The sequence below is a fragment of the Prosopis cineraria genome, unplaced genomic scaffold, assembly GCF_029017545.1.
Source record: "Prosopis cineraria cultivar Desert tree isolate PC_DT_omini unplaced genomic scaffold, ASM2901754v1 PC1, whole genome shotgun sequence".
Lineage (NCBI taxonomy): Eukaryota > Viridiplantae > Streptophyta > Magnoliopsida > Fabales > Fabaceae > Prosopis > Prosopis cineraria.
Genome location: NW_026555332.1, coordinates 8,874,291 through 8,946,379, shown reverse-complemented (window position 1 = coordinate 8,946,379; position 72,089 = coordinate 8,874,291). Strand labels below are relative to the sequence as shown.

Sequence of the window (72,089 nt, the reverse complement as noted above, 5' to 3'; positions counted from 1 at the left end):
AGACAACGATAAATTTAAAAGAAAAATAATTTTGAAAAGCACTAAGTATTCCATATTTTGGATCAAACTTAATTGAAAAAATATCTTACAATTTGGATTGGAGGGAGAAAGCATTTGCATCAAATATTTAAAAATATTTATTACTTGCTAAAAATGATCTTAATAAGCTATAGACGTCAAAAAGCAGAATTGATTTGCTAGATCCAAGCAAGAAGCTTTTGAGGTGTTATTTCCTATAGCAAACCGAATTGAAGTTTGACCCTGCTATCTGGTGGAAAAGTCCTGAAGAGATCCGAAGAGTGTGATGCAGACACTCTTGGGAGAAAATTGGTGATGGAGTCTAATAAGCTAATCCCCTCCATTTCAACATATGAATTTCCTTTTGATCCAAAATGATGATGCATGTAAAGAGAGAGCTTGAATTAGATTTTTTTTCTTCAAAATATATTTCCATTACAAAAAATTTTGATGATTCCTATAACAATAATTTGAATTTGTCCAAACCATCATATCATTCAGACTCCTTTGAGATTGATCTGTATTAGTACTCATGTAGTTTGCTTGATTTTTCCAAGAACAAATCTCGATTAAGAAGAATAATTGGTGATGGAATTCTGAGATTAGTTGTAAAGGAGTCAGAGAGAAACTCTTATGATGAATCAAATTCCTCTTTATCCAAATTAGATTTAACAGGGCTATAATGCCTTTAATCAGATCCCTGCTTCCATCTAACTATAACCTCAGAAGAACCAAAAATAGCCATCTAGTTAGATCAAAATCAGCTATGGAAGAAGAATGAATGAAAAGAGCTCCAAACCCAACTGCCTCAGTGAAAGGACAAGTACAAAAAAGATGCCTAATGGACTCTGCTTGATAACCGAATGGGCAAAGAACTTTTACCTTTAGATGATGATTGTTGAGAATGTCTCCCGTTGGTATGGTTTCATGGATTAATTTCCAAATGAATAAAAGACTCTTCATAGGAAGCTGTATTTTCTAAAGAAAAGTCCATAAACCATAGTTGTTATTTGGAAAATTATTACCTTATTGTCACTGAGCCTCATAGTCTTTACTGACCCAATGAGAACCATGAAGATCCAATAACCAAATAGGCCTATCTTGCATATTACAAGCAAGAAGAGATAGGAAGCTTGATAATTTCTTCTGCGCAATGCTGGAATCATATAAAGAAAACGAAATATTCTAGATTAGTTCTAAGTTAGAATCAGCTTTTCACAACCTATACTTAACAATATTTTAATAATTTAACTGGACAAGTTAGAGAGAGAGATCGATCCAAAAGAAAGAGTAAATAATTTGAATTTGAATTTTCAAATAGATTTTTGATGAGGCAAGAATTTTAATTAAAATAAAGATGAGATAAGGGAGAACAAGTTATATTGGAGTTGTTAAGCTGCATTATTTATTCTTATAGTAAACTACTTCCTCTATCTTTATATGTAAGAGATTCTTTAAAATATTTTTTGTTCCTAAATATAAAAGGCTGTTAGCATATTTTTTAATGAACGGACCATTATATTTATATTAAATTAGAAAGAAAAATAAATAAATACTCTCATTAATTTACTTTAAAAAAAGAGATTTATTTTTTATTTACAATAATTAGAAAAAAATTAAAATGTTTTATACTTTTAATTAAATAATTAAATTTTATTGATTTACATAATTCGATTAAATATATTTTATATATACAACAATTAGAACAAAATTAAAATATTTTTATACTTTTAATTAAATAATCAACTTCTATTAATTTAGATAATTCAATTAAATGTATTTTATATATAGAAATGGAGGGAATATGTCTAAAACTAATAAGGTTTATAGTTACAAGTTTTTCTCCCTTTCTAGCCCAAATTTTTTTCCCCCTCATTTAGTGAATTTAGTGATGGTATTGATTATCAATATTGATGATTAAGCCAATATTTATTAGTGCTTGATGCATAAAATTCCGCGGATGACGTTGGAGTGAGGGTCTTGTGTCTACGTTAGGAAATACATCATCGAAGATGGGAAGGATTCTTTTGGCTGTGGCTTTCTTTCAAAAAAAAAAAACGAAAAACAAAAAACATGATTTTAACTAGGATATTGTTGTATTTCACGTCATTTGACTTCATCTCTAATTTTCTATCAATGTAACGTGCGTATTGAACTAAATCCTGTCTTATTTACATAAAAAAACTAAATATTACTCCCTCCATTAAAAAATATAAAATATTTTTAATTAAATCTCACCCCTTAATAAAGTAGTTATTTACTTTTAAACTAATCTTATCTTTTTATATTTACCCCTATTAAATACCTTACAATAAATATAAAATCATTATCAATAAAGGTACTTTTTTTTTTAAAAGACAATGACTGCACCTCAAAAGACTTAAAATACTTTACATTTTTTAATGGAAGGAGTATCATATAGTGTAGCCATTTGTTATGTGAGATTGAATGATTAAGAGTGAAATTCAAATAACATAACTTTTTATGTTTAGTATAAATTATTGAGGAGTCCAATCTTAATTTCAAATGGGATTGCTCGACACCACCACTTCGGGAAAATCAATTTCAAAATTGAAAATATTTAGATAAAATTGCCCCTTACCCATATATTTTTTCTCTTGTCCCATTCATTCCCTCCTTCAAGAGTATGGTCTTCCTCCCTTTTCCCCCATCTTCATATTCCTTCCTCTAGCATCTTCATCTTTTACCATGAAAGTGTCATCACTAGTTTGAGCTTGAGTTTTCATCGACGATAATATTTTTGAATTCAAGCAACCACCATCACTAGATCTTGAAGGTTCTACCCATAGGATCTCATAATCATTGTCATCTCCCTGTCATGCAAGTCCCTCTCTTGCAAGTCTGGCCTCCATCTTCCTTTCTCACAGCTCCAAATTAGTGTCATAACATCCTTGGATGAATAGATGATGTCAGTGTTCTCCTTTTAATTTTTGTTTGACTTGAGTGTTAACTTTTTTTAATTATATAGCATACCAAACATCATTTTAAAATTCAATCCCATTTCCAATCCTACTTTCAATCTCATTCTCACTCATTTAAAATACAATTTAATTTTAAATTTTATACAATGTACAATTAGACCTTATAATATTATTTGTTGCCAAAAATCACAAGGACTAATTATGGAGATTATGAAATTAAAATTAGGAGTTTAATTGCTTTAATTGATAAAGATTAAACTTTATTATTGAAATAAATAATTGAAAAAAATTAATCATTTAGTCCTAATAGTTTTGACCTAGTTGTAATTCAGTCCTTTAACTTTAATTCATTATAACTCAATCTTAATATTTTGACTTAGTAATAAATTAGTCCCTGAATTTTACCTTTTGCAATTTAGTCCTTGAAATTTTAATCTCTTAAATATTGATCCCTATATTTTAAAAAATAAAATTAGAAAGATAAAAAATATTTTAAACTTTTAATATTGATAATATTTATAAATATTAAAATGGTTTAATAATTTAAAATATTGCTAATAAAATTTATAATATTTTTAAATTTTTAAATTTTATTTTTTAAAATATAGAAATCAATATTTAAGAAGTTAAAACTTTATGGATTAAATTATAAGAGGCAAAATTCAGGAACTAATTTACAACCAAGTTAAAACTTTACGAATTGAGTTATAACGAGTCAAAATTCAGGAATTAAATTACAACTAAATCAAAACTACAAGAACCAAAAAATTAATTTTTCTTAATAATTAATAGGGAAAATTGGTAATGAAGACTTAGTTTAAACGCAAATTGTTTCCAGAGACCAAGCCAAATTTAAGGACTAAATTTAATATTTTATTCATAAAGCAATATAAGGTTTAATGATTTAAAATATTACTAATAAATTTTAAAATATTTTTAATTTTATTTTTTAAAATATAGGAATCAATATTTAAGAAGTTGAAACTTTAGAAACTAAATTACAAGATGCAAAGTTCAAAGACTGATTTATAATCGTGTTAAAATTTCAGGGATTGAGTTATAATGAGTTAAAATTTAAGAATTGAGTTATAATTAAGTCAAAACTACAAAAACTAAAAGATTAATTTTTTTAATAATTAATAGGAAAAATCGGTAATAAAGACTTAGTTGAAACACATTATTCCCAGAGACCAAGCCAAATTTAAGGACCAAATCTAATAGTTTATTCATAAAGCAATATGTTCAATTAACCAAAATACCTATCTGGCTTTAGCTCAGTCACTTCACTCTCTTCTCCCCCTCTCCCTTTCCATTGACAATGTCCTCCATCTACAATCATCAACTTGTTGCTGCCAAAGTTGTAGACCACAGTAGAGAAGCTCCTTGCTGTGGATGCCTCACAAGAGAAGTCAATCGCCATTGCAAATATGGATTCCAAAGGTCCAGATTTGCCACTTTTGTCACTGAGAATCACATTCCAAAGTTTCAAATGCCTTTCTCTAGAATATCATTGAGTTCCTTGAGAAGATCAATGGTAGCCACGTGAGATTTTCCATCTTTACTACCCCTATAACCATTATGATTTGCTCAGCATTACTTTTTTAATTAATCAAACAATCTCTCTTTGGTAATTAAGCTGAGAGTGGTTGATACAACCATCAAAGAATGGAGTGAGCAAGCATTGTTCGCTATTGATTTACAGAGGGCTTTTTGGGATGACGTTTGGTGAAATATTGTGCTGTGTCTTCCTACTATCGTGCTTCAATGCACTTGCAAGGTAGTAAATTCAGTAGCTACAGGAACCATTTTGGCTATTAGACCATTATATATTTTTCATCTTTAAGATTTTCTTTTGTTCTATTCTAAAAATCTATTGCATAGTATAGTTTAAAGAATTAAGAATCTCACTGCATTTGATACATTGACTTCACTTTAAGGATTTTTTTTAAAAAAAAAACTTGTTGATATTTTATATTTAGCCCATTCCTTATTTTTATACCTTTGACATGACTTTCTGAACTTATTAGCTTATGCAATGGTACCTAAAGGCTATGTTGCAAAAGTGTTCTATTTTTAAGATTGATAAACTAAAATTCATAGGAGATCACTAATTTTAGTGAATGGATTACATGTAAAAAAACACATACAAAGAGCATGTCGCTTGTCAGTGCCCCTAAATGACATGCAAATGACTATGAATTATATGTAATTCCATAAATGAAGAGATTCGTGAACATGCATGAGTGAAAATTACATGTAATATCTAGCAATTTTGTATGTAAATCAAATACACAAAGAACACACTACTTCAATGCGCCTCCCTGAATTACATGTAATTCCACAGATGAGAAGATTCATGAACATGACTAAGCGAAAATTACATGTAATTTCTAACAGATTACATGTAAATCAAACACATAGGGCTTGTGCCACTGTCATTGCTCTTGAATTACATGTAAATAACTATTGATTACATGTATTCCAATATATGAAGAGATTCTCGAATATGCTTGAGGGAAAATTATATATAATATCTAACGATTTACATGTAACCCTTACACATTACACCCTAAGCCACCCCTTGTACTATAAACTAGACCCTTTGCATCTAAAACAAAACCTTTGCACCTTGCGCCTTAGACTAGATCTCTTGTATCCTAAGTTAGAACTCTTATACCTTGTACCCTAAGTTAGATCTTTTGCACCCTAAGTAAAAGCCCTTATACCATAAGTCAAAATCCTTAAACTCAAGCCAAAATCTTTACACTTTTTAGTTGTTGAGTTTATATGTAATCTTTGACAATTACATGTGATTAAGGGGTACTAACTTTTTTTAGCAACCCTTCACCGACTAGGTGGAGCTTGGACATGAACATCATCTCTTGTTGGAGGAGGAGTCAGAGCTCCAATACCGGATTTTGTGCCTTTTTCAAATTTATTTAATTAACACAGAGAAGCATTTTAGTCATTTATTCAATTATTTAATAAATAAAATATTTAGCTTGGTTTTTTAATTTGCTTTAACCCTTGGGCATAATTTGTTTTTTAAGGAGGTCGTTTTCCCCTATTCTTCTTAATTAATAATTGAGATAAATTTTAGATACTAAAAAATTTATTTATTTTTTCTAGTTATAAAATCGCATGTTTCTTCCCAGAATTTAAATCTCAAATACGAATAAAGCAGCGCCCTCTCTTGTTTTGCACGGGACGGTGTAGCGACCAAGCGAGCGAGGATTCAGAGTGTTTTGCTTTGCTTGGCCGGCCATAAACCTCCGCTTTTTTCAGATCTGGGATTCTTCTTTCATTTCTCTTTCTGATCGCTCACATACGTCGACACTTTACATTCTCTTTCAGTTCTAATAGGGGGAAAAAATCAGAGAAAAACCGATCATCCGGCAACTCGCAACTGCTCGCTCGTTACTGCTTTATACTGAGGTTGTTCACTCTTCCTCTGATTTCGGACCATGTTCAAGAAAGTTAACTTGGGGTGAATTGGTGTCAATGAGACGTTAGTCTCAGAACCTACAATTTCTTCCGAGTCTTAAATCCCGACTTGCAATGCAGAGCTCGTCGAGCTCAGTGGCTCAACCGGAGGCAATACTGGAATGGCTTCAGATGGAAATGGGATATAGGCCCTTGGCTCAGTATGGTGCCTCAAGTAAATCGCACTTGCCATCGGTTGAGTCTTTTCGGAAGATTTGCCGTGGGAACATGATTCCGGTTTGGAATTTCTTGATAACTCGTGTGAAGTCGGAGAAAACTGTGGAGAATATTCGGAGAAACATCGCGGTTCATGGTGATGCGGATCATGGTGGTAGTGCAAGTAGTTTGGCGAGTGCCGGCAAAGAAGAGGGTAGGAGTAAAGGGAGGAAAAAGGAGAAAACATTGGTAGAGAGTTCGAGTGCGGCGGAGACTCGAGAGGCTGCGCTGCAAGAGCGAGATTTGGCAGAGAAAGAGGTGGAAAGGTTGAGAAATATTGTGAGGAGGCAGAGGAAGGATTTGAGGGCTAGGATGCTGGAGGTTTCAAGGGAGGAGGCTGAGCGGAAGAGGATGCTTGATGAGCGGGCGAATTACAGGTTTGAAATTTTTCATAACTTGCCAAGAATGGGCTTTATGGTTCAGTACTTGGTGATTTACCAATTTTGTTTGTCTCCATAAAATCTTGTTAAACCTAGTTTTAACAAACTAAAATTAGGATACATGTTTTTAGTATTATCGGCGTAATAAAAGTGTAGACATCATCTTGTCGCTTGGTAGGATGAACTTCTGAAATTATATATTTTTATATATGTTGCGATGCCAAACTTAAATTAGCTAGGAATTAGTTCCAATAACATATATATGCATCTTTGCTAATGAGATGTTTAAAAGAAACATAGGAAAACAGAGGATAAGATTAATATGATTGGCTTGGCATGATTAATGTGGCGTTTAAACCTACTGCGCAGGCATAAGCAAGCTATGTTGGAGGCATATGATCGACAGTGTGATGAAGCGGCAAAAATATTTGCTGAATATCATAAACGTCTTTGTCACTTTGTAAATCAAGCAAGAGATGCTCAAAGGTCAGGTGTTGATTCTTCTAATGAAACGGTCAATAATTTTGGTACCAAGAGTGAAAAGGAAGCTGTTTATTCTACTGTTAAGAGTGGTAAATCTTCAGATGATGTCATTCTCATTGAAACTACAAGGGAAAGGAATATTAGAAAGGCTTGTGAATCTCTTGCCTCTTACATGATTGCAAAAATAAGGAACACTTTTCCTGCTTATGAAGGTTGCGGCATTCACTTAAATCCTCAATCAGAAGCAGCTAAGTTGGGATTTGATTTTGATGGAGAAATTTCAGATGAGGTTAGGGCCGTTATTGTGAATTGCCTAAAGTGCCCTCCTCTATTGCTTCAAGCACTTACTGCATACACATATCGGATCAAAAGTCTAATTTCTAGAGAAATAGAGAAGATTGATGTGAGAGCAGATGCAGAGACCTTGAGGTATCAAAATATTTTTTTGTATTCCAAAAAAGTACTCCTCCGGTCCAGTATATAAGTCACTTTCTAGAAATATAATTTGGTCCACTTTATAATACATTTGTTGATGGGATTGTTTTGTTTCAAATTGAAATCCCCAAATTACCCTTAAAAAGTAAGAGAGAGAAAGACAGAAAAAATAAGATTATATGATTGACTTACTTTTTGCTCTTTGCTTGAGGGTTATGTTTGGAATTTCACTTATTTTTATTTCTTGTACTTTTATTATATTGGTATTGATGAGGTTGGTAAAAATGACTCATAAATAGGACCAAAGGGAGTATTTTTAATTTTTTTTCATCATGTTCTGTTGGTGCTCTCATTAAGCCTATGTGGTTTTTTAACTTTGAACCTTTTACAAATTCGTTAGTCATTGTATTGTAACTTTTTTAATAGTTAGTCAGGCTGAAGTTGCAAGTCACACGGCAAACTAAAGCGTGCAACACTAAGAAATGTGGCCCCCTTTCCCTTCCTAACATTCACTGGCCGACCTCTTAATGAAGAATGAGATAGGATAGATTCCACGAACTTATAATGATGAGGATATTTATTGTTAACTTGGGATATTAGGGGATTTTAATGATTGAGTTTTTATAGAGATTATCATTATACTTTATTACAATGCATAAATTACAATTATAAAAAATTTAGGATGATAATTTTCAAGTTATGTTGGATTATTTACATTTATCAGTTATCAGTATTTTAGTGAAGTTTGACTTAGAACTTCTGCAAACCACATTTATATAGATGACTTTTCAATCATAAACTTTTAGAGTTTATCGTCAAAATTTCTGTGTTTTACCCTTTGGTTCTACACTGCCAAGTAGTACAGTGTTATGTATGGAATATGGAATACTTCTATGCTTTTTACGGAACGTTCTGTTGTATTTATTTAGTCTGAAATAATTTTAATTGTTGTTTTGATTATATTTTACGCTTGCATTTCTCAATCAGGTACAAATATGAAAATAACATAGTCATGGATGTTTCCTCTCCTGATGGGAGCTCTCCATTACAGTATCAACTTGGCGGAAATGGAAAAATTGGAGTTGATGTACCTTCAGGAGGAAGTCAAAATCAACTTCTTGAGAGACAGGTCTTCTCCTTCCTTGAATTAACATTTTTATCTTTCTAAAGAGGTGTTACGATTTAGGAGTTAACTTACCCTTTAATCTTGTTCCTCCTGTTCCAATTATCTTTTCTATTTAGTGGGCCTTGAGCTTCTTCTGCTGTAATTTTATAGTCATGTTGCTATGTTCTTTCTCCTCAAGTTATAAATGGCTGTACCATTATGGTTTGATGTTTTCATGCTACTTTTCACACATTATAGTTAATTGTAACTAAACCAGATTATGAACTGTCCATTACCTTGATTCTATGTGGAAATAAACCTTGCCAGTCAATTGATGTCATATCTCTGTGTTTACAGAAAGCTCATGTTCAGCAATTTTTGGCTACTGAAGATGCCCTGAACAAGGCTGCAGAAGCTAGGGACTTATGTCAAAAGCTCATAAAACGTCTTCATGGAGGCAATTCAGTTGGTATTGGAAGCACCTCGCAGAACATTGGCAGTCTTCGGCAATTTGAGGTTTTTCCCTTGAAGGAAATTAATTAGTAGTAATTAGACAAATATTGCAAGTTTCTGTTACAAATTTTGAGGTCTTTAATGATCAGTAATAACATCCCCTTTATTCACGAATCTCTTTTACAAATTTCTATTTAATGAACAGTAGATTAAGTTTCTTAATTAAAATTTTGGCATGCCTTTGATTGATCACTTTTGCCTATGTTTTTATTCTTGAGATTGAGCCTGGCTTGAGAGCGTTTTTGGTAAGGCATGCTTGCATGTAGTGGGTTATGATTTTCTATACTGTGCTTGGGCAAAAGATTCTGAAAGTTGATTTTCTCAAAAAATTCTAATATTCTGGAAACCAGGTGATTTTATTGGGATTTGTGTGTCTATGATTTTATTGGGATTTGTGCCTATGATTAATTAGTTACTTAATACTTATTCCTTTTGTTCATTTGTCTTCTGGTATTTAGTTGGATGTTTGGGTGAAGGAAAGAGAAGTGGCTGGTTTGAAAGCAAGCTTAAATACCCTAATGTCTGAAGTACAACGCTTGAATAAATTGTGTGCTGAGAGGAAAGAAGCTGAAGATTCTCTGAAAAAAAAGTGGAAAAAGATTGAAGAGTTTGATGCACGTAGATCAGAACTTGAGAATATATACACAGCGCTGCTAAAGGCCAATACGGTTGGTTCCATCCATTATTCTAGTCTTTCTTGTTTTAGTATTAGCAGTAATGAAATATAACTAAGGCATCCTTTACATTTTGACATCATTGGTTGATTATAGCACCCTCAAGGCCTCAACCCTCTTTTGTATGCATAGATTATCTCTAGTTTTATCATGTTTGATACTAGATTCATCCATTTAGCATTGCTGCATTAATAGGATATGTGGATTTCAAATTTATATAGAAGATGTAGTTCTTGAAATTCCAGCAAGTGTAGCCCATGCTATATGTCAGATACTGTGATAAGGAAAAACAAAGTTAACCTAGTTAATTGTGAGCATGTTGCAGACCTAAGAATGAAGGGGCCTTGGGTCCTGGAAAATTTGTGCCTAAAGGCATTGCCTTGTCAACTAAATGGCTAAGTCATATCCCTTTGAGATAACTACTGTATGGTGTAAGATTATTTGAAGTTAGTGCAGCTTAAGCCTGAATTTGTGGGATGCGAACTTTGTAGTGAATGTGACTTGTGCAAGTCCTTGATTTATTTCAGTAGATATGCCTCCTTTATGCCACTTGTTTTTCTAATAAAATTAGGTGATGGCCCAAAAATAAGATTTCGGGAAGATACTTGGGTAGGAAATCCCCTTTTTTGAAAAACTCATTCTTCACTTCATCTCTTTTATACCATGCATACCTCTCCAATCCAATTTTTCTTTCCTACTCTTAATGCCAATCAATCTTGGAATCTCCATTCTTTTAAGAAACTTGAATGATGACAAAAGTACTAAGCTTCTGTCTTTCTTTTCTTAAATTTATTTTGTTAATTCTTTGAGTCATGATGAGAATTTAGAATCTTAATCCTTTTGGTATTTTCTTTTGCTAGTCTTTTTTTAAGTTCCTTACTCATTCTCCAACCATATAAAGATTTGCTCTTGATAAACCACTTTGGAAATCCAAAGCTCCTTCAAAGGTAAAATCATTTGTTTGGACAAGTTAGTAGTGGTTTGGAAGATAAATTACGAGATCAAATGATACCACAAGTGACTTAAGTCTAGATATTTAGAAGCCATTATATAAAATGAATGATGGTGAAATTGATGGAGATGTTGTACATTGAATATAAGTTGGGTGGTTCAAATGAATGGAGAAAGGTTACAAGATTTATTTATGATCGAAAATTACCTAATAAGCTTAAAGGAAAGTTATATCGCATTGCTATAAAACCAATTATGTTATATGGTAGTCAATGTTGGGTTGTAAAAGGACAACAAGAACATAAAATTGGGATAATAGAGATGAGGATATTGAGATGGATGTGTGGGCATTCAAGGAAAGATAAGATTTTTAACAATCATATACAAGAAAGAATTGGTGTGGCATCTATTAAGGAGAAAATGGTAAAAAATCATCTTAGATGGTTTAGATTTCTACAAAGGAGGCCATTGGAGGTGCTAGTGAGAAGGGTGGAAGAAGCAATTTTTAGTTTTGTGAAGAAGGGTAGAGGAAGATGAAAGAGAAATTTGATAGAGTTATTGAAAGAGTTTTTTTGGTTAACAATATAGCCAAAAATTTGGTTGTTGATAGAGCACAATAGTGTTTGTCAATTCATGTAGTTGATCCCATTTAGTGGGATAAAGCTGTTTGTTGTTGTTGTTGGACAATGATAGTCAATGGGATAAACACTTTTGACATGTGGCAGGTTTGATAGCCCTTGCTCTGTCCCTCGACGTATTTGTTATGTGTGCATTTAAGTCAGAAACTTTGCTTCATTATTTCTTCTCTATCCATCTGTGAATTACCTTTGGAATAAACTTCTTGGTGCTAAGTGAGATGATTAGATATGTCCTAGTACTTGAGATCAATTTCTCCAAAATTTTTTATGGATTTGGATTTAACGAGTGGCCTAAGTACACTTACTCAATGAGTGTCTTAATTATAGTTATTGGACTTTATCAATACTTAAAAATTATTAAAATACATTTCCTTCTAAAAAATTCAAAACAACCTTCATCATCAATCAAAGCACTCTTCAGATATGTTATTCCTTCCAAAAATTGGAGATTTGGTATTTTTTGAGTTTTATATGACATAATCTCTTGTAGCTGTTTGATTAAATCGAACGGTTGTTATCATGCCATGTGAGACACTCATTGAATTAGTGGGTTTAGGCCACTTACTGAATCTAAATCCAACATTTTACCAGAGTTCATAGCAAGCAGGATAACAATACTTAGTGGGAATCTGCAGTTTATGGGAGGCTATGGCTTGTCTAGCTAAGGAGGAGTGCCTGCATCTTCAAGGGAAAATCTTCACCTTTGAAACATGCTATGGAATGAAATTGTCTATATGACTACTTTTTGGTGGTCAGTTTATGGTTTATCCCAGGAAATATTTGTCTCTAATAGGCAGAGAGATTTAACAGCTCTTCTAATCTAATTAGCTTATTAGGAATTTTTTTACATTGTTCAATTTTTTTATCTGATTCTGAGATTTATTTTCCTCAACAATTTGAACTCTTGGATTACAATTTCTTTATTTATGAAAAAGATTTCAAATATGTGTGAAGACTGATTAGATTATTTATGAAATAGGCCAGTTTATGGTTTATCCAAGGAAATATTTGATTCTATTCACTTTTATTCGGTAAAATTACCACCTATTTGTTCTTGTTGTTTGTTAGTTTCTATCCTAAATAATTGTAAACAACTATAATTGATATTCTTTTTTCATCTCCTTTCTTATTGCAGGATGCTGCTTCATTTTGGAGTCAGCAGCCATTAGCTGCAAGGGAGTATGCGTCAAGCACTATAATTCCAGCATGTGCTGTTGTTGTTGAGATTTCAAATAATGCAAAGGATCTTATTGAGAAAGAAGTGTCTGCTTTTTACCGGAGTCCAGATAATAGCCTTTACATGCTTCCTTCTTCCCCACAGGTTTAAAATGCTCCAAAAGCTAATAATATCACCTGTGCATGATTTACTCAAATTGGCTATGAAGAAATGGAGTCCTTAGTCGTGGTGTTTGATAAGTGAAGTTGCTTTATATTGGCTATCACCTTTGAGGGCTACAGTGAGAGTTGTATTAAATATCAATGAAGTCATGTAATTAGTTGTTCCTCAACTAATTATTTCTTAAATGATTATTATTTCTTCTTCAGGCACTTCTAGAGGCCATGGGTACCAGTGGTGCTGGTGGACAGGAAGCAGTTGCAAATGCTGAGATGAACGCAGCTATTTTGACAACAAGAGCTGGTGCTCGGGATCCTTCAGCAATTCCATCAATCTGCCGTGTATCAGCTGCCCTCCAGTATCCTGCTGGTGAGTGTATAACTCTTTATTTGAAACTCAAGTGGCATGTGTTGATCAGAAGCCATATCAATGGATAGGCTTTGAGTAAATCTTATTCTTTGTATTTATTCTGCCAGAATGATTTTCATTTGACATAATAGATCTTGTTTTCGCTTCCATGAGCTTATTTTGCATATTGATTTCACAAGTGCGTGATGAATTAACATAATGATTTTAAATTTTTGAACGGCCATTTGTTAAAGCCATGCTACATGGCATAGCTAAGGTTTTTACTTTGTAGTCTGTTTGCTTTGGAATATTTTGTTTAAAATCCTTTGCCAGATTTGGGTTTGCCCAGAAAATTTGGATCAATTTGTATTGATCCAGTATAATTCATTTGGGAAGAAAGGTGGCTAAGATGTGTAATGTTCAGCTTCACTGTGATTTGGTGCATTTTATTGGAATGATAAAATTTCTAATGGTTCCTCAATAATTCTGAGTGACACCGGAAGGGGTTGTGTTTCTTGCTCGTCTTTGATATTTGATTCCTGGAAGTTTCAAAGGAGTCTCTTTGATTGATATGAATAGGGACTGGGCAGCATTGTTATTTTCTTAAGTTTGGGGTTTTCCTTCTGATGGAGCCCACAATGAAAATGCTATTAAAATGATAGAAATCTGGCAGAGTGTGGGTCTAACCAGAAAAAACTGCAAAGAAAATAGGAGAAAGTGACAGAGAACTCACCCACTCACTGGTTCCCTACTTTTGAGTTTTGAGAGGGCTAGAGTCTCTCCCTCACAAATATTTGCTGTCTGCTTAGGCCTGCCCCACTAAACCCTTGTCCCCAAATTTGTACACAACACACAGCCCTTCTCTCTTCCCCACTCCTCTCACAAACCGCACACACGACACTCTCGGCCTTGATCTATTACATGTGGGCCCATTAGCCCATCAGTAGTTTTTTCTGGTTAGACCTACGCTTTGCCAGATTTCTGTTGTTTTAATTGCATTTTCGGTGTGGGTTCCATCACCTGCCCCTTTTGTGGTTTCCCCTTATTGGATGCTGTCTTATCTTCCTCTGTTGTAGTTCTCTTGCTTCTTAGCCTTCTCCATTTAAAGACAAAAATCTTTTCTGGGCCCATTTGTAGTGTTTTTTTACCTTTCTCCTCCTCAAAAGAGCCATCTTATCAGAGTCCATTTGGCATTAAATTGGATAATATAGGGTTTTATGCGGCAAAGATAATGGATTATATAGGCTTTTATGCTTGGAGGCCCTTTTACAGCAATCCTGTGTGACACTATACATCTAGTGGAGGTGGGATAAGTCCTTATAAAGGAGGCTGTATAAAGGTATGTTCAAATAATAAATGGATAGTAATTGCATTTAACATAGAAAATGAAAGGTGGAGGATTTTGGAAGATCCTGGAGGGTTATACCTTGAGTAATTGTGATCGGAGACAAGAAAAAAGAATAAGTTGATTTGGCATTCTAAAGTTTTTAAGTTGATTTGGCATTCTAAAGTTTTTCTTGTAAGAGAAAATTTACAATAATTATAGTATATGGAATGTAGTGGTAGAATGAAGCCAAGCTAAATGAAAGATATAATCTTACTTGAGTTTCAAATGCATGTGCTTCTGGTTTGTATTATTTCATTTCTTTGGATTTGGAATAATATGACCCATTTTGTTGTGTTGCATTTACAATTGTTAAAAGCTGTTGCAATACTTTACACGTTTCAGTGTTGATTGCACAGGCTTAGGGGGTTCAGATGCTGGTCTAGCATCAGTGCTGGAGTCCTTGGAGTTTTGTTTAAAACTTCGAAGTTCTGAAGCTAGTGTGTTGGAAGACTTATTAAAGGCTATTAATCTCGTCCATATCCGACAAGATCTCATAGAAAGTGGTCATGCACTATTGAACCATGCTTACCGAGTTCAGCAGGAATATGAAAGGTAAATCTGAATCTAATTCATCTCATCTGAGGATTTCAACTTAATAGATCTTGCATGGATCTTCACATTCAGGTTTTGGAGCATATGTTGGGCCTAAGTAACATGGGCCTCAACTATTTTATTCCATCCTCCAATTTGTGGAAGGAAATTTTTCTTGCAGCAAGGTTTCTATTTTCATTTTTCCTTTCGTTTTGACTTTCTGTTTGCTTAGAACGTGAATTAACTATCTCCCATGATTCTAATTTGAAGTCGAATAGTTATATTGATCCAAGATATCTATGGATATGGATTATGCTATCTGTGCCATGTTGACCTTTTCTGCTCATCTTTCTCTTAATTTTCCTTTCCTGTCTGCCTCTGTTAATGAATTAAAGAACGTTCAAATTTAAGCAAGACTAAAAGGTTCATATGATTTTTTTTAAAAAAAATCTTCCACAGCCTTTAGAATTTGTCAAAAGGTTCCATTCTTACAACATTTAATATCACACTGCAGGACAACGAGTTTTTCTTTGAATTTGGCTGCTGAACAAGAGAAAACTGTTATGGATAAATGGTTGCCTGAACTTAAGACTGCAGTTTTGAATGCTCAGAAAAGCTTGGAAGAATGCAAATATGTCTGCGGCTTGGTGAGTGACTGCCTCTATAACTTCTGTTATGAGGAATTCTTTTAGAGATGCCAAGGAAACAGTAATTTTTTTAAAAAATTTAAACCAAGAGAACAGCAAATAACGTCTGCTGACTAGGACGTTGGTGTGTAACTCTTAAATATAGGCCTCTTGAACTCTTGCCATGTGCATGGTGTCTATTGTAGCTGACTTGACATCGATATGCTTTTCTGGATATCCTTCCTTAAGCGTTTGATGTAACCGTAAATGGCAATGTCCCCTGGAATATCCAGTTCCATTAGAAGCTCATCAAACTTTTCATTATAATCCTCAACTGAACCACCTTGTCAATGATTCATAATTTTGTCTATCTTATTGCCCCTCCTTGTGTTAACAAACCAAGCCTTTAGTTGTCTGTACCAAGTCACTTTAATGGAATGATGTTTCTTCATAAAGTTGTGCCATTTCAGAGCTTTCTGTTCGAGATGGATACTCAGAAGCTTAATTCACTGGCCAACAGGTGTGTCGTCAACTTTAAAGAACTGGTAGCATCCATAAGGCCATCCATTGAAATCCATTTCATCCAACTTCGAGGATTGCACTTGACTGTGCTTGCTTAGTGGTGTATTTGTTGAGTTCCTTGTGAACAACTGAATTAGTCAAGCTAAGGAATTGGTGTTGTTGATCTAAGCTGTGCAATAGGTCCTCAATTATTACCTGACATTTGACCCATCTTTGCACCAGGAATGTTCATCATATTCGCTGTTTGCTTAAATCGATACCTTTATTACAACCCTGGCTATAGCATTTTTTATGTAGTTTATGTTTTCATCCAAATCATTGATGTTGGTTTAGTTCTGGTCCAGCTTCAATCAAGTGCTCTCCAACAGTGCCATATTCTCTTCATCTATCTATTCTGAGTCTGATTATCTCGTGTGATCGTGTCTTTGGCAATGCCTTGAGGCAGAGTCAGCTTTGATACCAAAAATGATAGAAGAAGAAATCAAAAGAAAATGTCTTATTCACACTTCAATAGGCAAGAGTACAACTATGTAAAGTATTCTCCTCCCTAAGTACTCATGAATGCCTTGCAACTATACATAGTTAATTATTTCTTTTTTCCTTGCTACACTTATAACCCTTCACTGAAGCCTACTGGTAACATCTAACATGTATCAAACTGCCCCTAAGCATTTGATTAATGCCCCTGGTAGTCTAACGGAGAAATGCATTCTAGACAAAACTCAGGTTGCTTAAGAGTAGCTTAGTTTGATAGCATTTTCTATTATGATAATCTGATTTGTATATTTATTCATGATTATTTGTAAAATTTCTTTCTAAATTTTGCATTGTAACTGCTACTGCAGCTTGATGAGTGGTGGGAGCAACCAGCATCAACTGTGGTTGACTGGGTTCTGGTTGATGGGCAAAACGTAGCTGCTTGGCATAATCATGTGAAGCAGCTTCTTGCATTTTATGATAAGGAGCTATTGTGAGTTAAACTCGTGTCCTCAAGTTATATGCTTGATACATCTCCCACTTGAGTAAACAATCATAAATATTAAGGTAACGTGATATTGTCTGAAAATATTTAATTTCTTTTTTTTATTTAAAAAAAAAGGAAAAAGTGGGGGGAGTGGCTGTTGTAGTCTTGATGAGAGTTGCAAAAAAAAAAAATCCCTTTTACCTTAATGATTTGTCTTGTACAGTTTTTACTATTATTTGTTTCTTCATAAGGATTTTGTTAAATCATACGTCATTTTAGATGTTAGGTGTTGGACTGGGTTGTTTTCTTTCAGTCGATCTCACTAATGTCCAAGAAGGCAAGGTCATGTGGCTGTAGATCTTGTTTGTATTATTCATTGTTTGGTTGCTAAAAAAATCTTGTTCAGTACATTAGGTTTTGTTTCTGTGTAACTTTATGAGCATGAGATGACTGTTTGTAACTGTTTTCCTTCTCAATAGGTTCATTACATTAGTATTGTGTGAAAAATTATTTACAATTTAATGTAAGAAGAATTTATTTAAATTAAATACAAGTTTTATTTCATAAGGTGAGTTAGTTATATGGATTGCATGACATATCAACAACCAGAGTTTAGGGGTATATTGTCAACTTAAATGTCTCGTTCAATAATTCTATTTTGTTCTCTCCTTGGTGGGTTTTTTTTTTTTTTTTTTACCTTTTTTCATAGGTTTAAGACTGTTTTATCCTCCTCATCAGCATCATGTACATGTTCAATTGGGATTTGTAGTGTTGGAGTAAATATTTTAGATAATGTTGCATTTGGGCCTTTTTTTTTTTTCAATAACAGTTAGGTCAATTTACCTCAAGCAAGTGGTCAATCATACAAATACAATTCTCACTATGTTATATGGGGTACTATCATTAACATTCAAAATACAAGTACTGCCCCGTTTGGTATGTGAAAATGAATTTGATGAAGAGGAAGTGGAAATGAAAGTGAAAGAAGAGGAAATGGAAGTAAAAGTGAGGTTTATAAGTATGTTTGGTATGAATGGAAGTGGGCTAAAATTTTATCTAAAAAATGTATTGATATTTTGAAATGACCAATATACCCATCAATTTTTTTTTTAAAAAAAAAAACTCCATCTTATTTGCAAATTGCAACCATCACTACATTGGCATGAACACCATTAGAAATCATGGAATGCCCAACAAATATGAATTTCCAGCAGAACAACAACCAATTTCATCATTTACAACCCAGAATCATTGAAGAACATGAACCAGATTTTAGAAAAAATACAAAGAAAAAACATGAATTGCATATTTGGAAGTTAATGGGAATCCAAACTGGGAATCAATGGGAAATACAAAACCTATATTTTTCTTTACAGTTGTTCCTCATAGCATTCAAACGAAAAAACAATCCAGAAATATTACAGATCTGTAAAAAAAAAAAAAATCTTAACCTCTCCTCATTGTTCCTCATCTTTGATGACTCACCAGATAACAAGAATCAACAGACAGAAATCAAAGAGAGGATTCAATTAGAAAATGAAAGAGTTACTGTCGTCCATCGTCCATTCGTGTTGAGTATAAGATTCAACCCATCGTCGTGGGTTTCATCTTTGCCAAAGTCATCATTGTCGACATCATTGACGGCAAAGTCAATGCCCTATGTTTCACAGTCCTCTTCATCGTTCCGTAGTGTTAATAACAAGGAGAGATGGGGGTAGGGCAAAATGGTCAAAGTTGGAGCTTAGATGAAAGTGAAATTGGGTTCCATGGGGTTGGATGTGAAACTCAGTTCCATCAATTTTAATGGAAGTGACTTCCACAGAGAAGCCAATTCAACCATACCAAACATATAAAATGGGAGGTTTTGGTTTCACTCCATCTCTTTGCCTCCAATTCCTTCCTATCAAATGAGCCATAAAAGATTAGTGCTTTAATACAAATACAACGGCAAAAGGAATGAATGATTAAAGTAAAATTTCTTTGATACTACTACGACGAATTGGGGTAGCAAGAAAGTGTAACTAGCACTGTATTGAGTGAAGTTCATGTTATTATCACATGTAGGCTTTATAGATAGTCATATAGGTCACTGACTTAATGGATAATATTAGATATTGGGAACGAAAAGAAATTTTAGAGACGTGATGGCAAGGGCAAAATAAAGTACAATGACTAGTTAAAAATTGATTGTAATGATTAAAACAACATGATTAATTGAGCCGATTATAAATACATCAGAGTAATAAATAACATATAGGAGTCGAAAATCATTAAAAAAAAGGATTTAATTTCTAGAAAAAAAAAGATGGTATTGAAACTTTAAAAAATAGATTTAATATTAGAAAAAGAATGTTATAAACTTAAAGGTGTTGAGTCTTAACAAAAAGGATTATAACGGCTTAAATATTTTTGGTAGAAGAAAGTTACTTTTAATTGGACTCGAAAATGATGAAGGTTCATGGAGTATCTTAAGGAATGGGCTGTCTGCAAGAATCTAAGCACTTATTTGGAAAAAAAAAAAAAGAAACAAAGAAAGAAAAGATCAAAAGAAGTAGTGGTCAAAAATACGAACCCCACTTCATATGTTGGATTCATCAATGATTGGCCCTCTTTGATTAGAACATGCGAAACCTTCGTCCGTGAACAAGCCTTTTGTGAACCCGTGAAGTGAAGATAGTGACTTGCTGCATTTCCGCAACGACTTTGGAATGATTTTCTTAAACCTTTTTTCATGTGCTTTTTATAACCTAAAAAATTTATCTGAAATGACTAAATTAGTCTTGGAAGCTCATCAAAGTCAGAATAGTTTTCAAGGGTTGAAGAATTATATAGAAATACTTGCATATTATTCACTAAAAAGATCCTCTCACATCCGCAATAAAATTTGAATAAATATTCTTGTAGGGTAAGTGATGATGTGATATTATCACCGCAACTTCATTTGTTTTATTTCAATTCAATTTCATTGTTTGAAAAGAAATCCATACATTTTTCTCTGTTTTAGTTTCGATATAGTTACCCCATTTTTGGTTTTTTTTTTTTCAAGAATGTTGAACTAGTAAACATAAAAGACACATATATGTCCTTAATGAAGAAATCATTTAGTTTTCATTAAAGATTCAGTCTTTGCTATTAATACCCTGGAGTTGGACTTTTACTGCCCAGGGTTTGCTTTTTTTATCCTTTAACAACGGTTGAGATCCATTTTCACATTAACTAGATAAGAGCCCATGCACTTAACAAGAAATTTGATAATTTAGGGTCCCAAATCATTATTTAATAAAAAATGATAAAAACATGATAGAAGAAAGTAATAGATTAGAAGCATAGTCCAATACAAATAAAAAATATGTTGAATCAAAAGACTTCCATAAGCGTGAGCTTTTACAAGATTATATATATATATATATATAGAGAGAGAGAGAGAGAGATTTACAAGTTATAATTTAATCCAAACAAATTGAAAATAAAAATAAAAGATTGTCTTAGTGTCTCACACATAGAAAAGCATTACTTTATATAAATTAATATATAAAAGTTAGTAGCGTAGTCAATATAATCAACCTGATTGTTTAAGGGAAAGGCCACAAACTTATCGTAACTTCATAAAGATTTTGATTCAAAAAATCATGTTAAATTATGGCTAGATCTGAACATACAAAAGTAAAATATTATTGTATATAAATTTTTAAAATATATCCAAAATAAATTGGCCTGTCTATCGATCACAAGAATCATCATGTTAAAAAGGGATAATGAAATTTTTTACTTCCAAGTTTACTTCAGCTCTGGATTCAATCTTTAAAATTTAATTTTTGTCAATCAAATGCCTAAAATTTCGTAACCATACACAATTAGTTCAAACTAAAAGGATTAATTGTATATGATCTTGAAACTTTAATAATTTCATTAATAAAAATTAAATTTCAAAGATCAAATCAAAAACTGAGATAAACTTAAACAACTAAAAATTTTATTATGTATCAAAAAAATTTTATGCACAAAATGTTGAGTAAAAATGGAAAAAGAAACATTCAAGTTTTCAAGATCTTAAAATAAAAATGTTATGAAAAATAATCAACTAATATTATCAATTATAATAACAATAGATTATGTTATTTTTCTTCTATTTTTTTAACAATGCTAAAAAAAATATTCTTTTATGATACTCCCTCCGTTCCAAGTCAAAAGACAACATTGAAAGAATATTGTGATCCCAAAATATAAGACAATTTGACAAAATATAAGATTTCATTAATGTTGTTTTTTCAATAGTACCCTTCAAGTGGAGAGAGATAATTAAAATGATTGTAGTATAATACTTAAATATGTAAGAATATTTTTGAAAGTTTATACTTTTATTTTGAAAAAAATAAATTTGAAAGGTTTCATTGTTGAATTTTACTAGTATGCAAAATCTTGTGTCAATGTCTTATAATTTGGAATAAAGAAAGTACCAAACAATAATCATGTACAAAGGGAGGCCTAACGGAAATTGTAATCTGTATCATACTATCATGTGAGCCTTGCAAGCTCAAATTAGCTGGGATGTCACGAACTAGAAAATGAGAAACAAACAAATGATTCTCTTGGGAACCTTCTAAAACAGTTCTATATGTCGTAAGCTAATGATAATACTTAGCTTTTAGATTATTTGAATAAAGTTCTTCAAAATTTTCAGGCACTTTGAGACAGAGCTAACAAACAAAGTGAACCATCTTTACAATATATTATCCTCATTGAGTATGGGAGATACCAGATTTATTAGTTGTTCACCTGCTAATTAATTACAACAAGCTCTTATCATAAGCTAAGGGTGGAGCACGGGGACATAAATAAATGAAGAGGACAAGAAAAGGAACCTTAAATAAAAAGCTATGAGAAAAGAAAACACATAATTATGGGTCACTATACTTTTAATATGTTTTCATATTAGTCTCTATACTTTTATTTTGTTCAAAATCCTTTAAGTTTTATATGCATGCAATGTTAATCTTTATCATCACTAATTAGCAGGGTTAAATTTGCTTATGTGCACATAAATTAGTTTAATTTTATTGGCAAGTTAATAAAATTTTAATGAACAAAATGACTATTAATCTTTTTATCCGTCTACCTAATTTCTTTTTCTTTTTGAAACTTCATTCATTAGATGTTTTAAAGATTTTAATTTAATGTCCTACTTTCTTTTGATCCTTCTACTTGCTTTTTATACAACTCATTATAATTTTAACAAGTTAACACAAAAAGTAATAAAGTTTATGCTCATGTTAATCACTATTAAGTTCTTATGATCAAATTTAAAAATATATAAATTAATATTGCAGACCAATAAAACTTTAGAAACTTGAAATAATGAAATAAAAATATAATAACTAATGCCAAAATATGCTAAAAATATAGCAACCACAAGTTATATTTTTCTTAGAAAAAAAAATGTAAAGAGGATAACTATTACAGCATCCTATCGTTGAGGTATAAAAAAAAGCCATATAATTCCGGTAAAAGAGCTTTTCTTAATTAAAGGACACGAAAAAATAGTGCAAAAGATAAACAATGCAAGACAAGTTATATCAAAACAAGTTTTCACACTCTTTTCGTAGATTATCGAAAATAGAGATATCTAAAGTGTCGTAAGAAATCTGATATGCCAGTCAGTGGGAGACCTTTCACGTAGCATCCAGATCACTCAACCAACCGCTTTTTAACCATATAGGCCATTGATGAGATGATATCAAAGCTTCATAAATTTTTTTGGAAGAGATTTTTAATATTTCTTCTTGTTAACTTCCGTTAGGTTTTGGCCCAGTTATCATTTTTCCTATGATTGTTACTCTTGTCTCTCCTCTGCAACAAGATTGACTCCAAATCAAATTCTAAAATATAATCCTCACATGAATGCAAAACTGTTATTATATGAATATACAAAATCCTCGTATGCAAATCAGTTTCACATCGTGCTTACACATGGTGACTGACTTCAGACGGACGCATATCATGCCACCAACATCTTTTGCTGTCTGCTTCCCGTGTGAACCCAACATAGAAAGTCAATAAAGTAATTCTTAAGTTGGTTTGATGTTATGTTATGAAGGCCCATAAAGCTAATCATTTCGCCCCCTATTAGCGTCATCATCAATTCATTCTCTCAAAGTTTGTTATCATAATTTTTGTCAACATTTAATCAGATACATCATTTCAATTCACTCAATTACGCAAACACTTCCCTAAATTTCAAATTTTGTACAAATAAATCCGCTAGCCATTAAAATTTGACAAAAATTCACATAAATCTTTACATTTATGCAAATAATCCCCCCTTATTGATTACTTTGTTATTTCTCTAATAAAGCATAACATGCTAGTGATTACTCACCCACTTAAATCTTTTTACTAAACCTTTATATTATGGGCAAATCACCTTCTTAAACTTTAAGTCAAAATTAAATAAAACTTTATTTATGTTGCATTTCATTAGTTCTATCTGCCCCAATCAATTCAAATTTTGAAAACTTCCTACCGTAATTTTAGTCAATATTTTAAAAACAAAGGGCATTATTTCGATTTTTACCTAAACTCTGTTAAATAAACATAGACAAAGTTGATGAAGTAATGGCAACCGCAACATAAAAAAATTGTATATTTCCTTTGTCTTTTGTCATCATCAGCCATGTCTCATGAACTTACAGAACATGTGGCCACTTTCTTGGTCTCGTGAACCTGCAGGGACCCAACTGTAGGATTTGGCATTTTTCAAACCATTCCATCAGAATCTGTGGCTATTGCATGATTGGCATAAATAGTCCATCAAGGGTAGGGTTCTATATGAAAGTTTGTGTCCAATTTTCCCTGTCACAGAAAGCAAGAGAGGACAAAGAGAAGATAAGGGAGTAAAATAAAGGAGGATAAGTAGTATCAGTATTTATATGAAACCAAAGTCCCTAACCTTTTTTTACTCATAGGCAGAGTTTCAGAGAACTAGGGGAAGAATGTCTTGGTTCCTATTAGTTCTGATTCTCAATCTCACACTTACTAGCTTCTCAGATGGCAGCCATGATAAGAAGCTTCTTACCCCAGTTGTTGTTGGCACTGTCTACTGCGACACATGTTTTCAGCATGATTTCTCCAGGAACAGTCACTTCATGGCAGGTAAATTTCAGCTCCTTAGCCTTGTTGTTCCAGGATTTAACTCTTCCTTCAAACTTTTCATTCTGTATAGGAAATGTATTTTATTTGAGTTGGATTTAAAGCTAACAAATTTTGTTTTGTTCTGTAGAATATTTAGACTGATGAGAATTTATGAAAAATGAAGGAAAATTGTTTACATGAGTCCAAATAAAAGAAGTCCAAAATAAAATTCCTCTTTCCTTTCTTTTTCATCCCTTTTATTCTCCTCAATTCAAACATATCCTTGTGTTCTATGTTAACATTGAAACAAAAAATAGAACTTAACCTTTGAGGTAAAATTCCATTCAACCCAACAGGCACTTAGTGTTAGCATTTTGGATTGGCTAAAGCCAACCAAAAAATGGCTACCTAATGTGTGTTCGTTTGTGCAGGTGCATCAGTTGCTGTAGAGTGCAAAAATGGAAACTCAGAGCCAAGATTCTGGAAAGAAGTGAGGACTAGTGAACATGGTGAATTCAAAGTTGAGCTTCCATTTTCAGTGAGTAAACGAGTGAGGAGAATCAAAGGGTGTACTGTAAAACTGATGAAAAGCAGTGAGCCTCACTGTTCAGTGGCCTCCGCAGCAACTTCTTCTTCTCTCAGTCTCAAGTCAAGAAACCAGAGAGAGCACACATTCTCAGCTGGGTTTTTCTCATTCAAGCCCCTTCAACAGCCAGATCTTTGTAACCACAAGCCAAGTAGTGCTCAAAACTCAAAGGAATTTGATTCTGTGAAAACCGGGTTACCTCCAAACTTGCTTCCTCCTCCACTTCAGAATCCAACCACCCCCATTGGTCTTCCACCTCTTCCTGAAGTACCTCAGCTTCCACCATTGCCAACTCTTCCTCCTCTTCCACCTGTTATAGGAATTCCACTACCGCCAATCCCAAAACATGCTCAAGAGACCCAAAAACCTCAGTCCCCAGATGAGAAGGTAGCTCACCCTGATTTCTTCTTCCCTCCGATCCTTCCACCCTTAATCCCAAACCCGTTTCAGCCACCACCCTTAATCCCAAACCCGTTTCAGCCACCACCCTTAATCCCAAACCCATTTCAGCCACCAAGACCACCACTCATCCCGAACCCATTTCAGCCACCAAGCCCACCACCACTCATCCCCAACCCGTTTCAGCCTCCACCAGCAAGCCCAGCACCACTCATCCCCAACCCATTTCAGCCACCACCAGCAAGCCCAGCACCACTGATCCCCAACCCATTTCAGCCACCACCGGCAAGCCCAGCACCACTGATTCCCAACCCATTTCAGCCTCCACCATCAAGCCCATTACCACTGCTTCCTTTCCCACCAATTCCTGGTTTAACTCCATCGCCGCCGCCGCCTCCTCCTCCAGCACCATTCTTGCCATTTCCTTTTCCTCCACTATTCCCACCTCGTAGCCCCAGTAATCCCCCTGCTTCTTCTTCAAAGACTACTTCTCCTTGATGAGAGATTCTCATAGATATTCAGTCTATAAAAGATAAGTACAAACATGTAAAAAAGGCACCCCACTAGAAAGTATGCTTGAATTGTTTACATGTTTCTTCATGATTAGTTTGATTAATCTATCTTTTATAGACAGAACCTACAAAAGAATGTCTCCTCCTTGATCAAATACAACCTACTTATAATCCTCCAAACAACTCCTTCCACATTAAGAAGTTATTTACTTTCGTTGTGTCTGTAAATCCTAATATAGTTATGATATAATCAATGATAGATGGGGATATATCTGCAATATGCAGAGTGTCTATTACTGAAAAAATTGAGACATCATTATCATTGTATTAGTAATAAATTTGGGTATGTCAACATGCTACAGTTTCAGTCATGTAAACTCTTACTATTAATGTATTTGTTTTCCCTGAAATTTTCTTCGAATGAACACTTCTGCTTCTGATATACTGAATACTGCAAAGACCATCAGCTAATCTTACACGTACATATGTAAACCATTTCAATGTGAATGATAAAAAGAAGGAATTTCTAAAAGTTTCAGGTGATTGGTAGGTTATGTCTCATGCTTCAACTAGGATGATTTGAATTAAATTCCAATCCCCAAAATTTAGAATTGAGAACGGATTAACTTGTTCAGTACTACTAAGGTTTCATTGCCCGTGACAAAATTTACAGTCTCTTTGAGAGGCTTGGGTTATGGTAATTTAACAAGGTTGAAGCTAATTTTTATTATGAACAACAAAACTCCCAAGAACGTTACAAAGGAAAGTTCCCTGAAGGATGAACTACATCTGGGCGGCCAATTTTGTGACAAAGTTATTACACGGCTGTGTGGCCCAAATTTTAGAAATAACAATTATAATGCTAATTATGATAACAAAATCACTCAAGGAGGCCCCAAGCCCGGATAGAACCAACCTCCCACAAGTGATGACAACTTAAAAAATATTTGATGATAAAGCTTATTAATTAGCTAGGCAAACAAAATCTTACTCCTACATGTAATTTGGCCTTTTTGATTAATGGATTTCTCACTTTTCAACTCAAAAAACAGAAATCAAAAGTGAATTAAAGCATAACTGATACTGTTTCTTCAACGCCAATCTACATCATATGTTAGCCCAAGGGCTCTTAGGAAGCAAAAATCTCTAGTTTCAATGGCAAACTCTCAGTATTTTTGGCAATCATCAAGACCATAAAGAACATATTAAATATTTGAATTTGTTTATGATGTTAAGCATGTGAAAATGTAATAATATAATTGCTTATTTGGTAAAAATATAATTGCTCATTTGATTATGCAAGAAATGAAGACATCATCAAATGAATAATCACTGATCCAGACCGTAACTCTCAAAGGGCATATTCAGAATTAGAATTTATTTAAGATATTAAGCATATGTAATGATCTCTAGCTTCATTGTGTAAAATATAAAAACATAAATAAAAAGAATAAAACACAACTGTTTCCCTTTTCCATGGCAAGTCAGAAACCACTAAAGTAATTCAAGAAAGGAGAAAATCTTAGAGCTAAATGAGAAGTAAAAAAGAAACTTCATTTTTGGTACTCCAACAGCAGTGAACTGTACTATAACTACCTTCCATACATGGAAAATACTTAAATGTAGTTCATTAATATCTTTTTCCCCTGCTGAAATGTTTTTTAATATCTTTACTGTTAAGTTTCTCAGCCATGAGAAGTATATATTTTCACTTTGCAAGCGAGATTATGATTCCTCCATTAAACTATTCACTTATCATTAGAACCTAGTAGGCTAACAGGAAGGATATATAAGAATATAAATCTAGTCCTAAGCCATATAATCTTTTTTCCTCTGAGCCATCTAAATATTTTGTTCGGCAGCAAGTCAATAAATTTAAGAACGGAAGAGAAAGGGCAAAAATTTTAGGAATTTTAAATAATCCTGATCTAGCAGAAATTCCTGGCGAACAAAATAAAATGAGAAAGCCAAACAAATTCTCAGTTGCCTCGGGCGTGAATTAGCAAATTAGAAAATTCAAAAAAAAAAAAAGATTACACGTAAAGATATGGAAATGCTAGTTCGACACTTGTTAACCATGTGCCATATTTTCTGAGTGATAGGGGAAAGAAGATTATACCGAGAAGGAAGAGAAATCGCAGCAGCCATCAACGGCGTTTACAGTGGAAGAATCGATAGAGCTGGCGGGAACAGAGTCGAAGGTGGCGTCTGTAAAGATGGCGCCACCATGAGAGTCGGTAGGTGACGTGATTGTAACGTGAATCGCCGGCAAAAGGCGCACTACAAATTAAGGAGCTGAAAACGCCGTGCAGGAGACGGGTTCGTTGAGCGCGAAAGCTATTTTTTTCCAGGGAGAATGGCATGTAAAGGCGCTCTGAATTTATCGCAATAACAGCCATGAGTTTTGCTAAAAATATTATATATTAAATATATAGGATAAATTAAATAATTGGTCAAAAAATTATTGCACTCAAAAAATATATATTAAATTTTTAAAAATTTAAGAATATGACTCACTCATATTAATACATAAAAAATTTATTATTAATATATAACGATATATCATTAATAAATAATAAATATTAAATATTTATTTAATTTAATTTTATAATATAAGTTATATATATAAAAGTTTTTTAAATATATTTTATAAGATAATATTTAATATAAAAATTTATTTGTGATAAATTATCTTGAGCAACCTTACCTTTATTGTATTATTATTTTTTTGTGATAAAGATTTGTTTGACAAAAGATGTATAAAAATAAAATCAATATCAATATTAATAGCAAATATATAAAATATCAAGCCACGGTTGGCTGGCTTATGCATCAAATTTGAGTGGGCGAGTGAAATCTTCCTCCCCCTTCTCCAACGGGCTATTGTTGATGTGCACAAATTGTTACGATAAATGTACAAGTTAATATATAATATGTTGATATATTAAGGTTGATTTTATCAAAAATCAAGTAAAATAATGACTAAGTAATAAAATTTTACTTTTATTTATGTTAAACAAGACTAATTAAAATTGATTGATTAACCAAAATTAAAATTAAATTTAATAAAATATAATGAGATTCTTAATATAACAACCACTTAAATAAAAAAAATTATAGAATTACTAATCCCCTATTAATTTCATAGACTCTATTTAACCTAGTTAATTAATTTTAATGTCAATTTTATTAATCAAGAGTATTAATAGTTACTAGGGTCTTTTAATTCACTAATAACCTTCTTTCAAATTAATTATGTTATGTATAACACAATTATCCAAAAACAATTTAAACTGATAACACTCCACCCTAATTATGTAGGGGGTAATTTGGCATATATACATTTTAATTACAAATTAGATAAAAATTTAATCCTACATTATTTAATTTAATGGTCTAAATGAGATTTTTCCTTGTTAAGGAAAATCAACACAAAACTCCAAATCACGTTTAATATTAGCCAAGAATCAAATAGACATTCAAGCATATAATTGAGCAATCAAAGTCAATATTAAACTTAACTAATAGGTAAAAATGAGTCTTATCTATCAATAGGTTCATAACTCGTCTATGTTTAAGGAGAATTAACCACACATAGATGTGAAAATAGCAAAAATTAATAATAGTACATCAAAATGAAAAATAGTATGAGAATAAAAGTTTAATCAAAGTGATTTTTGACAAAAATTAATAAGCTTCCATGAAACTCAAGCTTCTCCACCTTAACTATGGTTTCATCCCTCTCCCTTGGACATTCTTGAGTAGCTAGAGTCAAAGAAAATGAAGAAATAATGAGCCAAAGCCTTTAGAATCTTAAAAATATCAATTTCAATAAAGCTATGCGTTTCACTAATTAATGATTATGTTGTAGCATAATTCTATTATGCTACGACGTAAAGTTATTCTATTATTGTCACTGGCTATTATGCTCTAGCATGTTGCAGGGACATTGCGGCATAAATTTTAACTTTACTTTATCTTTAATCTTTGTTTATATATAACATTTTAACTTTTAATTTGGACCACCCTACACACAACATAATATTAGTAATGCATTTTTAGTTCAAGTAATCAATTCATTTTAACTAGATATTTAGATAACTCTAAATTAAACCTAAAATTTTCAAATAACATAAAAATATTTGGAGTCATCAATTATAAAAGTTTAAAGAAAGAAGAAAATCATGGATGGGATTCAATAGTTTTTTTTTTCGAAAAAAAAATATGGGATACAGTAGTTTGTTTTTTTGGTAAAAATGGAATTCAATGGTTGATGAATTTTTTAATCAAAAAAATTATTGTAAAATACTTTTTAAAACCACAACTTAACTTGTCATTTTAATTATTCTTACTTATTAATTCATTAATGTCATTTCTACATTCAACCTTGATGATATTTAATAGCATGAAGTGGACTTCTTAAAATTAATTTAACTTATCATTTACTAATGCTTACTTGTTAATTAGATTTATGTCCCACGCAATACACGGGAATGTTTTAGTATTTAAAGATAAAAATAAATATAAATATTAAAAATTATTTTAGTGTACTTAAATTAAAATACATTGCCTTTCCCTCAATTTTATCGTGATTATAAATATCTCCTTTTTATTTTTAAAATCTAAGTGAATCTCTCTTGAAATTAATATTTAAGTGTTACAAAATACAAATATTTTTTTTTACTTTTAAGTTTTTATTCTTATTCATCCAAACATTAGTTTACAGTTAAATCAAATATTTTGGATCAAAATATCATTCAGGGTATATTCTTTTTACATTTTATTCATGTTTAAATTTATTAGTTATAAAGATTTATTTATCTGTTTTTTTTAAATCAAATACATAAGTTTGCTAAATAATATTTCAAGCAGCGTGTGAAAAAAATTTAATGAAGCAGGAATTTAATATAATAAGAGATAAATTAGTAAATATAATTTGTGTTTATTTTATTTAAATTTTATAGTTTTAATGAGACATTTTAAAATTATTTATTTAAATAATGTCTTACTTAATTGTTTAAAGTTCATATTTTAGTTAAAAATTTTTGAAGTTCTTAAAATTAGGAAGTGAGAGAAGACAAATAGAATTATATATAGAAAAAATTACATATAGATCCCACATAACAAATTTAATTACCAAGAGTCTAATGAAATGTACAAAGCACTTTTCAAGTCTTAAATTTTACATATTTACAGCTTGAAAAATAAAATTGATAACTTGAAATTAAATTTGTTCTATGGGAACTAGGTGTAATTTTTTCTAGATTATAAGGGAAAATTAATAATTTTAATATTTTAAAACATAATAGTACCACACCCTTATACATGTTAAAAAATATCAATTTTTAAATAAATTTTATTAAATCAATTATGGGTCTCACACCCACTTTTTTTTTATTATTTATCCCACATCTATATTTTTAATTTTTTTAAAAATTATTCATTAACTATTTTTTAAAAAAATTAATGAATAAAGAAATGTGCACTGTTCAAAGGAATATAGATTTAGAGTGCTTGGATATTGTGCTTTACAATATATATAGATTCTATAAAGAAGCTGGTTAACAATGCTATTTATACATTTGACCTTTTTGATTTGTGATAGCACGAAGTTAACTTGTTAAAATCATAGCCAACCTATCATGCTTGTCAATTTGGTAACATTAACTTGTTAATTTGTTTTGCTCAAAAGAAAAAAAACTTGTTAATTTACTCAAGGGAATTTACCAACAAAGTTCAGTATCCATCATGTCTTTTGTAATACAAAATAATGGCAAGTAAACTTTTTTTTTTTTGAGCAAAAGTAAACTTGTTATTTTTAACAACGTCTAGTTGTCAAAATTTCTAAAGTGAATTTCTTAACAATATTCAATATGCAAGTAAACATTAGTAAATTAAGAAGTAAACTTAAGTAAAATGAAAGGTTCGATTAAGTTTTTGACAATTATATTTCATATCATATAATGACACATTGTGCCTATTGAACCTTGTTAACAAGTTCCTCTTCGTAAGTTGGTAAGTAAATATTAATAAAATTACAAGTTGATTTAAGTTATTAATAAGAAAAATAGTTTGAAAACTGATGTGACATGTAATCATTAATAAAATTACAAGTAATTTTTATTAAAACGACAAGTTTACTTAATCCTAAACAAGTAGATATTATGTTACAATGACACTTCCTATATATTAAACTTTGTTGACAAGTATCACTTAGTAATTTAACTAATAAATGTTAATGAATTAACAAGTTTAGTTAAAATTTTGACAAGTAAATAATTTATAAATTAAAAAAAAATTAAGTTGACAACATATATTTGATGTTGTACTATATAATTAAAGAGTATTAATGGCTTGATAACTTCATAATTTTTTGGTGGTCAAGGAGTCTTAGGTTCAAATTCTTCCTTAACCACCTAGAGGACTTATTTGGTCACTGGAGTTTAATCGTCAGACCAACAATAACAATAGGAAAGTTGAATTTTTTTTTAATAAAAAAAAGCAAGAATATGATAGTCTTTTTTTTTTCTGAAATTATTTTTAAATTGATTCTTTGATCTGCAACAATATATTAGAATTTTTTAATCCCTTTAGGCTATTAAAGTCTCATAACAGTCTTTGAATGAGACTTTCTTAAATTAAAAAATTTAACAATTTTTAAAAATTTAAGAATATTAGCTATTAATTTTAACTATCATCAATCTATATTAACAAATCTTGTAGGATAACAAATCTTGTAGAAGTCTTTTGATTGGTCAGAATTTGGTCTTGGCAACATATAATTGGGAGATGGAAGGTAGATCAAATCTTGTAGAATTAACAAATCTTGTAGAAGTCTTCTGATTGGTCAGAATTTGGTCTTGGCAACATATAATTGGGAGATGGAAGGTAGATCAGAGGAGGAGCAGCGAAGGATGAGTATCAGGGATGAACTTGGTACACTTGGAAACATGCGAACTTTGGCCCTGCAGGTTTTTATGAAGCCATTAGATTTTCAAAGTAAGTCAAGCTCTATCACTCATTAACAACTGGAAGCTCTATCACTCATTAATAACGGATGTTGTGACTCCATCTCCTCTCCGGGATTATCAAAAATATTAGAGATCTTTTTATGAGAGATTGGACTGTTATATTTGACCATGTTTACAAGGAAACAAATAATTGCGCTGACCTCTGACTCACAAGATTCCTTGTGAAGATTTTGATACCCTTATATTTATCAACCCATCTACTAATTGTATAAGCCTCATAACTTTTGATATGATTAGATTTTAGTCTTTTTTACATAGTTTTTACCGTGGTCTTGTGCTAAAAAAAAAATAAGTCAAGCATTTTCTCTTGTTTTAATATTTATTTGATGGCAAAAAACTAACAATAATGATAATCATGTTGACGGAGCAAAGTACTACAAGTTTCATGTTTCAATCGAGCACATGAAATTTTTTTTTTGTTTTTTGTTTTGTTTGGATATTGGTTGAACAGATCAGAAACAATACTTCAAGAAGACAAACCAGATTTACTTTCTGAATTGAGACCATATCAAAGGTGTGCAGCTTTTTGGGTGGTAGAAAAAGGGCAAAAAAGAGTCAGAGGTCAGGGGGAAAGAGAGATAAGGCATTTTCATTTTCCTTTATGTGTTCTTGTGGTTTTTATTGGCACAAGCTCTAAAATGTTCTTTAATTCATTTAGGTATAAGTTCTTGAATAGGTTTCAGCATAACTGTGACCCTATTTATCACATGATTCAAATCTTGGTGATTTGAGTGTGTTTACCCACACACTCTAATCATTTATTTCTTCCCAGAATGCTAATTTGATTTATATGTGACTTCATTGAAAATATTTCATTGTACCCAGAGATCCATGCACCTTGTGTGCTTCGAAGGCAAGAATCAACTATTAAGAAAATTGAACCCTAAAGGCTAGTTATCCACTGAAGATATATTGTAACAATGATGAGCACGGGGTAATCATGGCATGTGGGTATTAGATTGCAAAAAAAAGTCCCTCACCTAAAAAGTTAGAAAATGGATTATGATATATAAAGCTTAAGAAGTATCTAATCAAATAGTTTAAACTATTTTGATAGAGTATACTATCATTAAACATACTTAGTATAATAAATCTAACAATGGTGAATTGATTTCCTTATTGATTTAGAAGTTGCATTATCTATATGAGACATTTGCACCATACATCATTATTTGTTTTTTTTTTTAATCGATTCTCATTCAGATACTTTTACCATATCCATATTCAAGAATGGTGGTGATGGGGGTGGTAAAATGATCATCTACAGTGAGTTTATTTTAAAGATTTCACCTTCATTTTTGTTTTACATAAAATCTTTTTTTTTAAATATTGATTGTGGATGTAGATTTGGAAACTGCAAGTTAAGGGAACAAAAAGAAATAAATCTTGATTCATTAATAAGATTTAATTTATTTTTTTTATGTATTTTTAGTCTACTTTTATGAGAGCATTGATTGATTCAAAAGCAGTTTCATTTTTTTAAAAAAAAAATTGACCCTTATTGGTTAATAGATTTTAGGCTGATGTTAATATAAAATTTGTCTTAATTCATTGATGAGATTTAATTTATTTTTTTATTTTTTATATATTTTGATCTACTTTTATGAGAACATTGATTTCTTAGTATTTAACTTCATTTTTAAATTTTTTTGACCATTAGCATTAACTTTATCAGACTATCCTTCTCTATTTGCGATACTTTCTCATGTCTTTTCAATTTTCTTGATTAATGAAATTTAATTTATTTCTTTATTTTTCATGTATTTTTAGTCTATTTACACTTAAGCATTGATTTAAGAGCAATTCTATTTTTAAATTTTTTTTAATTGTTAGCATTAATTCCATCCTACTATTCTTATGCATTCGATATACTTTCCTATGCCTTTCTAATTTTCTTGATCAATAAGATTTAATTTTTTTCCTATTTTTCATATATTTTTCTAATTCGCTGTACTTAATATCAATAAACTCTCAACAATTATCATCCATAAACATTATTTGTAAAAAGGAAAGAAGGAAATACAAAAAAAAATTTAAGTTTGATTTGAATTATCAATTTTTATCTCGTGGTCTTGACTCTTCAAATTGTGCATGCTTCACCATACATTATGTGATGACAAGATAATGCAACAATTACTTAAGTACTTTAAACAAGTAAAACTTGAGTGGTAGAGATATATTTTTTATAGCCTTTTTGTTTTGCACATAAAAAAAACAGAAGAATAGAAACTAAAAAAATACAAAAGAATATAATACAATTAAAAAAAAAGAGGGATCCTTTTGGATTCTTTTTTATATCCATATTTATGAAAATATAATTTATGTTATAATTTATAAATTAGTGTCTAATTTTTTGTGTAATAAAAAATGAGGGATTATTGAGAATTTTAAAGAAGTAATTTTTTTTTGGGCCAATATTTTTTAAAAACTCTAAGAATAGGTATTTTATAGACATATTTTTCACTATATATTCAAAAAATAAAGACAAGATGTACATACAAATGAAACATTAAAAAAATAATTAAATAAAAAACTTCAAAAAATTAATTCCATTAAATGTGTTTATATCAGTTGTATCGATGATATTTGTTTTATATTTCTTAATTCTAACCAATACAATACACATAAATCTGTCTATTATTTCTCAAAAAATGTGAAAACAGTTAATTTTATCTTATAATTATAATCGAAAAGAGTGTATTAAAGTTATTATTTCTTAAAGTGAGGGAGTGATTAATTTTTACTGGTCAAAAAAGTAGTGATTAATTTTTTTTCTTTTGGGCAACTCCTTCCCAATAATTCTCTAATCACCCAAGCTCCGCTATCAGTTTTTTTTTAAGATGGAACGGTTTAGTTATTTTTTTAAAAATTATTTAAAAGATATCTCAGCCCAATTTAAAGGTTTTTTATTTGGAAGATTTTTCCTGCCGTTCTCCTTCTTGATTCCAACAAAAAAGCGACTTTGCTCTCAATTTGTTGGCTAGAGACTGAAGCTGCAACAGAAGCAGCAACCTCAAGACTGAACCAGCTGCGCTTAGCTCTTCCATTACCGTTTCAGGTGAACCAAACCCTAATTTTTCTTCTTCTTCTCCTTCTTCTTGTGATTTTCAAACATTTCAGGATGAATTTCTATTGTTAAGCTAACTCCATACAGTCCAATTAAGTTTTCTTCTGCTTTCAATGTTCAACCCTCCTTTTTGTCCTTCCCGCCTGCGTGTTACTCATTCTCATTTGGTATTTATTCTTGTATGAATCTTTTCAGCTTTACTGATGCTGCTTTTGGACTCTGTTAAGCGAAGGAGGGGTTGAGTCCATCGCATTTGGTCTATCTTACGTTCGTTGATAATTAATGGTCTCTATATTGATAAAAATAAATAAATAAATAAATAAGCCAGCGACAATATCTGTTGTTCCCGTGGTAATAGCAGTGGATTCTAATTGTTTTCTGGACAAAATATGTCATCAGTTTTTATGATCTGTTTGAGCTTCCTGCTTCTTATGTTTTATGTAGCTTTGAGGTCTCTTTCTCTCTTTCTCTCATAAACAAAATTAATGAAAGAAATTCGCTTCCAAGGGAGGATGGATTTTTTCTTGGAATGGTTTTTTGGTAATTTTGCCAAATCTTATTACAGGAATGTGTTAATTTTGGCTGTTTCTGTTCTGTAGCTGAAGATACAATTAGACACCCCAATAACACTTAGCTGTGGTAGGAGCCTGAGGAGCTTTACCTGGAGAACGAGTGCATTGAAATTGTGTCTCATGTGGATGCTTCAAAGTCCATGCAATGTTAGGCAAGTTCACTTTAGCAATCATGTCTACTATAGCCCTTGTCGGCGTTTCTATTCAAGTCCACCTGTCTGTTTTTTCTCCCCTTCAATTACAACTACAAAAGGCAGCAAGAACAACGACCAATTGATTCAATCATTATGTAAACAAGGAAGCCTCAAGCAAGCCCTCCAGGTCCTTTTTAAGGAGCCCCACCCATCTCAGCATACATATGAGCTTTTGATCTACTCTTGTGCCCACCAGAACTCACTTTCTGATGGCCTTGATGTTCATCGTCACCTCATTGACAGTGGCTTTGACCAAGATCCATTTTTAGCCACTAAACTCATCAATATGTATGCTGAACTAGGTTCTATTGACCATGCACGCTGGGTATTTGATAAAACTCGAGATAGAACCATTATGTTTGGAATGCACTCATCCGTGCACTAGCAATGGTAGGTCATGGTGAGGAGGTGCTATATTGGTATAGTGAGATGAATTGGGGTGGGATCCCATCCGATAGGTACACATATACTTATGTGCTCAAAGCTTGTGTTAATTCAGAGCCAACAATCTTTCCTCTCCAAAAGGGTAAGGAGATTCATGCCCATATTTTGCGACATGGTCATGAAGCACGTGTTCATGTTATGACAACCCTGCTGGATATGTATGCTAGATTTGGTTGTGTTTCAAATGCAAATTCTGTTTTTAATGCTATGCCTGTCAAGAACTCAGTCTCATGGAGTGCTATGATTGCATGTTATGCAAAAAATGGCATGCCCATGAAGGCTTTGGAGCTTTTTCAACAAATGATTCGTGAGGAACATGATTCAGTTCCAAACGCTGTAACAATGGTAAATGTGCTTCAAGCTTGTGCAGCTCTTGCTGCTTTGGAACTAGGAAAGCTGATTCATGGGTATATTCTTAGAAGGGGTCTTGATTCAATCCTGCCTGTTCTTAGCGCCCTTATAACAATGTATGGAAGATGTGGCGAGCTTGAATTGGGGCATCAAGTATTTGATCAGATGAGAAAGCGTGATGTTGTTTCATGGAATTCTTTGATTTCAAATTATGGGATGCATGGTTTTGGAAGAAGGGCTATCAAGATTTTTGAAAAAATGACCAACCAAGGAATTTCACCAAGTCCCATATCATTTATAAGTGTTTTGGGAGCTTGTAGCCATGCAGGCCTTGTCAAGGAGGGGAAAATTTTATTTGAGTCAATGGTAAGTAAGTATGGGATTCATCCAAGTATGGAGCATTATGCTTGTATGGTGGATCTTCTTGGCCGAGCAAACCGGTTGGATGAAGCAATCAGAATTATAGAAGATTTGCGCATTGAACCAGGACCCAAGGTCTGGGGCTCCCTCCTTGGTTCCTGTCGGATTCATTGTAATGTCAAATTTGCAGAGAGAGCAAGCAAAGCGCTTTTTGAGTTGGAGCCTTGGAATGCTGGAAACTATGTTCTTTTAGCTGACATATATGCTGAAGCTAAGATGTGGAATGAAGTAAAGAGAGTAAAAAAGCTTTTAGAAGCTCGTGGCCTGCAAAAGATTCCAGGCTGCAGTTGGATTGAAGTTAAAACGGCAATATATTCGTTTGTTTCTGTTGACGGGACTAACCCACAAAACGAACAACTTCATGCTTTACTACAGAAATTGTCGAAAGAGATGAAGGAGCGGGGTTATGTGCCACAGACAAAAGTTGTTCTTTATGATCTTGATGAAGAAGACAAGGAGAAAATTATTTTGGGACATAGCGAAAAGCTTGCTGTTGCTTTTGGACTCATCAATACTGCCAAGGGTGAAACCATTAGGATCACTAAAAATTTGAGATTATGTGAAGACTGTCACTCTGTTACAAAGTTTGTCTCAAGGTTCGCTAATAGAGAGATTCTTGTTAGAGATGTCAATCGTTTCCACCACTTCAAAGATGGGGTATGTTCCTGTGGCGACTACTGGTAGCTCTCTGCAGAATATTATGAAGTTGAAACGCCCAATAAATTAGTTCCCATATTGTCAGGGAAATTTTTTGAAGGTATAGCTTACTATACAGCGAGCTCTCAGTTTGTTGTTGTTGTTTTTTTTTTTTTTTAACCATAGTCTGCAGCTGATTCAGTTCAGTTGTATAATTATTTTTTTTTTTAAAGTAGTTCAGTTATATAAAGTTTAATATAACTTGAAGTTTACCCCCTCTGCTTCCGAGTTATTTTGCCTTAGGTTTAAAGTGTTGCATTCTGGAGGCACGATTTTGCATCAACAAGTTTTAATTAAATCTGACTGCATTTTGGACCGTGGAGTTTGAGATGAATTGCAATGTTCAAAATTCATAAACTGTGTAATTTTATTAGTTTTTTAGAGAGTGTATGTGTGTGTGGAAGATGCTTCATTTTGTGAGTCTGATTTCCCTAGGAGGTTAAACCAATTTTGTTTTTAATTGAGATCTGGTAAAAATTGTATATGATACTTGAAGAATGAAGATGTTATACTATTCATTATCCATTCTAATTAAAACTTGAAATAAAAAAGGGAAAATGACAATTAGGGACCCCTAGTGCCATTTATTACAATTAAGGACATTAAATTATTAAAAATCTCAACAATAGATAACTGTTTTTACTTAAAATTAAAAACATATACAAGTTTACAAAATTACCTTTAACTTGAAAAATAAAGAAATAACATTGCTGAAATTATTATTATAAGATAGAAATATTGTTAATTTCAGTTGAAAAATTAAGGAGTAATAGTGGAGAATGAAATGTTTTTTAATGTGCAGCTAAAATTTTTTTTTTGAAACTTTTCAAGAATACTTGTAAATATATAATAATGATTTAAAAATTTAGTAAAGGTACTTGTAAATACAGGAATTCAAAATAAACTAACTACCCAGTATCTAAAGCCCTACGATCTAACTCTGCAAGTCTTGCAACGGGGGTTGATGGTGTCCACAAAACTTCTGACCCTGTTGCATGAATTTGAGCTGCATTGGCTATTGCGTTGCGTCCGCCACACGGTAGCTTCACGGTCACAAAACAACACTTCTACTTCCCATGCCCGACCCAGTAACGCTCAGACTTCATGCATGACATCCTCATCCCAATTGATGATTGTTTCTGTGTCGTAGATGGCCTCCACCACATCTCTGCAATCACACTTGACGATTACATGCCGCATGTTCCATTCCCATGCCAGCTTGAGTGCCCAAAGGCCACCCCCAAACTTCTGTCGTGAACGTTGAACCAGGTCCGAGTCTAGCCGAGAAGCCACGTAAAAACTCACCCTGATGATACGTGCAACTACCTGACGACACACATCTGGAACCATCAACATTGAGTTTCACAGTCCCGCATTCTGGTGGAAACCACTTGACGCCACCAGTATTCACCCGCACGTTGGGTTATCAACCTCCATCTTTCCGCCAGTTCACTTTTGAATATAAAACTAATTACTTATGAATTTTTATATTTATTATTATATGAATACACCACATGGAAAAAAAAATGACACTGTTAAAATTATTATCATAGGATGTGAATATTATTAATCTTAGTTGAAAAATCAAGGAATAATAGTTGGGAATTGATTGTTTCTTGATATGACATTAAAATTCACTTTTGAAATTTTTAAGGATATTTGTAAATATATAATAATCACTTGAAAATTTGTTAAAGTCACTTCTGAAGAGTATTATAGATTATTCACATTTTTTTAATTTCAAATAAGAATCATGATCCATTATTCAAATTTTAATAATTTAGGGTCCCTAATTGCCATGTTCCCTAAAAAAAGGTGAATGATAGTTATGTTTTAAAATACTGAATTAATGACTGTCAAATCCTTGACAAATTTTTTTTGAAAAAAAAGTTGAAAATATCTATCAAAATTATTATAAATCCCAGAATTTTAATTGTAAATAAGTATTTAAATATTAAATATAAATTTTAGATTGTAGCAAAAAATTTTGTTTATAATTTATTTTGTAAAAAAAATTTATTAAGGATCTAATTGTTATTAATTCATTTCTCTGGAACCTAAGTGTCATTCTCCCTGCAAAAAATTTATACATTGCCCCATGAAGGGACTAGAGACAGAGACTACACTATATTCCACCATGAAAATGCTTTAATTTGGACGATAAATAGGTATATGCTGATTATCAATGACACTTTTTGATGTATGAAATAACTTCTTTTTTCCAATACAAGGCTGAGTCAAAATTGTGTGAAAGAAATAAAAATTAAGTCAAATCTTTTGACAAGAGATCTACTCAAATGGTAGGTCATTCATGATGTTGACATTGAAATTGGCTTTTTTATGCTTGATGAACAAGCTAGTTAGTATACCTTTATAAATATGTAGTCAAAAATAACAATTTAATTTTTCATGATGAGATCCCTAATTCTTTAAATGGTGTTAAAAGGAGGGTGAGACTAAGAGTGCTTTCTTTCAATAAAGTTATAGCAAGTAATTCAAGACAACTCCAAATAAGTCCAAAAAAATTTAGAGTCAAAGTTGATAAAGTATACATTTTTAATGTTTGAACCTATTTGGATCAACTCAAATAGGACCGAAAATTTTGGGTCAACCCTAAATAGGATAAAAAAATTCTGGTCAAGCTCGAGTCCAATCGGGCTTGGCTTGAATACTTGAATAACATTTTAATTTTAAAAAATATAGAAAATATATTTTATGTTTCTTATGGTGATAAAATAATTAATTTTAAATATAAAATTAATTTTTAAAATAAAGTATCAATAATTTGGGCATTCAAGTAGGCCCGAAGCTCAAGGATGTTCTAATCGGGTTTGACTATATGGCTTTTTTGTAAGTTCAAACTTGCTTGAATTAGCCTCGTCTGCCTAAATTATCAGTTGCATATGAAGTTGAGTGCTTCCATTGAATCTAAAAAAACATTAGCCTTGAAAAAAATTATGGAGAATTACTTTGAGGTTTTACACGATATAATTAGATAATATTCAATTTCCTTTGCTAACTTATCAATTGACCTTATAATGTTTAAATATATTATGTGTGATTTATATGTAATTCTCTTAAATATTTTCCTCCTGGTAAAAGATGATGTGTGAGATAAACTTTTATCCTAAGCTAGATACATGGGGATTATGGTCTTGGAAATGGAATAGAATCAGAATATACAAACCCTAGTGTTTGCTATGCATAAGTTGTGGTTCTTGGTAGAATCAAGTTCCATTAAAAATGTCCTACAACTTGTCTATTACCATGGCTCCTATCATGAAAATATGGTTTTTGTGGTTCACTTCCCAATGCTTAACCCACTCCCCCCCCCCCCCAAACAGCAACAACTGGAGGAAGATGCTGGCCTTGCAATGGATGTAGCAATGGCAACTGACTGTTATGGTTGCCCCAAAACAAAAAGGAAAAATAACAATTAGAGACCCATAAAAATATAAATAAAATTACAAATTTTGAATTATTAAAATTTTAATTTTAGCCCATAATCCTTACTTACAATTAAAAAAATGTGAATAATCAATTGACAAGTCAATAAAATATATTTAAGATTATTTGTAACATCAGCTAAGAATTTACGAGAGTCAATTATGAATATTAATTTTTTTGTTATTAATATACAAATAAACCACTTGAAAAAAAGAAAAAATACACTTGAATTATTTGTAAATCAATTGAAAATCCATGAGAGTTAGTAGTAAATTGCAAGCTAATTATTTGTAATTTTTTACTATCGTTTGGAAAATTAATAAAAGACACTTGAGAATCTTTATAGTATTGGTTAAGAATCTATAAAAGTCCATTGTGAATTTCAAATTAATTAACAAAATATAATTTATTGTAAGGAACATGATTTGTTATTGAATTTCAATAATTCAAAGTTTATAATTATTATTAATGTTTTTATGGGATCCCTAATTGTCGTTTTCCCTAAAAAAAAGCAACTAAATGTTATAAAACTAATGCTACATTTTTACCAGCGAAACATAATAACAATTTTGTAAGCTCGTTCCATTGCCAATTTGTCATAAAGAATTCTAACTAATTTGTAATTACAAAATTGTAAGTCCTAAATTCACTGTGATTAGCAATTCAACCCTTCGTTTTCAATCTTTCAATCATGCAAAGGTTTTATCCTGGGAAAACATAATTTTTTTTTTTAAGTATAAGAAGTAGATTCTGTTGATGAGAGAAAATGTTTATCATGAGATATTGAAAATATGAAGATTCGTTATCATCAAGACTAATCAAATTTACTACTCATCATCATCATCATCATCATCGATGTAATTTGATTTCTCTCTTCTTTTTTTCTTACCGAATATTTCTTGCATCTTTACATTTTTTGTTTTCTTTTTCTTTTGTTTTATTTTTTAAACTATTGATATCAAAGTTAAATCATTTAAATTTACTCATTCGATATCTGATAGCTCAGTTATATGTGTATATTTATATATTTAAAAAATAAATTTTAATTATTCAATTTTCATCTAAATGATTTCGAGAGTGAAGAATAAAAGATGATGTGAGAGAAAACAACCACGCATCATGATATGTAATGTAGTTTTATAATAATCGAAATGATTATAAAAATGGTATCAAGTCGCACTGTGTATAAATTGCTCGTGGACTTTAGATTATTGTCTTTTTGAGATAGATACACCAAACTCTAATAAAACAAATTGCGTTTACAATTTAATTTTTGTTCAAAAGATAAAAAAATAATAATAAAATTCTCCTGAATTAATAAATGATAATATGATCCTTCAACACGTCATAAGACATAGGGATTTTTATGCTAATAAATTTTAAATTGAAAAAACTATTTTATTCTTGTTGACAAGTTATGGTTTTCTATATAATTCTTATAATTATTTGAATAAAATTTTTTATTCTTTAAACAAAAGTTGTAATTGAAGCTTATTATTTTGAGAATGTATTTTTTAATAACAAAAATTATATTTACAAGTTGTATTTTTCATTCAACTTTTACAATTTATAAAATAAAATTTATAAATAAATCTGTTATTTTTTAAGAAAAGTTTGTTATTGGGACTTTTTATTTTCAAACCTTGTTTTTCAATAACAGAAATTACTCTTAATAAATTATGATTTTTATTCAATTATTGCGATTTACAAAATAAAAGTTATTATTCTTCAAACAAAAGTTATAATTGGAATTTATTATCTTGACAACTTATTTTTAACAAAAAAAATTACACTAGATAAGTTATAATTTTTTATTTAACTCTAACAATTCATAGAATAAAAATTATTATTCTTTAAGCAAAAATAGTAATTGAGACTTGTTATTTTTAATAAAATTAGTATAATATTTTCACTTTAAAATTATTAACACAGAAATTTTTAAAAATTTCAATAAAATTGTAATATTTTGAGAAATTATATTGTTATTTATATAATTTGAGAGATTTTATTATAAATTTTTTAAGATAAAATATATTAAAATTTTTAAATAAAATTTAAGAAGACAGAAGAGTTCTTTGTTTACTACAAATAGGGTTGGGAATAAGTGAATTCAGCCGAGCCCACTTGCAGGGCTCAGATCTAATAACCTTATTATTATTATTATTATTATTATTATTATTATTATTATTTGGCTACATACATGCATACATATACATATATATATATATATATATATTTCAAAATATGATTTCAAGTCTTGGAAGGTATGAGAAGTTCAAATTACATAAAAAGAAAAAAAATTATTTAATCCCCCCAATTACAAGGATGGCATCGTGTTTCTCCAAGACTTGTCAAATCTCTCATTCATTCTTTCAGGCTTGTAAAATCACATGATCATGATTGCAAACTAGATTCTATATCCGCTTATTAACTTTCAATTGTAATATAATCAAATATTGAGAAGAAAAGATTTTAGGTAAAATTTCAGTTAAGAATCACTATAAAAATTTAATTTTAGGTAGGTTTAAAAAAATTATGAAAGTTTAATTCAATCTAAGGAAAAGTCAAAAGAATTTCAACAATGAAAAGATCAAAATATCCTTCACTTATTATACAAAATCATTTTTACTTGTTAATTTACAAATATGAGTCGATATGTAAATAGTTATATAAAACTTGATATTGGCTTTTCAATCATAAGCAATGAAATTAATTATTAAATTACTAACTTTACTTGTTAATTTACTAACATCAGTTGTAAATTACTGATAAGTCTTATAATTTACAACTGATGTTAGTTAATTAACAAGTAAAGCTAATAAATTAACAATCAATGTTCCTGATTGTCTAACAAATATATGTAATTTGCAAGTATAGTAAAAAAATTAACAACTAATGATTTTATATAACACGTGAAGTGTATTTTAGTCTTTTCATTGTCAAAATTCTTTTGACTTTTCTCCCTAAACTGAACTAAAATTTCAGAATATTTTTAGACCCATTTGAAATTAAGCCTCTTTTCTAGCTCTTAACTGAAATTCTCCCAAAATGTTAACCAACTCAATTCCTAAAAAAGAGTAAAGGATTAAAATTTTTAATATAGATAAATTATAAAAGAGATACGTAAATAAAATTTCTTACAAATTTTAAGCCACATTTATTTATGTAATTATAAAAATTATTTAATGCCCTATGTTTTGCCACTTATTATAAGTAACTTTTGTTTCTAATATTTAGAAGATTTTTTAGAAGATGTCTCTAATATTTACAAATTTATAGAAGAGAAAATGTAACTTTTGCTTTTCTTAATTTTTTCTTAGTTATTGATCTCATCATTAAATTTTAATTTAATGTACTATAAAAATTTAATTGCACTGAATTGAGATTTAGAAACTAAATCAATAATTAAAAGGAAGTTTAGAAAATATGTTATATTATCCTAATTTTATAAAATAAATTCATGCTATTGGTGTATTCACTTGACATGCCCATGATGGCAGTCTTGTCCAGATAGCTTGGAATCCATGCATGATAATGAAAAAGCGGAAAGCATCCTGCTAAGTAACTATGCTGTAAAGAATATATTCTATTATAACATCACACACACACACACACACACACACACACACACACACACACACACACACACACACATATTATATCCTCTCTCTCTCATCTTTAAATTTAACTCCGAGCAAGTGTATAAAGTTAATGAATTAAATTTAAAATTAAAAGTTGATCTTTTATCAAATTTAGATTCAAATATTGACATTGAAACTAAAAGTGAAGATTGAAACTCAAATGATAAACATTATAATATTATCTCTTAATTATGAATTGTATAATATATATATATATATATATGAATTTTCATTTGACGAGCAAATTATACGGTATAATTTTATTATTTTGCGATGTGTGTTATTTATCTTTTGGACATTTGGTAGCAGATTGTTATTTATTTGTACGTCAGTGCAATTTCATAATTCATTTGTCATGTTTTATTTTCATATTTTGAAAGTAAAAAACTCGATGAATTTTATATCCCATGTATTAAAACCCAAGTTTCTTGAATCGAAATCCATCCAAGAAATTATGTTTTCAAGTTCAAAGCTGACGATGATCAGATTGATAATATTGTAATTGTAATGCTATTGAAATCTAACACAAGTTGGAGGGTTGGATTAATGAATTGGTGAACTAGTTCCCTAGCTAATAAAATCACGAGTTTTAAACAGATGGATTGATGAGTTGGATTTTATTCTTTTTATCTCTTTACTAAACCTAAAACGATATTGTTTTGGGTTAGGAAAAGAAAAAATAATAGTCCATAAGATTTGTGTTATAGTAACTCAGGTTTATTAAATTATATGTCGCATGTACATGAATGTTTCATTTACCATTAAATTAATGCCTTTTTATTTCAATACTACTCTTTTATATATATATATATATATATATATTATAAATACACAATTTAAAGTTCTTGCACTTTACTCGAATTTTGTTATAAATTTTTGTACTTTTTTGGGATATTTTAAATCTTTACATTTTTATTTTTTAGTGTTTTAGATCTTTATAACACCGTTTATAAGGGACCTAAAAAATCAAAAAATAGTGTAGAGACTTATTGTAAAACTCGAGCAAAGTGTATAAATTTAAAGTTATATTTTCTTTTAATTAAATTATATTATTTCAAATATGACTATAATGATTTTGGCAAAAAAAATGACTATAATGATCTTAATTCAATCATAATAAAAAAAAATGACTATAATGATCTCAATTTAATCATAATCAAATTATTAAACATTGAGATACTATCCACCTAGTTAAATTACCGTTCTAGTTTTCATTACCTTACATATTTTAACCATGAAAAGGTGTTTCACAAGAAAGATTACTCTAAGAATACACGGGCTATTTAAAATTATTTTTATTTTATTGTTTTAAGAATTGACATTTTGTGGAACATGTTCTGGGAATAAAAAATAATAAAAATAGGTTTTTTTTCATTCTCCTTTATTTCAGAATAATAATTACAGAATACTTAAAAGTTGTTTTCATTTTTTTTATTCTCTAGAACAATATTTTTTTTTGTTTTTTAAAACACTTTTTGAAAACATGTTATCAAATAAATTTTTTTGTTCTCTTGTCTTGGAGAATATAAAACTGTTCTCAAAATAAATTTTTAAATAGGCCCATAATCTTAAGCAAGGAAAATATGAATGCTGTGACTAAAAATTTAAGTGCGTTATTTGCCTCATTTCAACCTTTAATCTTTTTAAGTTATTCAAAAAGATCTATTCTTTCCAATGTTCAGTTTTATCCCCCTCAATTTTGTAATGTTTGTTCTGTAACTTAAACATAACTTAAACACTTTTGCCTACGTTTATTGCTTCTTTTAAAGAAAAACCATGAAATGCCTCAGTGAAAATCATGGGCACAAAAGAAAAGAAGATTAATCACAAACATCAGTCCCAGCAAAAAGATTAGGAACCAAAAACATAAAACCTCAAATAAAGGTTTGAAAGAATGACAAGTCAGGACTTTAAAAAAAAAGTTAATATTAAAATAAATCTTTTTTAATACTTTAGTTCTTATTTTTTTTTCATGTTGCAATATTAAAATTTTTAATTTGGCATCAACTTTATCCTGCCTTGTCATTCTTCCTAAAAGATTCCAGTTTTCTTTGTAATGAAGAAAAGAAGAGGAGAAAACAAACACTGCCATTGTACCCCACTTGTCCTCGCAGCATTCCTCCTTTCATATCACACCATGGCCTTGTTAAAGACACTTCGATCACCGCCTTCCTACAATTTTCCATCTCCATTTAAATACCATAAGCGCCCTCCTCCTCAGTGACTCACTCATAAGTCTATTCTCTCTCCTCCCTTTCATTTTCTCGCCTTCTTTTTCTTCTTCTTGTTCTTCCAGTGCTATCACTCTCTGTGCCTCTCGTCTTCTTGATTTGCATTGCCATGGATGAGAACCTCAAGAAACTCGCAGAAGCTCTCTTTGTTGATAGTAAGCCTTTGTCATCCGATGATCTTGTACAGAAGCTACGCTCCGACGATGCGATCAGGTTAGGACTTAACTCTTTCTACACGATTCTCAAACGCGGCGTCGAGGTGCTCGGAGATGGAATGTTGGGCCTCCAATTGTGGAACGATTCGCAGATTCAGGCAATTTCTTCATTCGCCTGCGTGATTGCTTCAGCTTCTCGATCTTTGTCAGGTGCTTTAGTGATCATTTCTTTCTATTATTGTAGAAATATGCTTGCCGTTTCGATTTTTTCTAAGTTTTTTTTTAATTTTTTATAATACATGCTTTGCTAGCTGTTAGGTTTTATTTTTGGAACTGGGAGGTGTAGGAAATATCTAGCAGATGATGGAAATTTTCAAGTTACTATGGTCCTTTTTCACTCTTGATTTTTTGCCTTGATTTTTGATATGCTTATGGTATGATGAAAAATTTTCTGAGCTGGAAGTAAAACAATTATGACTATTTTGCTATAAAATTGAGCTTTCCTCTGTCTTAATTTTTGTTGCGTTTGTCATTTTTGCACGAGTAGTGGAGCAAGCGGAAGCAATACTTGTTGCAATTGTGCAACAGTCGATAGAATTTGCCGTGTGTTACATGGAAACTTTTGGATTTAATGACGATGATCTTGGAATTCAGGTATGCTTCCCTTACACCCTCAAGGCTAGTTTGTAATGAGTTCCTTTTTTATTATTTATTGTTTCTCTCGTTTCATGGAGTTCAAAATTAAACTGGATGAGTGCTGCACAATTTGCCATAATTGGAGGAGTAGTTTGATTTGATTGATTTCGTTTTCCTTTTGTTGAAAATCATGTCTCATACTCAGTCGACGAAAGCTTCTATGGATGCCTGTATCTCTGGCTAAGGTTACATCATTTTGGGCAAAAGATGCTTTATGCTGGGATTAGAGATAGCTATTTCTGAATCAACATTCTTTTTGGGTTATATTTGTTTGTCCAACTCTAGTAGTACTGGTATTCAAGAATGACGAGTTTAGAAATTGTGACCTACTAGTGGCTTTTCCATTTTTGTGTGGAAGCCAGATTAATGCCACGGTAAATTAGTTACGCTGCTGTGTAAGATTTGATGGACTGAGAACGTTTAGCATCTGATGGATTCAGAAGGTTTTTTCCCCATGGGTAGAGGGAGAATTTGATTAAAGAAAAGAAAAACAACTTAAATTAATAGCATGATCAATTAAATCATTAGCAGAAAATAATAGACAGAAAAAGGAAAATAATAAACATGAAAAGATCACCTACTTGTAAAACAGAACCTATCTTGTCGATTATCCAAAAAACTAGGCGCACACTGATGTTAAATTAGATTGACAAACACTAGTGTAGCCAAGGGATTTAAAATTTTGGATTGCTTATTTTATTGACTCGAGTCTCAATGGAGAACTGTATTTCAAGATGTTTTATCCTACTTCCATCACCGCTGATTTCTGGAATCATCAGCGTCAATATAGTTAATATATGAAAGCAGGATTGTTGAGTAATGTTTCTTTATTGGTCAGTTATTGTTCATTGATTTGACATCATATCAATATATTATAAAAAACAGTAATCTGGCGTTTGTTTTTCCTGAAAACAGTTTTAATACTGCGTGCAATGCATGGGGTACTACTAGCTGTGTCATAATTGGTTTTTCTCATTGGCTTAACTGTTATAGGTTTATATTGACAATTTTGTCTTTAAAGAAGACAATTACATGGATATTATTTTTGTCAATTGCAATACATGTCATGGACAATTTCATCCTTTTCCCTAAATTTCTTTGGAGGTTAAGATTATTCTGATTTCTTGCAATGATAGGGAGGAAAAAAAAAGGGTACATTTAGATGTCTTTTATCCAAAACAAATTAGCATATGATGTGCATAGCTTTGTTTAAGACAACTTGAGAGTGGTGTACATGCTTTTATGTAGTTAGGATAAGCTTGGGGACAGATATGAAGAATGTCTCTCTTTCTTTCTTTTTTTCCTTTCTTTCTCTCTGTTTTTTTTAGGAATAATGGTATGGTATGGCTAGAGAGGGGGATGGATATATATAATTATATATATAGAGAGAGATCCCAGATTTCAGGTGGTCCCCAACCATATATTCTTGTATGGATATTCGTCCATAAATCTTCTTAATCTCTTATAAATATTTTATTCATAACTTTCTGGTTTATTGACCTGTGCTATTTTTTTGGTGGTTACTTTTTATCAATTCTATGTCGGATATTCCAGAACAACCTGATTCATCTTTTAGAGATGGCATTGGTAGATGAAATGGACAAGGCAGGGGACATATTACTACCTACGTCTACTACCCCATTTGTAGATATGTTACCAGTGGTTGATACTTCTTCTTGTGATTTTGCGGACGATCACATCAAATGCCATCTTGAAGGTATTGTGTTCATTTGAAATATTGAACTTACTATTTTTCATGCCCCTTTGTTTTAGCCTAACCAAGTTTCTTTTTATGTGCAACAAGGCTTGAGATTCTCAAAGGAAGGAAAAACGTTGGATTGGCTTCTAAAGACATTAGCTTCTGAATGTGTTCTGCCTGATAGACAAGGATCTGGGTTCAGTGGACCTACTTATTGTCAAGATTGTGGTAAATTGGTCTTTATATTCCAGCAATGGGCAGTTGCCCATGGGACATACATTCCTCGTTTAATTTTGTTGTGCAACAAACTTATAAAAGTCAAAGAAGTGTTTGATGAGAGGGTAGAGGGTGTTAGTTTCCGAAAGAGACTTTCATTCGTTTTGAGGATTTTCAAGTTACTTGGAAGTCTTAGTAAGGATGTTCCGTTTGTTGAATATGATGCCTCATTGGTGAAGGCAGTTGCTTCATTTGCTGATGCTTTGTCTAGCTTATTTAGAGTTGAATTTGAGTTTGTGCCTGCACATGCTATTACTGAAGGGAGTTTTGAGAGCATCATCCTAATGGTTGCGGAAGAATTCGTTCACATTGTTCAAGTTTGTTTTGGCAATAGTAATGTTCCCCGGAATGTTGAAGCTTGTATTGTAGCATCTATAATGGAAAGTTTAGGTTCTTCTGTATGGAGATATGACAAGTCTGCTTCAAATTTGAAGATTCCATTAGCTTACTTCCCCCGCTTTGTGATTTATGCACTGAAACTCGTTGATGATCTGAAGAGACAAAGGCATCAGGTTTTTCTTGATTTTGATGCAGAACTTGCTGGTAGTTCCAATGCTATACAGAATGATTTACCCTCATGCATTGTTCATAATGAGACTGTTTCTTTGCTAAAGAAATACACTGTTGAAGAGCTTCTGAGAATAATATTTCCTACATCTAGCCAGTGGGTGGACAATTTGATTCAACTTGTTCTGTTCCTTCATTCTGAAGGAGTCAAATTGTGGCAAAAAATGGAAAGGTCATCTTCTAACTCTGCAAAATTTAGTTGCTCATCTGATGTTGAAAACGCTATATGTCATGAGGATGAGGCTATTTTTGGTAACCTTTTCTGTGAGACTGGGCGTTCTGTTGGATCTGCTGATGGATGTGAACAGCCAGCTGCTGCTGCGGTTTCTAGCTCCAGCTATCATAATATGCCAATTCAAGCTGCTATGGAGCTTCTGTACTTTCTTAAGACATCTGTCTTCTCTCCTGAATGGCATCATTCTCTTTATGAGGATGGATGCAGCAAAATCAGCACAACACACATTGACATTTTGCTTTCCCTACTCAATTGTCATGATAGTTCTGAAGATAATATGTCTCATAGTTTTACTCCTTTGCATGGAGACAAGAAGGTTGGACAAATTCATGAATTGTGCTTTGATCTTTTCCACAGCCTTCTTACACACCGTGCTTTGGCTGATTTTCTTGAAGTCTACCTTGTTGAGAAGATCCTTACTGTAGAGAATGGTGCCTTTAGTTACAATGACAGGACCCTGACTTTGCTGGCTCATACATTGTTTTCTCGGGCAGGATCTGTTGATGGTCTGTTGAGAACCAAAATTTATCAGGCATATGTTTCCTTCATTGTTGACAAGGCAAATTCTATATGTGTACAATGTCCAAGTGTCAAGGATCTTATTGGCACCCTCCCCTCATTGTTTCACAACGAGATAGTTCTTATGGCATTCCACTTGTCAGCTGAGAGGAAAAAGCAGTGTTGGCAAACCTAATTTTCTCAAACCTTAAAGAGGTTTCTAAAGCAGCATTGGATTTGAACAGCACACAGTTAACTTGCTGGGCTTTAGTGGTTTCAAGGTTGATCTTAATTCTTCGTCATATGATAATTCACCATCGTACGTGTCCAACACCATTGCTTTTAGATGTGCGGTCTAAGTTAAGGGAAGCCCCATTGTCTGGGTCATCTATACCATATAGTGTGAATGATCACTTGTCATCTTGGTCATCTAGTGCATTAAAAAGTATTATGGGTGGATGTCATGGAGAGGAAGCTGTTCTTAGTAGCTTGACTGATCAACTGATTGATGTTACAGGGTCTTCTTCACTTGCTAGGGATGACATGGCAATTGACAGCTTAAGCCTGAATTGGAATGACATATATCTGGTCTTTTCACAAGTTTTGGGATTTTGGAGAGGTAAAAAGGCATTGGCATTGGAAGATCTAGTTGTTGAAAGATATCTTTTCAGTCTTTGTTGGGATGTTCCTTTTAGTGGCTCTGAAGCAGACCAGACGATCATTCCTCAGAGTGGGGATTTCTCTCTGGACTTATCTAACATGTTACATTTTTTCCACTTCAGTCATTCTCTTCTAGGCCACCATGAGGTTATTGAGAAGTGCACTACTTTTCCAGATGTTATGCTAAGCTTGCTTCAGCATTTAGATGCTGTGTCCGTAACAGAAGACACTGATGAATTAGGTTGGGATTTTCTCAGAAATGGGATGTGGCTTTCTCTGGTGCTCTCATTCATTAATATTGGCATATGGAGATATTGTGCAGACAATGCACTTTCTAAAGAGGGTCTTATGTGGAGAGAATGCCCTTTTGGGGACCAAAATAATGTTAAACTTGCTGGAAGCATGATTTCTTCCATGATTGAAGCTGGGCACTTTGCATCACTTGTGGGCCTGTTTTCATCCTTGCTGAACAAATATGTGCAGATTCATCAGAAAGCTTTCCTTGCTACCCTTAGTTACAAACAGAAGTTGGCTCCTGGGTTCCCACCAATCTTGCTTCTCAAGCATACTGGAATTGATAAGTGCTTGCAGGATGAGCTTCTGCAGAGGAGTGGTTCTAACCTAAGTGAGCTGTATTCTGTTCTTAGTGTACTATCAAGGCTGGATGCTACTGTTCAGAAAAAAGCTTTAGGAACGCTATCTAGGGTCTCATCAGAGTGCTTGTTGCATGGTTTTCCATTTCATCTTTCTACTTATAGTGCAACTATGTTTTCTTCTATTCTTAGCATAAGAGGAATAATTTTTATTCTTGATGGGTTGCTTAGAATACAAGATGTTGGGGGAAATGTTAACTTGGAGATTGAGGTCCTTCAACAAATTCTTGATGTGGTAATGAATATCAAGTTTGATAAAATGTTTGAAAGTGTTCATGAGAAATGTGACTCTATATATCACAACCTAGGTGCAGAAATGGAAAGTTCAACTCATGCAAATTTAATTCTAATGAAGCAAATGGAAGGGTTTCTGAGGGACATCAATGCTGGAGGAGTTTCTGATGGCATAGTTGATGAATGGATGATAAGCAAGATAATTGACATTTTGAGCAGCCTCAGAAAAGACCCATCAAAATCTGCCATATTCCAGTTTTATCTTGGTGTTGAAAATGCAGCAGGGCAGATCAACAGGCTTTTACAGTTGCATCCTGGTGGTTGTTTGGTTCTGATTGACTCTCTAAATAGCTGTTACTCTGAATCGGTTAATGTGAAGGTTCTTGATTTCTTTGTCGATCTTTTATCTAGTGAATTGTTTCCTGATCTCAGGAGGATGATGCAAACAAAATTTCTGGATAAAGATCCACATAACTTGTCCAAGTGGTTGGAGACAAGGCTTTTGGGCACCTTAATGGATTCTGGTGGTGGGGCTAGCAGTGCTAAGGGTTGCTCCACTTTGCTTAGGGAATCGACAATGAATTTCATTCTTTGTCTTGTGTCATTGTCCTCTGAGCAAACAAAAGAACTGCAGCACCACATCTTTGATTCTGCATCGTTGTCTCTTGATACTGCTTTTTTGCAATTTGATATACATGCAGCCAAGTCATATTTCAATTTCATCGTTCAAATTTCAAAAGGAGAATCCTTGATAAAATTGTTGCTGACAAGGACAGTAATGCTGATGGAGAAGTTGGTGGGCAATGAACAGTTGCTTCCAGGTCTAAAGTTTCTATTTGGTTTCATTGAAAATGTTTTGAGTGATTGTGGCTCTGGTAAAATCTCCCCACAAAGGACAACTAGCAAATGTTCTTCAGGCACTTCTCTTGGGGTAGGCCATGTTGCTGGACCAGTGGAATCCAGGAAGAACTCTGAGACATTTGTTCTTTCTGCCAATCAGGAAGGTGGATCAGCCTCTCTTGAATGTGATGCAACTTCTGTTGATGATGATGAGGATGATGCGACTTCTGATGGTGAGGTTGGTAGCATAGATAAAGATGAAGATGAAGATGCTAACAGTGAAAGGGTGCTTGCTTCTAAAGTCTGCACATTTACATCCAGTGGCAGCAATTTTATGGAGCAACATTGGTACTTTTGCTATACATGTGATCTGACAGTATCCAAAGGCTGTTGTTCTGTTTGTGCTAAGGTTTGTCATCGGGGTCATCGTGTTGTTTATTCCCGCTCAAGTAGGTTCTTTTGTGACTGTGGTGCTGGGGGTGTTAGAGGTAGTAACTGTCAATGTTTGAAACCTCGGAAATTCACTGGAAGTAGCAGTGCACCTGTTCGAAATTCTAATACTTTTCAGTCATTTTTACCCTTTTCTGGGGATGGGGATCAGTTGCCAGATAGTGATTCAGATTTTGAGGAGGACATTTGTTCAGATGTAGATAACCCTTTCAAATTGTCTATACCAAAAGAGCTTCAAGAAGGGATTCCACTATTATTGGAGGAACTTGATATTGAGGGCCGAGTACTCAATCTTTGCACTTCATTGATGCCATCAATAATGAGTAGAAGAGACTCTGACCATTTGAAGGATAAGAAAATAGTACTGGGTGAAGATAAGGTGCTATCTTATGGCGTGGATCTCTTGCAACTGAAGAAAGCATATAAAAGTGGATCTTTAGATCTGAAGATAAAAGTTGATTATTCAAATGCCAAGGAGCTTAAATCACATTTAGCAAGTGGGTCTCTTGTCAAGTCATTGCTTAGTGTTAGCCAACGAGGTCGACTTGCTGTTGGTGAAGGTGACAAGGTTGCTATATTTGATGTTGGCCAGTTAATTGGACAAGCTACCATTGCACCTGTCACGGCTGACAAGACCAATGTAAAACCACTTTCTAAAAATGTTGTTCGCTTTGAAATTGTACAACTTGCTTTCAACCCTGTGGTGGAGAATTATCTTGTGGTAGCTGGTTATGAAGATTGCCAGGTCCTTACATTAAATCCTCGTGGTGAAGTGATTGACCGACTTGCAGTTGAATTAGCTTTGCAAGGTGCATATATTAGACGTGTGGATTGGGTCCCAGGCTCACAGGTTCAGTTAATGGTTGTGACTAACAGATTTGTTAAAATATATGACCTGTCCCTGGACAATATCAGTCCAATGCACTACTTCACTTTGCCAGATGATATGATTGGGGATGCTACTCTTTATCTGGCTTCCCAGGGAAGGATGTTTCTTATTGTTCTGTCAGAAAATGGTTCCATATTCAGGTTAGAATTATCTGTCAAAGGAAATGTTGGGGCCACGCCATTGAATGAAAATTTACAGCTTCAGGGTAAAGAAATTCATGCAAAGGGTTCATCATTGTACTTCTCCTCAACTTATAAGCTACTTTTTATATCATTTCAAGATGGTACCACAGTGATTGGACGATTAAGTTCTGATGCTTCCTCTCTAGTTGATATCTCTTCTGTATATGAGGAACAAGATGGTAACCTGCGGCCAGCTGCAGTACATCATTGGAAAGAACTGGTGGCTGGAAGTGGCTTATTTGTCTGCATATCAAGTGGGAAATCAAATTCTGCACTTGCTGTGTCAATGGGGGAATGTGAAATACTTGCACAGAACTTGCGGCATCCTGGGGGTTCAACCTCACCTATAGTTGGGATGACTGCTTACAAACCACTATCAAAGGATAAAATACACTGTCTTGTCTTGCATGATGATGGTAGCCTTCAAATATATTCACATGTTCCTCTGGGAATTGATGCTGGTATGACTGCAGCGTCGGAGAAAGTTAAGAAATTAGGATCTAATATACTCAGTAAAGCCTATGCTGGTACAAATCCTGAATTTCCTCTTGATTTTTTTGAGAAAACTGTTTGCATTACGTCAGATGTGAAACTGGGTGGCGATGCCATCAGAAATGGTGATTCTGAAGGAGCAAAACAGAATTTATCAAATGACGATGGTTTTCTTGAAAGTCCAAGCCCGGCAGGTTTTAAGGTATTCTTTGAAAGTGAATGTTAACTAGCCTTTGCCTTGTTTGCCGCTGTTTCAATTCTTAGTATCCGCTAATTGTGCCCCTCTCACGTCTTCTTGAGTATGGGTGCAGAGATTATAATGCTTTAGGAGGCATGTAGCATCACAGATATCATTATTGTCCAAGTTATTAGATACAGGCCCGTCTTTAGTGAAGTGAACTACTATATTTTTGGGTATATAAATTGATCATAATATTTTGGGAGTTTGATTCACAGAATTATAAATTTCTCTGCTACAGTATGTTTTTTGTTCAATGCTTAATTCTTTATTTCTCCGGATTCTTGCTAATTTTTCAAAAATCCCCTATCAAAGTAGTAGACATTATTTTACTTTTACTTTTACATATTTGTAGGTTGTTGTTGTTTATATTATTATAATTAATAATAATTATAATTTTAATAATATCACTAATTATACCTTTTATTTGAGTATATTTTGGTACTCATGATTTACTATTTCACTACTCATGATTTACTATTTCACTATTTGTTCTTCTAAATTTCTCTCATTGTTTTTATTTTAACATGCATATATGATATATTTTAATTTTTGTTTTCATCTTATTATTTAATAATTTATAACTTATTACTATTAATATATTTTATTTATGGTTTATTGTTAAGTTATAGTTGTTAATTTTTCAAGTTTACCTTTACTTTTATTTATTATTTTGATGAGAGTATTAGGGTAGGGATGGAAACAATAGTCTTTTAAAATTTTTAGAATATTCCCCCTGGGCACTGGTGGGAAGCCAACATTCCCACTCCTGTAGAATGAACTTGCGTATGAGCAGGGGATGGTGGTGTTTTCTGGGAATCTTTTAATCCAGGGAATGGAACATTCAAGAATATTTTGTGTTGGTCCTACTAATTTGAACAGATATTTCGTGAAACTTAGCTTGCCCTTTGCAATTGATATTCTTAAGGGTGATTAATTTGATTACATATACTTTGCTCTCCATATAGGTGCTAAATTTGATATTTAGTAGAAACAGTGTTGATGGTTAGGGGAACAGTAATTGTGTCCTGCTCTTCTTTAAATTTGATATTTTCTTTATGGGAAGGCAGTGACCTTCCTCTTGAACCTTGTTGCTTATAGTTCCTTTTCATCTCAGTGCTTTTGTGATAGATATATAACTATAATCAGGTTTTAGTTACTAGAAACTTAAATATTAATAGAGCTTCTATGATACCGAGGCACAGACATGATTGTGTGGGGGGTGGGTCTAATGGTGGTTATTGTTTCTCGTTCACACTAGTGTATTTCTATCTTGATAGGATCCTGGTGCTGGGTTACCCTGCACCGTGTTAATTGCTCTGGTTGCAATATATGCACCTATATGACGTGCTTGATATATTTTCCCCCTCCATAATTCTTTTTCTTTGTGCACTTACACAGATATCTGTCTTCAATTCACATCCTGATATTGTCATGGTTGGCTTTCGAGTTCATGTGGGAAATACATCGGCAAGCCACATACCTTCAAGTATTTCTATTTTCCAGAGAAGTATTAAATTAGATGAAGGAATGCGGTCCTGGTATGATATCCCATTTACTGTTGCTGAATCACTCCTTGCTGATGAAGAATTTTCTATCTCTGTGGGGCCAACCTTCAATGGCTCAACACTTCCCAGAATAGATTCCCTTGAAGTTTATGGACGAACTAAAGATGAATTTGGTTGGAAAGAGAAAATGGATGCTGTTTTGGATATGGAAGCGAGGTCACTTGGTCTGAATTCCTCTGTGGCTGCATCTGGGAAAAAGTGCCGATCAATGCAGTCTGCACCTATTCAGGAGCAGGTAATAGCTGATGGACTTAAGCTTATTACTAAGTTCTATTCACTATGTAGGCAGCAAGGGTGCTCAAGGCTTGAGGAAGCGAAAGCTGAGCTCAGCAAACTCAAGTGCAAGCATTTACTTGAAATAATATTTGAGAGGGACCGTGAACCAGTACTGCAGGCTTCTGCTTGTTGTGTCTTACAGGCTGTTTTTCCTAAGAAAGAGATATACCATCAGGTAATCTGTTATAACTCCTCCTTATATTATGCCAAGTTTGCTATGACTCACTGGAGTATTCTCACATTAGGTTAAGGATACCATGCGGCTTCTTGGGGTGGTGAAATCAGCCTCATTACTATCATCAAGGCTTGGGACAGGTGGTAGTACAGGAAGCTGGATCATTGAAGAGTTCACTGCCCAGATGCGGGCAGTTTGTAAAATTGCATTACAGCGGCGTTCTAATTTAGCAATTTTTCTGGAGACAAATGGTAGTTTTATTTACTTAAGGACTGAGATTTCCTTTTCCATTCCCATGGCTTCTGGAGACAAATGGTATATTTTGATTTGACATAAGCTGCTTCTCTTGCTGGTGCAGGTTCTGAGGTGGTGGATGCCCTTATGCAAGTTCTGTGGGGAATTTTGGACCTTGAGCAGCCTGACACACAAACTATGAACAACATTGTCATGTCTGCTGTTGAACTAATTTATTGCTATGCTGAATGCTTGGCTTTACATGGAAAGGATGTACCACTGCGCACTGTGACACCTGCTGTTGCATTACTCAAGAAACTTTTATTTTCCTCCAATGAGGCTGTTCAGACTGCCAGCAGGTATTTTCCATCCTTTTTACCTGAATTAAGATATATTTTCAGCCAGAAATGATATTTACGTTTTACTTGTGTTCCTTTTCCAGTTTGGCCATATCTTCAAGATTACTCCAGGTCCCTTTTCCAAAGCAGACCATGTTAGCTACAGATGATGCTGTTGAGACTGTTGTGTCTGTTCCTAGGGCTCCTGATGCTAGTGGTGGAAATAATCAAGTCATGATTGAAGAAGACTCTATAACTTCTTCTGTTCAATACTGTTGTGATGGTTGCTCTACTGTACCTATACTAAGGCGAAGATGGCATTGTACTGTTTGTCCTGATTTTGACTTGTGTGAGGCATGCTATGAAGTACTTGATGCAGATCGGCTCCCTCCACCACACTCTAGAGATCATCCTATGACAGCAATTCCAATTGAAGTAGATTCAGTGGGAGATGGCAATGAATTTCACTTCACACCTGATGACGTTAGTGACCCTAACTTGTTGCCTATTCCAGCTGATGGCAACACACAGAATTCTTCTCCATCAATTCATGTCTTGGAGCCCAATGATTCTGGAGAATTTGCTGCTTCATTGACTGATCCTGTCTCAATTTCTGCTTCAAAACGGGCTGTAAACTCCTTACTTCTTTCTGATCTTCTTGAACAATTGAAAGGATGGATGAATACGACCTCAGGAATGCGGGCAATTCCTGTTATGCAGCTTTTCTACAGATTATCATCTGCAGTGGGTGGACCTTTTATAGACTGCTCAAAGCCTGATGGCCTAGATTTAGAGAAGCTTATCAAATGGTTTTTGGATGAGATTAATCTCAACAGATCATTTGTGGCCAAAACCCGTTCATTATTTGGGGAAGTTGCTATCCTTGTCTTCATGTTCTTCACCTTGATGCTTAGAAATTGGCATCAGCCTGGTAGTGATAATTCTGTGCCAAGGCCGAGTGGAACTGTTGACACACATGATAAGAATGTCATTCAGCTTCCGTTATCCACTACTGGGGCTGCCAAGCCTTCAGTAGATGACCATGATAAGACTGACTTTGCATCACAGCTGCTTCGAGCTTGTGATTCTCTTAGGCAGCAAGCTTTTGTGAATTATTTGATGGATATATTGCAGCAGCTAGTGCATGTTTTCAAATCTCCTGTTAATAGTGAAAGTGCACTTAATTTTAATGCTGGGCCTGGGTGTGGGGCTCTTCTAACAGTACGTAGAGACTTACCTGCAGGCAATTTTTTGCCTTTTTTTTCTGATTCATATGCCAAAGCACATCGAACAGATATATTTATGGATTACCACAGGCTGTTGCTCGAGAATACTTTCCGACTGGTTTATACTCTTGTTCGGCCAGAAAAGCATGACAAAATTGGGGAAAAAGAAAAAGTCTACAAGATGTCACATGGGAAGGATTTGAAGCTAGAGGGATATCAAGATGTTCTCTGCAGTTACATTAATAATCCTCATACAAATTTTGTGAGAAGATATGCCAGAAGGCTTTTCCTACATCTCTGTGGAAGCAAGTCTCATTATTACAGTGTCCGGGACTCTTGGCAGTTCTCTAGTGAAGTGAAGAGACTTTATAAGCATGTAAACAAGTCTGGTGGTTTTCAAAACTCAATTCCATATGAGAGAAGTGTAAAGATTGTGAAGTGCCTTTCCACTATGGCTGAAGTAGCGGCTGCTCGTCCGCGGAACTGGCAAAAATATTGTTTAAGGCATGGAGATATTTTGCCCTTCCTGGTGGATGGAGTGTTTTATCTTGGAGAGGAATCTGTTATTCAGACGCTTAAACTTCTGAATTTGGCCTTCTATACTGGAAAAGATACTAGCCTTGTGTCCCAGAAAACAGAAGCTGGAGACACAAGCTCAAATAAATCAGGTTCCCTATCTCAAGAAGTAAAGAAGAAAAAGAAAGGGGATGAGGGGGCTGAGTCTGGTTTGGAGAAGTCCTATTTAGATATGGAGGCAGCAGTAGATGTCTTCACTGACAAAGGTGGTGATATCTCAAAGCAGTTTATAGAGTGCTTTCTTTTGGAGTGGAATTCCAGTACTGTTCGTGCAGAGGCTAAATTAACTCTTTATGGTGTTTGGCATCATGCTAAGCAGTCATTTAAGGAAATTTTGCTAGTGGCTCTCTTGCAGAAAGTTAAGTTCCTACCAATGTATGGCCAGAATATTGTGGAGTACACAGAACTTCTAACTTGGTTGCTTGGAAAATCCCCTGATATGAGTTCAAAGCACCAGATTTCTGAACTTGTGGACAGATGCTTGACCCCTGATGTGATTAGGTGCATTTTTGAGACACTCCATTCGCAGAATGAGCTGTTAGCAAATCATCCAAATTCCCGTATATATAATACATTAAGTGGCTTAGTGGAATTTGATGGATATTATCTTGAGAGTGAACCTTGTGTTGCCTGCAGCTCCCCTGAAGTACCTTACAGCAAGATGAAGCTAGAATCTCTAAAGTCTGAAACGAAATTCACTGACAATCGTATTATAGTGAAATGCACTGGGAGTTACACAATCCAGACTGTGACAATGAATGTTCATGATGCCAGAAAGTCAAAGTCAGTTAAGGTTTTGAACCTATACTACAATAATCGACCAGTTGCTGACTTGTCAGAGTTAAAAAATAACTGGTCTTTGTGGAAGCGTGCAAAAAGTTGCCATCTTTCTTTTAATCAGACTGAACTTAAAGTTGAATTCCCCATTCCTATCACTGCTTGTAACTTCATGATTGAACTGGATTCATTCTATGAAAATCTTCAGGCATTGTCACTTGAACCATTGCAGTGCCCTCGATGTAGTCGTCCTGTCACTGATAAGCATGGAATATGTAGCAATTGCCATGAAAATGCTTATCAATGCAGGCAATGCCGCAACATCAATTATGAGAATTTGGATTCTTTTCTGTGTAATGAGTGTGGGTACAGCAAATATGGGCGGTTTGAGTTTAACTTCATGGCGAAGCCGAGTTTTACATTTGATAATATGGAAAATGATGAAGATATGAAGAGGGGATTGGCAGCCATAGAATCTGAGTCAGAGAATGCTCATAGGCGATATCAACAACTCTTGGGCTTCAAGAAGCCCTTGCTTAAAATTGTTTCAAGCATTGGTGAGAACGACATGGACTCACAACAGAAGGACTCTGTGCAACAAATGATGGTATCTATACCTGGACCTTCTTGTAAAATCAATCGGAAAATTGCTCTTCTTGGAGTCCTGTATGGTGAGAAGTGCAAAGCAGCTTTTGATTCTGTGAGCAAAAGTGTGCAGACGCTCCAAGGGCTGCGGAAGGTGCTGATGAATTACTTGCACCAGAAGCATTCTGACAATGGCATGGCTTCAAGATTTGTAGTTTCAAGATCCCCAAATAATTGTTATGGCTGTGCGACTACTTTTGTAACACAATGTCTGGAAATGTTACAAGTGTTGGCAAGGCATCCAAATTCCAAGAAGCTAGTTGTTTCAGCTGGCATTTTGTCTGAGTTATTTGAGAATAATATTCATCAAGGTCCCAAAGTGGCCCGTGTCCAAGCAAGAGCAGTGCTTTGTTCTCTATCAGAGGGTGATGTAAATGCAATTACTGAGTTGAACGGTTTGATACAAAAGAAGGTTATGTATTGCCTTGAGCATCATCGCTCCATGGATATTGCTGTCACTACACGTGAAGAGATGCTATTACTTTCTGAGGTGTGTTCTTTGGCTGATGAATTCTGGGAATCAAGATTACGTATTGTGTTTCAGTTGTTGTTCTCTTCCATCAAGTTAGGTGCTAAACATCCTGCCATATCTGAGCATGTCATTCTTCCTTGCCTGAGAATTGTATCTCAGGCATGTACACCTCCAAAACCTGATAATCCAGAAAAAGAGCAAGGCCTTGGGAAGTCTCAAGCGACAAAGGATGAAAGTAATACAAATGCATCTGGGTTTTTGTCTAATGTCAGTGGGACTAAGTCATTTCCAGACTCATCAGAAAGAAATTGGGATGCGACACCTAAAACGCAGGATATTCAATTAGTGAGCTATGCAGAGTGGGAGAGGGGAGCTTCCTATATTGATTTTGTTAGAAGGCAATACAAAGTTTCTCAGGCTGTCAAAGCTGCTGGTCAAAGGTCGCGACCCCAAAGACATGATTACCTAGCCCTTAAATATGCTTTGAGATGGAAGCGTTGTGTTTGTAAGACAGCCAAAAGTGACTTATCTGCATTTGAGTTGGGATCATGGGTTAAAGAACTTGTTTTGAGTGCTTGTTCTCAATCTATTAGGTCAGAGATGTGCATGCTGATAAACTTACTTTGTGCTCAAAGTTCATCCAGGCGATTTAGGTTGCTGAACTTGCTTGTCTCTTTGTTACCTGCAACACTGGCTGCTGGTGAAAGTGCTGCAGAATATTTTGAACTGCTGTTCAAGATGATAGATTCAGAAGATGCTCGTTTATTTTTGACTGTTCGGGGATGCCTGCGGACAATCTGCACTCTAATTACTCAAGAAGTTAATAATGTGGAGTCTTTGGAAAGAAGTCTTCACATAGATATATCTCAGGGATTTATCCTTCACAAGCTCATAGAACTTCTTGGTAAATTTTTAGAAGTTCCCAATGTCAGATCCAGGTATGGATATGCTGCTTGAATCATTACAATTTCGTGTTCAATGTACCTTTTCATCATCTTATAAAACTAAATTTTTTTGTTTTATATTTTTTATGTCAGATTCATGCGAGACAATTTACTTTCTGAAATACTTGAAGCACTTATAGTAATTCGGGGCTTGATAGTGCAAAAGACAAAGTTGATCAGCGATTGCAATAGGCTCCTGAAGGATCTTTTAGATAGTCTATTGCTGGAAAGCAGTGAAAACAAGCGGCAGTTCATTCGGGCCTGCATAAATGGCTTGCAAATACATGGAGAGGAGAGGAAGGGACGTGCTTGTTTGGTAAGGACAGGCAACGGTTTGATTTTTTTTTTTTTTGGGGACAGCCAACTGTTTTTATTTGCTTTATTTCTAGACTCAATTATATCTGTTTCTGTCTAATAATTATCCAGTTTGATTCTCTTAGATGCTATGATCTGCTTCTCTTAATCATAAACTGTTCTGGTGACTAGTTTCCGGACATATTATATATAGACACAGTGTATATATACACATTATATCAATTTTTTGTTTGTTATCTATTCCGTTGATCAGGGAAATCATTGCTAATTTACTTTAAATCTTTACTGGCATTTGCAGTTTATCTTAGAACAACTCTGCAATCTGATCTGCCCCTCGAAACCAGAGCCTGTGTATTTGTTGGTTTTGAACAAGGCTCATACACAGGAAGAGTTTATTAGGGGATCAATGACTAAGAATCCATATTCAAGTGCTGAAATTGGTCCATTGATGCGTGATGTTAAGAATAAGATTTGCCATCAGTTGGATCTGTTAGGTCTCCTGGAGGATGACTATGGAATGGAGCTGCTAGTCGCTGGCAATATCATCTCTCTTGATTTGAGCATTGGACAAGTTTATGAGCAAGTGTGGAAGAAGTCAAATCAATCATCAAACAGTGTGGCAAATTCTACCTTATTGGCAACAAATGCTATTACCACATCGAGAGACTGCCCACCTATGAATGTGACTTATCGACTTCAGGTTTGTTGCTATTAATAAACATTTGATTTAGCTCATTCATGAAGGATCTTTGGTTTTGATTGCGTACCATTGTTGATGTTGATATCTGATTGCTAGGGATTGGATGGCGAAGCTACTGAACCTATGATTAAAGAATTGGAGGAAGATAGAGAGGAATCTCAGGATCCAGAGGTCGAGTTTGCCATAGCAGGTGCTGTTCGTGAGTGTGGTGGATTGGAGATACTATTGGGCATGATTCAGGTTTGTAGAATAATTCTCTGTTTATATTCTCAGAATTCTCTGAAGAGCTCATTCATTGTGTTTTGATGTTGTTCTGTTGCTGCCTCTTAAAATTAGAATAACAATCACTGACAATTTGCCTTTGGTGGAAGGGAAACTCCTAATTGTATTGGTAGGAATTATAATATATTCAAATTTTATCTATATCGTGTTCAAGTCCTAGTCAAAGCATGGATTAGGGTCTGCTTGAAATTTCAAGAGTGATAGCTTTTGACAAAAATGTTATACATGATTCGTAGGCGATGAATTGTCAAGTCAGATGCTATCATGTGTTCTATAAGTCAATCCATCAAGGAATTTATCTAAAAAATTCTTGCTTTTTTATTATCTTCTATTTTCACTCTGATTGTTGCATGGAAAATTGCACGTGAATAAATTTGTAAGAGGATTGAGAAACTTAGAATTGAAGATTCCCTTTTTGTTCAGTATTTTTACTCTTCCACAAGAGAATCTCACCCCCCCTTTCTTCCTCACTTCGTGTGTGTAGATAGATATTACATTTGGGATTTTTGCAATACCATTCTTTCTCATCTGCTTGTTGCTCAACTACTTTTTCAGCATAAATTCATTTTCTGAAAATTAAAAAGAGAGATGTAAGTCAAGAAAAAGCATCTCATCTGGAGAACCTTAGATTTCCCTCTGCTAGCCCCATCATGGTCTTTCTTATTCTAATCTTTGTTATACATAACAGAACATGGGTTTCAGAGGGCAGTTGATATTGTCTCCTTGATTATGATGAAAACTTTACTGTGAGCCGTTCTTTTGAAATGTGCAAGGATGGTCAGATGAAATAGGAGTTTTTATGGACCTTTTTCACTATATAATTCAAAATTCTGTCCTATATTGGCTATTTATTTGTGAACCTAAAGTCTAATCATCCTTCCCTTGATTATAAGGAAACCTATGCTCTATGGTTAGGATTAATTCATTTACATTAGCTGATTTTTTTTTTCCACTTGGCATTGTATGCTTTTGAAAGTTACTGAGTACTGTGATTATTTCCTTTCCATTGATAATTTTAGTAATTTTCCTGATGAGATAGCAACAATCACTGTTGGCTTTTGTCTGTGTTGTTTCTGGCATGATCTTCAGTAGAAAGTGAGTGTTCACCTAGCCTGTACATTCATGGTTCAGATTTTCCAAGGCACTGAACTTTATAAAATGCTTTTTCAATTTAAATGATTATTTCTGCTTATTGTATCGGCTTCAACTAAAAGATGATAGAATGATTTCATTTACTTTGTTTCCAAATCATAGATTTCCCTCCTTTATTTATTTTCTTTTCAAGTCCTAGTCCAACCTCTTGTGAAGGCATCTCATTTTCAAATGATGTGCAGCGCCTACGGGATGATTTGAAGTCCAACAAGGAGCAGTTGGTTGCAGTTCTTAATCTGCTAATGTACTGTTGCAAGATAAGAGAAAACAGGCGGGCCTTGTTGAAGCTGGCAGCCTTAGGTTTACTGCTTGAGACAGCTAGGAGGGCTTTCTCTGTTGATGCCATGGAGCCAGCTGAAGGCATACTTTTGATTGTTGAAAGCCTGACATTAGAAGCAAATGAAAGTGACAATATTAGTACCACTCAAAGTGCTCTTACTGTCACTAGTGAAGAAGCAGGAACAGGTGAACAGGCCAAGAAAATAGTTCTCATGTTCTTGGAGAGATTGTCCCATCCGTTGGGCCTCAAAAAATCCAACAAACAGCAGAGAAATACGGAGATGGTTGCTCGAATATTGCCCTATTTAACATATGGCGAGCCTGCTGCAATGGAAGCTCTCATCCAACATTTTAGCCCTTACTTGCAAGATTGGGGTGCATTTGATCATTTGCAGAAACAACTGGACGATGTGAAAGATGAGAGCATTGTTCAGCAAGCTTTAAAGCAGAGGTTTACACTGGAAAACTTTGTTAGGGTTTCGGAGTCCCTGAAGACAAGTTCTTGTGGAGAGAGATTGAAGGACATAATCCTAGAAAGGGGTATAACCGGAACTGCGATAAGACATCTGAAGAATAGTTTTGGCAATGCAAGGCAGGCTGGCTTTAGGACTAGTGCTGAATGGGCATCAGGCTTAAAATTGCCATCTGTGCCTCTCATACTGTCTATGCTGAGAGGTTTGTCAATGGGGCATCTCCCAACTCAAAGGTGTATTGATGAAGAAGGTGTCTTGCCTTTGCTGCATGCCCTGGAAGGAGTCCCTGGAGAGAATGAGATTGGAGCAAGGGCTGAAAACTTGTTGGACACACTATCTAACAAGGAAGGAAAAGGAGATGGATTCTTGGGAGAGAAAGTAAGCAAGTTACGGCATGCAACAAAGGACGAAATGAGGCGCCGAGCTCTTCGGAAGAGAGAGGAGTTGCTTCAGGTACTGTATAATGAGCCTCTTGTTTACTGGGTGCCTACGTGCATATTATCTCTTAACAAAAAGTCCAGGCTTAATGCTTTACACTCTGCAGAAGCTGATTTCTTTTCCCCCTTTGGTGCTGTCTTTTCCGTTTGACGCAGGGGCTTGGAATGCGCCAGGAACTTTCATCTGATGGAGGTGAGCGGATTGTTGTTGCCCGGCCTGTCCTTGAAGGTTTGGAAGACGTGCAGGAGGAGGAAGATGGATTGGCTTGCATGGTTTGCCGGGAGGGATACAGTTTACGACCCACCGACTTACTGGGCGTTTACTCTTACAGCAAGCGTGTGAATCTAGGAGTAGGTGCATCAGGAAATCCCCGTGGAGAATGTGTTTACACCACTGTTAGTTACTTCAATATCATTCATTTCCAGTGCCATCAGGAGGCCAAAAGAGCGGACTCTGCCTTGAGGAACCCCAAGAAAGAGTGGGAGGGGGCCACGCTTAGAAATAATGAATCTCTTTGCAATTCTTTGTTCCCCATTAGAGGTCCATCTGTTCCGCTGCCACAGTACATTCGCTACATTGACCAGTACTGGGACCACCTCAATGGGCTCGGACGTGCTGATGGAAGCAGGCTCCGCTTGTTAACCTATGACATTGTTCTGGTATGTTGTCTTGCTGCTTTCTGTATTTTGTCCCTGGATAATGTGAGTTTAGTTCCAAAGTAAAAATGAAAAAAACCTGATTAAAGGATTTTAAGTGTGAGAAAATAGTTTATCTTCTCTACTAGATTCATATAATCTGTCTCTAGATGGTTGTAGCATCTCACACTGGTGTCCCCCCCCCCCTAGATGCTTGCTCGGTTTGCAACAGGAGCATCGTTCAGTGCAGACAGCCGAGGTGGTGGCCGGGAAAGCAACTCTCGGTTCCTTCCTTTCATGATTCAAATGGCACGTCATCTCCTTGATCAGGGAAGTCCTGCCCAGCGTCGAACCATGGCTCGGGCTGTATTGGCATACATAACTAGTTCCACGTCAGATCCCAGACCCCCTACTCCATCCGGACCACAACCTACCATAGGGACAGAAGAAACCGTCCAATTCATGATGGTGAACTCACTCCTCTCGGAGTCTTACGAGTCATGGTTGCACCACCGCCGTGCATTCTTACAGCGCGGCATTTACCATGCATACATGCAGCACACTCATGGTCGCTCCCCAGCACGCTCCTCATCCGGATCAGCAGAATCATCAGGGAGTAGTAGCACTGCCGTGGAAACAGGGCAGAGTGAGGATCTGTTATCTATCATTCGACCCATGCTGGTTTATACAGGCTTGATTGAGCAGCTTCAGCAATTCTTCAAGGTGAAGAAACCGGCTGGTTCTGGTTCAACAACTGTATCAACAATGGTGGCGGAGGCGGCGGCAGAAGGGGAAGATGAGAGCGGGGACTTGGAAAGCTGGGAAGTGGTGATGAAGGAGCGGCTGTTAAATGTGAAAGAGCTGCTGGGATTCTCCAAGGAGATGCTGTCATGGCTGGATGAGATGAATTCTGCCAGTGATATGCAGGAGGCCTTTGACATTGTTGGCGTTCTTGCCGATGTCTTGTCTGGTGGCTTCACCCACTGTGATGATTTTGTTCAGGCTGCCATTAATGCTGGAAAATCCTGAATGCAATGATTCACATCTCTTTAACGGAGCATTTTAAAACGCATGTCTTCCTACTTATGTTCTTGTGGACGCACGATGCTTGTGGAAATAAGAGTGGCAGTTTTGGTTGAGAGAATGCTACGTTGCCGCCTATTTACATATATATATATATATACACACACACACACACATATAGCCAAAAAAGAAAGCCATCTACTGTACGTTATCAGTAAGTAAAATCATAGATGTTATCTTTATTCGTATCATTAAATTTTTTATAATTTTATGAGGCGTTTTCAAATATTTGAAACTAGAAAAAAAGCTAATAATATAAATGTTAAAAATATGATACTTTCTCCTTTCTCTCTTTCCTTCTTTGTTTTTTAACACGCCTTCTTGAGGCATTTCATGTTTCTTATTATATATATCTTTTACAAAATCTATGAAGTATTTATTGACATTTTTTTTCTAATAAATTCTTTATTATTATAACCCCTTTCCCTTCGAAGAAGAAGCATATTTAATTTCAGTACATAACTTGAAGAATTTAAAGGTTAATTTTTATTATACAATCATGAATATCTAATTGTAATATGTATGATTTGATTGAGAGATCTGATAAACAAGTACTATATAATTACTTTCGCTTATTATAATTTATACATACTAATACTCTTTCCATTCCATAACATAAAATATTTTAAAAAAGTTTTGTCTTGGTCAAATTATAGAACATTTGGTCATTCTTATAATTATTTTTTCAACAATAGTTTTACTTCATTTATTATTATTTTTGAAAAAGTGATTTATTAAATTTTATTTGTCATTATTAAGGCATTTATATATAGTTTTTTTTTCTAAATATACTAAGAGCAATGGGTATACTTCTCCCAATTAAATTGTTATATACATTAAGGTAGGAGTTTAAATATCTAACTAATTGTCTAAGTAACAAAAGTCTTTATCACTTATGCCAACTTTAGTTTATAGTAACATTTATATATAGTATTTAATAATGATCAAGGTTTCACTTCAACTTTCTTTCTTTCTTTTTTAAAGAATAATAAAGTATTTATCAATTCCTCATAAGAGCATTATAGATTTGAGAGATTACACCGCTTTTTTTTTTTTTTTCAAGATAAGGATCACAATCAAATTCTTATAACCAAAAGAGTAAGAGCAATTCCATGTTGTTTGTACCTCATCCCCTGACATACATGGTAATCCAGTTGCTTCACACCATTTCTAAGCTGCCAGAAACTCCACCAATCTGCTTCTTACTTGCTTATCCCAGCAGGCAATTAATTCCACTCCATCTCCACAAACTAGTTATTCTAAATTAACAAATTATACAAAAATAACTAACTGGAAATATTATTTCCATAAGATCAAGGAAAGATTAATATTGCACAATTTATATTTTATATAGTAAACAGTTAAAGAAAATAATTCTTACCAACTAAACCAAGTGGCTAAAAGTTCAAATCTCATCTCTTGTGTATATGGCAATTTAGTTAATAGAGGTGTATCCGTTGATCTCCATACCTTAGAACAAATATTATTTACTGTTAGATTTTACTTTTTATACTTGAAAAAACAAGAATTTTAAATTTCTCAGGAATGGGGAGCCAACCTTGTAGAGTGAATGTATTATACGTGTGCAACATGATTTAGTCCATCAAGAGCACCCTCGTTTTCATAACGAAGATTTCTTCTAAATTAAGAAACAAATAATCAAGGCTATGAAATTCTGCCCCCGTTCATCAAATACAATTACTTTCTCCTTTTTAGTATTATAAAACACTTTTAATCAAATTACATTTTCAATAAGTTAGTTTATTATCTTTAAAATCACACACTCTTTTTATATTTATCTTTATTTAATATGATGTCTTAATTATAAAAATTAAATAATTATACTTCCTAATTAATAATATTTTTTAAAAATTTTATTAATTGTACATTGAAAGACTCAAAATTCTTTATATTTTTTAATGATATTTTGAAAAAAAAAGTACTATAATATTGAAAGGAATGAGTATAAAGTATGGCATTCATATCACTTTCATTTGTGTTATTGTGATAATTTTTTTATAAAAATAATTAATTTAGTCTAAAATTAATGGAACTACCATCATGAAATTAAAGTCAGATCTCATGATTTGTTTAACGTCAACTACAAAATAATAAATAAAGGAATTCATGAATTTCAACGATATATGTTCGCCTCCACTTTCCAAACACACACACACTTTGTGGCTCCATTACCTTGTAATGGAATTTGACACTCTCCCACTATCGTTGTGTGTGTGTTAAATTACCGATCAACAATATTTTGAACTTTGACAGAGCAATTAATTAAAATCCCATTGAAAATCCAGTTAGAATACTATTAATTAATTAAATTAGAGTTGACAAGCACATAACTCAATTAGGAAAGAATTGTGCTTACTAAATCAGTGTTCTCGAATTGAAATCTTGAGTATGCAATTGTGTTAAATACTCATTGAGAAAGCTTTGTCACCAATTTGACCTTACTCA

At 33.4% G+C, this 72,089-nt stretch overlaps 4 protein-coding genes and 1 long non-coding RNA gene across 6 annotated transcripts; 4 read left to right on the top strand and 1 right to left on the bottom strand.

Moving 5' to 3' along the window:
• Nucleotides 1–6,145: 6,145 nt before the first annotated feature.
• LOC129315639 (AUGMIN subunit 5) lies at nucleotides 6,146–18,119 on the top strand. Its single transcript, XM_054959511.1, has 10 exons — nucleotides 6,146–7,036; nucleotides 7,409–7,951; nucleotides 8,945–9,086; nucleotides 9,420–9,578; nucleotides 10,034–10,243; nucleotides 12,974–13,159; nucleotides 13,384–13,543; nucleotides 15,266–15,461; nucleotides 15,955–16,087; nucleotides 17,434–18,119. The coding sequence occupies exons 1-10, from the start codon at nucleotides 6,519–6,521 to the stop codon at nucleotides 17,560–17,562; spliced, it is 2,376 nt and encodes a 791-aa protein (XP_054815486.1). The 5' UTR covers nucleotides 6,146–6,518; the 3' UTR covers nucleotides 17,563–18,119.
• A 772-nt stretch (nucleotides 18,120–18,891) lies between these two features.
• LOC129317067 (uncharacterized) lies at nucleotides 18,892–25,228 on the bottom strand. Of its 2 annotated transcripts, XR_008594908.1 has the most exons (5): nucleotides 25,006–25,143; nucleotides 24,499–24,763; nucleotides 24,124–24,401; nucleotides 20,125–20,312; nucleotides 18,892–19,452 (listed from the first exon to the last, which is right to left on the bottom strand). It is a non-coding gene; the product is annotated as an uncharacterized LOC129317067 (long non-coding RNA). The 2 variants fall into 2 exon arrangements; XR_008594909.1 differs by lacking the exons at nucleotides 18,892–19,452; nucleotides 20,125–20,312 and having other exon boundaries at nucleotides 24,177–24,401; nucleotides 25,089–25,228.
• Nucleotides 24,542–26,587, top strand: LOC129317060 (vegetative cell wall protein gp1-like). The gene is made up of 2 exons (XM_054961398.1): nucleotides 24,542–24,701; nucleotides 25,112–26,587. Exons 1-2 carry the CDS (start codon nucleotides 24,542–24,544, stop codon nucleotides 26,161–26,163), a joined length of 1,212 nt encoding a protein of 403 aa, XP_054817373.1. The 3' UTR covers nucleotides 26,164–26,587.
• A 9,553-nt stretch (nucleotides 26,588–36,140) lies between these two features.
• LOC129295293 (pentatricopeptide repeat-containing protein CRR2, chloroplastic-like) lies at nucleotides 36,141–39,332 on the top strand. The gene is given in 3 exon segments (XM_054933797.1): nucleotides 36,141–36,266; nucleotides 36,875–37,391; nucleotides 37,394–39,332. Coding segments are annotated over 2 exon segments (1,971 nt in total). The 5' UTR covers nucleotides 36,141–36,266; nucleotides 36,875–36,967; the 3' UTR covers nucleotides 38,941–39,332.
• Nucleotides 39,333–48,268: 8,936 nt separating this feature from the next.
• On the top strand, nucleotides 48,269–69,684 carry LOC129313491 (auxin transport protein BIG). Its single transcript, XM_054956673.1, is given in 15 exon segments — nucleotides 48,269–48,636; nucleotides 48,974–49,080; nucleotides 50,677–50,839; nucleotides 50,927–52,561; nucleotides 52,564–56,999; nucleotides 58,437–59,054; nucleotides 59,125–59,305; nucleotides 59,413–59,647; nucleotides 59,731–64,260; nucleotides 64,360–64,582; nucleotides 64,880–65,281; nucleotides 65,378–65,521; nucleotides 66,898–67,920; nucleotides 68,061–68,564; nucleotides 68,751–69,684. Coding segments are annotated over 15 exon segments (15,276 nt in total). The 5' UTR covers nucleotides 48,269–48,380; the 3' UTR covers nucleotides 69,570–69,684.
• Nucleotides 69,685–72,089: the final 2,405 nt, after the last annotated feature.

Excerpts from the sequence above, each read along its gene's own strand:
- LOC129315639 (XM_054959511.1), top strand. The coding sequence starts at position 6,519 with ATGCAGAGCTCGTCGAGCTCAGTGGCTCAACCGGAGGCAATACTGGAA. Across the intron at positions 9,087-9,419 it reads ATCAACTTCTTGAGAGACAG|AAAGCTCATGTTCAGCAATT; the intron begins GTCTTCTCCTTC and ends CTGTGTTTACAG. Across the intron at positions 13,160-13,383 it reads TGCTTCCTTCTTCCCCACAG|GCACTTCTAGAGGCCATGGG; the intron begins GTTTAAAATGCT and ends TTTCTTCTTCAG.
- LOC129317060 (XM_054961398.1), top strand. The coding sequence starts at position 24,542 with ATGTCTTGGTTCCTATTAGTTCTGATTCTCAATCTCACACTTACTAGC. Across the intron at positions 24,702-25,111 it reads GAACAGTCACTTCATGGCAG|GTGCATCAGTTGCTGTAGAG; the intron begins GTAAATTTCAGC and ends TCGTTTGTGCAG.